The 72,089-nt window shown below is 34.7% G+C and overlaps 3 protein-coding genes across 4 annotated transcripts; 1 reads left to right on the top strand and 2 right to left on the bottom strand.

Annotated features, from left to right (window-relative positions):
- Positions 1-1,220: 1,220 nt before the first annotated feature.
- Positions 1,221-7,413, bottom strand: LOC113325430 (probable glycosyltransferase STELLO2). Its single transcript, XM_026573637.1, has 3 exons — positions 5,472-7,413; positions 2,237-2,363; positions 1,221-2,060 (listed from the first exon to the last, which is right to left on the bottom strand). Exons 1-3 carry the CDS (start codon positions 7,178-7,180, stop codon positions 1,584-1,586), a joined length of 2,313 nt encoding a protein of 770 aa, XP_026429422.1. The 5' UTR covers positions 7,181-7,413; the 3' UTR covers positions 1,221-1,583.
- A 38,281-nt stretch (positions 7,414-45,694) lies between these two features.
- LOC113322440 (signal peptide peptidase-like) lies at positions 45,695-51,448 on the top strand. 2 transcript variants are annotated; one of them, XM_026570518.1, is made up of 12 exons: positions 45,695-45,838; positions 45,966-46,087; positions 46,670-46,785; positions 46,907-47,058; positions 47,155-47,240; positions 48,474-48,601; positions 49,407-49,457; positions 49,661-49,747; positions 49,848-49,917; positions 50,271-50,407; positions 50,503-50,580; positions 51,056-51,448. In XM_026570518.1, exons 2-12 carry the CDS (start codon positions 46,048-46,050, stop codon positions 51,182-51,184), a joined length of 1,074 nt encoding a protein of 357 aa, XP_026426303.1. In that variant the 5' UTR covers positions 45,695-45,838; positions 45,966-46,047; the 3' UTR covers positions 51,185-51,448. The 2 variants fall into 2 exon arrangements, with proteins under 2 accessions (XP_026426303.1, XP_026426304.1); XM_026570519.1 differs by having other exon boundaries at positions 45,707-45,838; positions 45,966-46,106.
- A 5,157-nt stretch (positions 51,449-56,605) lies between these two features.
- LOC113322546 lies at positions 56,606-59,885 on the bottom strand. Its single transcript, XM_026570656.1, has 2 exons — positions 59,084-59,885; positions 56,606-58,921 (listed from the first exon to the last, which is right to left on the bottom strand). The coding sequence occupies exons 1-2, from the start codon at positions 59,108-59,110 to the stop codon at positions 57,746-57,748; spliced, it is 1,203 nt and encodes a 400-aa protein (XP_026426441.1). The 5' UTR covers positions 59,111-59,885; the 3' UTR covers positions 56,606-57,745.
- Between the last annotated feature and the right edge of the window lie 12,204 nt (positions 59,886-72,089).

Here is a 72,089-nt window from a genome sequence, read left to right as displayed (position 1 = left end):
GTGTCTCAAGGGTTGTAGTTCAATGCTCTGTTTATGTTCAATATTTGAATTCATGTTTCAATTATCTTGTATGATGTATGTTTGTGTTAGCATGTTAGTCATGAGCTAAGTCTCACTAGCTGAGGCTCAGATGAAGCTTTAGTGGACTGTTAGGTAGTGGAATGTTAGGTTAGAAGCCTTAGTTCACTGAATTGATTGAGCAATGGGAGAAATCAGTGCTCACTAGTGCTTGTGATTGATTGTACTGTCAAAGACAGTCAATACTAGGAGCACATCAGTTGAGCAAGCTGATTATCTTGCTATTCCCTTTTTGTATGCTTAGGATCTTAAGTTGGCCTTAACTGTCACTTAGTTCCATTAGGGATTCAACCTAGAACTACATTATTTGGCTCGGTCACAAGGGTGGATTCAAAGCCGTAGCTTAGCCCACAATTTGTTTTTACAGTCACTTGCAACTCTAATTCTGTTATTCTTATTGCTCAGTTGAGTTTTCCTTGCTGTTTTATTTAGCTTTTGCACTTCACATCTTGTTGTGCACTGAAATCAGTGCACTGCCTTCCCTGCCCTTGGCTCATAGCCTTGGTTAGATGTTTTACCATCTCTGTTTCACTGTCACTGCAGCCTTGTGACCTTGCATTTAGTTTTGCATCAATTATCAGCATAGTGTAACTTCATTGCACACTCCCAAGTCCCTGTGGAATGACCATGTTCTTGCACACAAGCTACAACTGACCCTGTGCACTTGCAGGTATCACTGTAGGCATCCATTTATTGTCTTATTTTCACATCTTTAAATGCCTACCAGCTAGGGAGGTACAGATACTCGGTCTCTTCAAGAACCGAGTCGAACCGTACCGTGTGCACCCTTACCGAATTCCTATCTAACCTCCGATTATTGAAGGGCAATTTGACCATTACGAAAAAAGAAAGATAAGGGGTGAACTCAACTTAGATTTGGGTGACATTTTTCGTTTTTATTGTTGGCCCCTAATTTCTTTTGAGTGGCCCCTAAAAATGCTAGGATTATTAAGAGGACAACTCCCTCTTAGTTTCCAAATTGTGCAGCATTCTCTTTCTTAGGAATAAATACAAAAAATAAATAAATAGCAGAGGTATACAGGTTCTCTTGAGGATTCTGAATTAAACGAACTGATGCAATAAAATGCAACACTTTACTCTTGGAGGAAGTTATGAATACAAATAATTAGAAAGTTCAGTTCTTACCAGCGTTAAGATTCACCGATAATTAGAAGAATCATTCGGCAACATGTTTTGCCAGTACAACCTCAAATTCAGCCCGGGAAACAACCGCCATAAGGATCAAAATTTTGAACCTTAACAGACGAATATCTCCATTTCTGTAACCCATGAATACACTTTTTTTTTCATTTGTCTATAAACCAATTACAAAGATGATTTAACAGAACTGTTCTAGGGCTTTTTTTCCTCCCCACTAAATGAATATTACAACATAAATCTACAAAAGGAAAAAGAGAAATTTACCCCATACCTCGGTAAGAAAAGAATTTAAAGGATCACTCAGTGTTAATAAAGTGGTACATTTTTCTTGTTGAGGTGTATACTCAAACTAGTTCCATTAGAAGAGGATCGCCTGCAGACATGATTCTAACCAGTCTAATAAAATCAGGCTCATCTGACACATTGCATGGATGCACTGCAGGGACTTTGGGTGAATATATGGTCGAAAAATTGCTTGCTGGTAGCATTTCCGTCTTATAAATCATTTTACCAAGAACGGAATCAAAGTTACTTGGTGAATCTATTGCCTTAAAGAACATCGGTATTGCGACCTTGTGATGGATTTTAATTTTGCCAACAAGATCAACCAAATCTGTAAAGTCCCCTACAAAACGCCGGGGGACGTAGAAAACCTCGGAACCACAAAGTGTTAGCCCTTGTAGATCGGTGCTGCTTTCCTTGTAGCTAACCTGAAAATGAACGGGCATCGTATCTACTACTGTCTTCACCATGTCTGCTTGTTTTGAATACCAACCCGAATTCTCCCCTGTTGTTGGAACGATGGTCCAGGAATTGGGGACCTGATAATATATATACATACAACATCTTGTCAGAGAACAATATATGGCATCATATCATTAAATAAATTGAAGGGGTGGAATCACCATCACGAAAGGTCAAACAACTTCAAAACTTGGTTGAAAGTTATGGGTTATTAATGCATTGATATGCCTAGTTTGGTTGAATTTGATGTTACCTTGTCAGTAATCCATAGCTTAGTCTTGTCTGCTTGAAGTAAATTCCAATAGTTGAGAACCGTGTCATCTTGAAGAAACACAAAACCTTCTGCACTTGCGAACCGATCGAATATCTTAGGCAAAAATCTGCAAAGTCCAGAAACTCAAGCTAATTAAGCAAACATAGATTATATATTACTACCAGTGAGCATAGATCAAATTCATAGATACAGTCAGAAACATGTAAAAGAAAGAAAAAAAAAATTAAGCTTCACATTTACGACCACTTCTTTAAGTTAAAATTGATGGAATTGACAAAGCCTGTATTGTTAACAGATAAGCAAAGGTTGCTAAAGCAATCTATTTAGACATGCTACAAGGTGGCAGCAACTGCTGCCTCGTGGTTCAAGAATAAAGATGCAGCCACAACTAGAGGAGGCCAATAAGCTTGTACACGTGTGTTAATACTTAATATACATAAATTAAGCAATTTAAGCTTCCCAACTTGTAGAGGTAAAATGAGGCCCAATGTTAACAAAGCTTAGGGGTTTGAGCAGATTACAGCAATTTTGAATGAGGACTTGCCCGAGCCCAAACCTGATCATTGCATGTCTAACTAAACCTGGCCTAACGAATACCAACCCTGATCTCCTGCACATTTCTACCTGCTTAAAACTTAAACAAGAAATAGAGTGGAAAGTGGAAACATGATAAACCCAAAATCCATAAGCATCAAGTTGCTTACTGACCTTAGAAATTCTATCATTTTCTACCTGATTTGTCAAGATCACTTGTGATTTCCAATATCAATATATATATATATATATATATAAATGAAGGGTTTACTTCAGTTAATAATTAAAAATGGCTACAGATATCAAAACCCTTTCATTTTCTTTTCCTCCTCTTTCTTTTTCCTTGCTAAATCTAAGACATATCAGTCAGCACAGGCACCATTAGTTGAGACTCAAAAGCGAAAACCTAACCTATCGGATGGTTAGATAGAGACGGTAGCTAGTAGCTGGACAGAAGACAAGGAATATGCTAGACTCAATCTCAGCCGTCAATGAGAAACACAAAAATAGAGTTATTTTCTGTCTAAGATGTATCCAATGAGGTACTGGTCTCCTATTAAATAGTAGGTGATGTGGTAGATAACAAAAATAGCCGACAAAATAACGTAGACTTGCGCTCCTATCATTGATTAACGAAATAAATACTGTAGCCTAAGAGTTCACAAACTCGCTCCAAGACTACTCTAACAAGTTTTAGACAGTTCAACACCTAACTTTTGCCTATCTTCTTGTACTAAGCATACACTGAGGGGCACTCCGATATTGTAAGGAAGCATATGACATACATGAACTTCTCAACAATAGAGTCACATCTATGTATATCGACCCAAAGATTCATGTACTATTTAGATTATAGGCATTTACATATGGAAAAGGGAAACAGAAAATCACATGAGTATTACTCCATTCCTAGAAGAAGAATATGAAGCGTGCTAATGTCCTTACTTTCAAACTTCATGTACTACACATGTTTCTCTCTTTACTTATCAATTCATTCTACCCTACCACTATCAGTGCTTTCCCCTCCTAAATTGGTAAATGGATAATTTTAGTTTTGGGTCATTTGAAGTGACCATCAACACCACAGGGTCCCAAAATGTCCAATTTAGCAAATGGATTATTTAGTTTTGGGTCCCATTAAAGTGACCATTAACACTACAGTGTCCCAAAAATGTCCAATGTCATATTTGAGTCCCCGTCAAACGGTTGACTAGTCAACCTGTTAGCTACCTTTAAATAGGATGAGACCCAAAAAATATTTTCGTATTTTAATCGGGACCCAAAAAAAACAGTGTTAAAAAAATCCAATTTCGTGATATTATCATTTTCTCTTTAGCTGAGACCTCATCCAAATCAACAAGTTGATTGAATATCCACTCGACGATTTTTACACCCTACTCCTACTAGATAGGATTTAGGTTTATCATTTTCTCTTTAGCTGAGACCTCATCCAAATCAACAAGTTGATTGAATATCCACTCGATGGTTTTTACACCCTACTCCTAATCACAAGTATATAAGTATACATTTGGATACGTACATATATCTTTTTATTCTCAAGCAGAAGTATATGCATGCATCAAATATCATAATCTTTCTGTGATAAAACTGGATGAGGTCTCAACTAAGGATGAAAAATGATAAAATTTCTTGGAATTAGATATTTTTAACACCAAAGTTTTTTGGGATAAAAAAACATTTTCAGGGCCTTAACAATTTAACGGTTCTTGACGAATTGACCAATCAACCGTTTGACTGGGACCCAAACAAAGAATTGGACAGTTTTGGGACCCTATGGTGTTACTGGTCACTTTAATAGGACCCAAAAGTAAAATAAAACATGAACTCTTTGACACATGATAATGTCCTTACTCTCAGACTTCATGTACTAAACAGCTTTCACTCTTTACTTATTAATTCATTCAAACACTAGTACTGGTTAATTATAAAAGGAGCATAATCCTACCATTATAGTTTGATCGGTTGCAAGTATTGAGACATTCCAGTATACACACAAACTATATCTATCTTTAAAAAAAAAAAAAAAAAAACTCTGTTAGAAAAGTATACAAGAACATCACACATTTGAGCAAGCAGTGGTTAGTTGTACTTTCAAACAAATCCTACAGAGAAAACCTACCATGCTGTAAATCATATTTTTGCTTCCCAATATTACCAACTAAGCCACAAAATGATAATATGTAACACTGAACATATGTTGTGAACTTGCCAAATTATGGAAGCTGGGACTATATAGCTAAACACTTGTTGGTTTACTTGCCTCACAAGGCTATAGCTTCTTGTTTTCTGAGGGCACCTAAATATCCTTCGGCCAAGATTTTTGTTCTTATCTGTCTATGCATAAATGCTGTATAAAATTAGAAGTCACGATTCCTTGTAATTCCACTATCTCTAATAATAACACAATCCCAAATAACTAACTCTAATAAGAAAAAAACTAAAACTGGTTAGAGTAAACGTAAGAAGAAGGCAGTCGTTCACAAAGAACCCAATTACAGTCCTCCACATGGAAAGAATGTATAAAAAGGGTGGTTCATGCTGATTCACTCTTACATCAGATCATCAACAAATAAACATGCAAATAACTACTTTCAAAGTTGACGGTCAAAATCAAGCAAGATGATGAAACATGAATTATGAAGACAATTGGGACACTTACTTGTATACTTGCTCCAACTTGCCGCGTTCAACAGCAAGATCTGAATTGCTGTGTTCTGAGAGGATAACAACAGTCTTGAATATGCGACCATAAAGCAACCTCCATTCCAAAGCGGTACGTTCCACCGGCCTAGTGCAGAACATTATGAGCACAACATTCCCAAAGTTCTTCCTCAACTTAATCAAATTCCCTATCTCATAATTTACAGTCCCTACTTCCTCAACCCCAAGATGAACGGATGGTATTTTTCGAGGGATGAAATCCTTCCGATCTCCATGGCCTATCGTGGCCCTTGGTCTATCTAACTCTAAAGACATCAACCTTGGTTGCTGGTAGCCGACAGCTAACAGATCCTGAAGCCAAGCAGCAGTAAATTTTACATCTTGCTCAGTCCAAAACCCTTCCTCTGCCATTACATAACTTAACTCCATAATTTTCTCGAATAGTCTGTGTTTTCCAGATCTCCACTGAACCAAGAACTTAATAAGACGACCCACGTTAACATGAAGATCTTTCTCTTCTGAAAATGGGTACGCTTCAATTCTATCATATCGATGAACAGTAGGAGGGTAAACTACAACAAATCCACCAATTTCCCATAAAAGCCTTTGTCCCCAAAACCCCCTCAATACATCAGAAGCCATAGAACTAACGGAAACTGGAAGCATTAAACTCCAAAAGGCAGAAGAATGAAACATTGTATTGAATGAATTCAAGGGCACCATCATACCTTGTGGCAACGCTACTTTTGGAGCATTTTCATCGAAACGAATATCAAATGCTTCAAAACCAGACTTTCGTGTTAAATAGAAAATAGAATCAACATCTGGGAGGCCATTAGAAATACCTTGCTGGATAAATTGCTTACCACCATAGAGTTCAGTGTAGAACTCTTCGTGCCCCAATTCACCAACATTCTCCAAAGGCAGACCTCTCGGCCAAACTGATCTCTGCCCAAAATGAATATAAGGATTGACAACAGTCCTATTAGGGTTTTCATGGCTATACTGTAAGATGGTCTGTTGTCTTGCACCTTCACCAATCAATTCCACATCAAAATGTTTACCTAAATCAGCATCAATTACATCCCCACGATCATCAGCATCAAAGATCTTTTTGGCACCATGTTGAATTGCGAAAAGGTAACCAACATTCTTCCTGACATAAGAATCATAAGGAAGCTGATCAACAATTCGAAAACCTAAACTAGCTTGTTGGTCTAAGGATAAAAAGATTGCACCTTTCAGATTCCAATCTGAAGGGGCTTTTGAATTTCCAATTGCCAAAACTTGCCAGCCTCTTAATTTAACAAGATTTTGAAGAGAATCAGTAGGTTGAGTAGAAACGGATACAATAATCCATTTTTCGGATCGAAAAGAAGAATAAGGAGAAGTTTTATCAACAATAGATGGAATCGAGTTCCAATCAATTTTAGGGAAATGAATTGTTTTATCAACAACAGATCTGTTTTCCAAACAGAGAAAACCAGCTGTATCACCAACGTTACGAAGGAAGAAAAGTGCAGCAACAGTAACAATAAGTAGAAGAACCAATACGATTTTGTAAAGATTCTCAGATACCCAAGTTGAGAAATCTAGGGATTTGGACTCAGAGAAACGATCTTGTAGAAAATGTGATGGGGGTTCTGTTGATTGTACTCTTTGATGTGCTTTTGATGGTTTTGATGATAAACGCTCTTGTACCAACATTGCATCCCCAAATTTCAAAAATTCAAAGAAAACCTAAGTATTTGAATCAAACCCACTCTTTTAATTTCTTCTTCTTCTACAAATTTGAATAACTTGTTAAGATCTCTGATTTGTGATCTCAATCTTCTATTGAGTGATCTACTGGTATGACAGTCGAGATGATGGAGTGAGTGAGAGAGCTCTGTGTGAACTGCCGACAGGTATGGTTAGGTGGATTGCTTCAGCTTGAATTTTAGTAGAGCAGTTGTTAGTAATATGTATGGTGGGGGGTGGGGGTGGGGGGGGGGGGGGGGGTCTTTCTTTCTTTTTCCTATATAATTTTTTTTTTTTTTGTTCCCTTTCTGTTTTTTGGTGTTTCTCTTTAATGGTGAGTTTGTGTATTGCGTGTAATCTCTTTCAAGTTTTCATCGTCAACTAACTACCATGTAAAGAGAAATCGATAGTTAGTGAAGCGAAGTAAACAGATGAACTGTAAATGTTGATGGTGCTTTTGATTAAAGGGGAAAAGCTACCTAGATTGTGGGTATATGAGGAGGCAGGAGGCTAGCCATGCCATCCCGATCCGGTCAAACCATACCAATATACCATCTTTTTTGCAGCTGTTTTATCAGTGGAACCTTCTTTTTTAGAAACATCCGAGTAATTTCGGGTGCCATTCATGAGAAATGTTATCACGAATGATTCTTATAATTCCAATTTCCTAATTCTAATCAAAGCATTGGCAGCAATACCACTAAGCTTTTCAATATTAGTAAGATATAAAAGTAATCGTCTGTGGTTGTCACAAAGAAACCAACTACCGCAAAGGATTTTTGTTAGAGGGAGAACAAAAAGAGATCTGAGAAGAGCATAAATCGTAGTTGACTCTTTAACTAGGATGAGTTCAATATGTTTGCGCGAGTCGGACAGACTTACCCTTGGCAACCACATAAATTAACCATTTCTGCCTTTCGTCTTTAACCTGTCCGCAACACCTACTTGTTAAGAGGCATTATGTGTGGGAAGTAGGTAATGGGGAGCATATTTCAATTTGGAAAGATAATTGGCTTCCAAATAGAATTACTCACCCTGACACTACCTTTTCTTCTAGTAATATAAGTCATGTCTGCCATCTTCTAAATAATGAGACACATACTTGGAACATAGATACAATGAGAACTCTGTTTGATGAGGATATTGTCCAGGAAATTTTAAGTATCAGAATCCCTCATAGTGGAAGTGATAAACTTAGATGGTCTCCTTCACACAATGGTCAATTTACTGTTAAATCTGCTTACAAGATTATCTTAAATGAGTCTCTTGTTGTTAGCCCTACTAAGAACAATTTAGCTATCAACTGGAATGTTTTCTGGAGTTTCAAACTTCCTCCTAGGGTCCAACATTTTATATGAAAGGTTCTGCATAAATGTCTAGCTATAAAGGATAGAATGGCTAGATTCACAAAACATAAAAGTACTTCCTGTCCTATGTGTAGTAATGCTGTTGAATCCTATCAACATTTGTTTATTGATTGTGTGATTGCTAGAACCATCTGGAATAGAGTTAATGCTAACCTGTATAATTCCATCAGTAACTATAATTTACATGATTGGTTATGTGGAATCTTGAATATAGGTAATAATGGTGGGCAAGTTGATCAAAACTCATTTGTAATTACCAATTTTGTTACTTGGCATATCTGGAAGGCCAGATGTTCTAAAAACTTTGAGAACACACAGATTGCTGAAACTCTTATAGCTGAGAGAATTGTTAACCATTTGCAGGATTGGCATAACACCTTATATAATACTAATACTATAAGTATCAAAGTTACTGTTAGACATACTTGGAATCCCCCTGCAACTGATGTGGAAAAGATAAACTTTGATGCTTACTTTATTGATAACTCCATGAACTCTGGCATTGGACTAATTGTGAGAAATTCTGCAGGAATCTGCAATGGTGTGTGATGTACTCCAGTCAAAGCATTAGATGCTGAACAAGCTGGGGCATTTGGAGCTTTGGAAGCGGTATTATGGGCTAAAGAAAAGGGAATTAGAAGGGTTCATCTGGAGGGGGACTGTGTGAATGTGGAGAATGTTATTCAAGGATCCAAAACCTCAGTAAAGTGGACAACCAATAATGTTATTCAAGACATTCTTTTTATTTTAGATGATTTTGATCACTGGGAATGTAGTTATGTTAAAAGAGATGCAAATAGCATTGCTAATGATCTAGCAAAGTATGCAAAATCTCAAATAAGCTTTGTAGAATGGAGTTTAAATTGGCCTACTTGGATCAATACTATGATCCTAAGTGACCTGAACAATGTTTCAACTTAAATTCTTATTAATAAATCCCTCTTTCTTATTTAAAAAAAAAAAGTCCTAACCCCCTGTCCTCCTAAATCTTGATTTATGGTTTCACCAAAAAAGAAAAAAAAAATTGACGCAAAATGGTTTGTTCATATGTTAAGAAACCAATTCGTTCTAATTTGGAAAAACCGTGAAAAGCTAGTTATTCTCATTCGAATGCGATTACAATTGCTGGATCTTTACGTGTAAACCGAGAGGATGATGGATTCGGTAAAAATGATAAAGATGATGGTGATAAGAGAATTCTTCCAATCCTGCTTTTTTTTTGATCGGTAATAAGGAATTTTTATTAATAGAAGACAAACAAGCTGCCGAAAAAAATACATGTTATAAATTCCGACCAGGGAAGGACAGTGTATCCACCCAAAGAAAAACAATTTGACAATTACCGGTACAAGGAATTACAACAAAAATGAAATCCCAAAACAAGCCAAAACAATCAGATCAGGTACGTTTCAGGGTGGTTCGAATACCACAATCTTCCAATTAAGCATGAAATCTTTAAGAGTAATGTTTTGGAACTCATGTTGTAGGTGCAGCCAATAAGCTAATGTGTGTTTTATTTTCTGAATGATCTTGTCGATAGTATGAGATTTGTTGTCGAAACCTCTCTTATTCCGCTCTTTCCACAAAGACCATATTATAGCAGCTGGTAAAGCTTTGATGACAGAGGATTTCCTAGAAATATTACTAGGACTAGGCCATGTGCTTAGCGCTATGGAAACCGTAGGAGGAAGCATCCAAACGAGATTTAATTCAACGCGAAAGAAATTACAAATGTAACTTGCAATCCTGTTTTTTATTTTCAGTCATCATGAAAAAATCATAACTTTTTGAGACAGAGACTTATGTCCAGTTAAAATTGATAGGGGAAGAATTACGTTAATCATATATTGCGAAATCTGATCAAGTTGATATTATGGATCTAAACCTAACTTTTATTATTATCAACAAAAAAGATAGCACGACCATGAATCTTCACTGGATTTTTTTTGGTTTTTGAATCCTTAGCAAATGTTGGAGTTATGTTTATGTATTTCAAAATACATTACAGTTGGTTACAAGTAACTATCTTCAAGTAGTTATTATCCCCAATTGTTTGAACAGATTGATTACATATAAAATGGCTTGAGAGAAATAGCACCCGTTGGTGAACATAAGTGATGATTGGTTAAAAAATGCATGGAAGTGAACAGGCGCATACTTGGGTTTCAACCTAACAGACGCATCTGTTCAAACTCTATATATACATATAGAGTATCACCTTTCGGAGACAAGAAAATCTCTCTCTAGTTCTTGTCAGTAATCTTTCTTTCTTTCTTTACCTGCCGTGTGCTAATATCATTTTGTTCATTAGAATCCCGTACTAGAGAGTGCTCTCTTACCGAATTGTGATCGTTGAATCCTGGGGAATATACGCCATTAACCGTTTGCACTGTAGGGGCGAAATCTATTCTTAAGGACAGTGAATGTGTTCACGCCTCGATCTGTTTGTTCGCAGTTATAGTGTCCATTTAGCCTAAGATTTCCAACAATCTTAAGAATAGATTTCCATATGGCTGCTATAAAATTTAGTGCTCATTCTCTTCCTGATGTTTCTAAGATTGAACCTTTTAATGGGTCGTTCTTTAAGCGATAGAAAGAAAAGATTTTCAATTCATCAGACGTGAGGAATTTGGCACGATATTTTGACGGAACCAAAACCAAGTGAGGGTTCTGAGAATTATGAAGAAACTCTTGATGTATGGACCAAAGCAACACAAGGTATGTCGCTTTACTATACTCAGCACTTTGTCTAATGACTTGTTTGGTGTGTTTTGTTCCTATCAAAATACGCATGAAATATGGGAAAATTTGAACCAGAAATACATCACAGAGGATGTTGGTACTCAGAAATATGCAATAGGTAATTTTGTTCGCTTTCAGATGTTAGATGACAAGGTTGTCACTTTACAAATACATGAGTTTCATGTATTAATTAGTGATCTGAAAAATGAGGGAATTGATCTACCTGAACCTTTTGTGGTTGGTTTCTTAATTGAGAAACTTCCTGACTCATGGAGAGATTATAAGAATTCCATGAAACATAAAATGAACACGAGAAACTTGAGGATGTTATTGTTCACATCCGAATAGAAGAGAAAAACAGGTTTCGAGACAAGTTTGAAATGGCAAAGGATTTCAGTTCTAGAGCAAACTTGGTCGACGGATCTTCCATGTCGGAAGACAAGAACAAAAACGAGAAATCCAAGACAAATAAGAATCTGAAAACTCGTGGTGCCATTTTTAAGAAAAATCGAAAATGTTACAATTGCGGAACACTTGGGCATTACGCTGCTGATTGCAAGAAACCGAAAAAGGATGATGATGACTCTTCTTAAGTCAATTTAAGAAGAAGTTTTCCTGTTGTAGTTATTGCAAAATAAACATGGGCACTGTCGACGAATGAGGCTTGCGTGTCTTTTAGTATCTGAGTTATATGTGATACATCTAAATGCATTTGCCAGTATTATTGTTTATTTTATTTTGTTTTTGAATTATCAAGGAAACATGGGCAGTATGTGTTTCGAATTGGCACGTTGCTTTGTTATTCCCCTTTTAAAATGTGGGGGTTATAAATTTCTTACTGAAATGTATAAGACCTTAATTTACTTCGTGTAAAATTTGAGGAAGCTTTGTGACGGATCAGAGATTCTGGGCTTCCAAGGAACCGGGTTTCGGCCCGCTTGGCAAGCTCCGACTCCCTGATACGCCACTCAAGAAACCGGACTTTCATATTTTTGGAACCAATTCACATTTAACCTGCAAAATATTCATTGAATTATCCCAAAAACAACAAATTTGAGATCCTGCTAAACAAAAATCTTATTGGTCTCAAGGTTGAAATTCTATGAGCATATGTCTCATACCATAATACTTATAAAATTCCACGAGGGATCCAATTTCCAAAAACATTAAATATAAGAATCGGTCAATTGCCTAAAATAAAATTTGGCCAGTTGCCAACCCAATAACTTACATGGCCAGTTGCCAAAATTAACACGGGTCAATTGCCCAAAAAATAACAAACGACCAGTCGCCAAATTAACACGGGCCAATTGCCCAAAAATAACAGACGGTCAGTTGCCAAATTAACACGGGTCAATTGCCCAAAAATAACAGACGGCCAGTTGCCAAATTAACACGGGCCAATTGCCCAAAAATAACAGACGGCCAGTTGCCAAATTAACACGGGCCAATTGCCCAAAAATAACATACGGCCATTGCCACTAACAGACGGCCAATTGCCAAAATTAACAGACGGCCAGTTGCCACTAACAGACGGCCAATTTCCCAAAAATGAGAGATGGCCAGTTGCCAACTCTAATAATTTACGCGGCCAGTTGCCAAAAATGAAAGATGGTAACAATCATCTCTCACTAGGAGTATGAACAACCAATGGATTGACTGCAACTACCTCTTACTGCCAAGGTTACAATTATCTCCGAATGGATGGTATGAACTGCAAAGCAGCAACCAACCCCTTTTAGACGATATGAACAACCTTCCGGAGTTGTGCTAAACCGCGTAGCAGCTGCCTACGTACCCTCTCCGTTGCTCGAAGGGATCAAGCACGACCGTAGTTCGTCATATAATTTCGCCAGCTATAAACATCTACAGTTAAGTTTTAAGATAATGCAACAGGCATCTTCCATCTAAGCCAGTAGGGTAAATCTCACAAGGAAAGAAATCACCAACAGTTTCATTAAAGATACCAACAAAGAAAAACCGTAAATGTGTAACCATGCACTAAACCCGCCATTGTCATTTATCTACTGCCATTAGATTTTAGGAGACATATCAACATACAAACCCAAAGAAAAAGCAATAGCACCATGTTACTTATAGAAACCGGTAGATGCTAACAACAGGCATAAGGTTCTGACACAGTGTAATTGCACATATAAAATATGTATGGGTTTAAGACCAAGTCAAACTAAACATCAATGCAGTACATAGATTGAACTAAAGAAGTTAAAATGAAAATTTTCAAAGATATTTAGCAACACCATCTCTAGCAATAATTGAACGTTTGGGTTTTTGTTTGCTTTACATTTCCACTTTCACTAGAAAATCTCGTCTCAAATGCGCTTGGTTAGTTTAGCAAGTGAACGATTGCACGAACAAAACATTCACTAAAATGGATGCAACCAATTTCACTCATCTTGCTGTCCAAAATGGTCTAGAGAATGTGGTTGTGAACAATACTAGAAGAGCGGTCACGGTGCAAGCAAAACAGATTTTCTCAATCTATTTGGGATGTTCAATAATCTAAAATGACAGTGAAAAGTGTGTCAGAAAGTTGAGTAAAATGTCATGCAAATGAACACACCAAAACCATTCCGTTTTAATTAATTAACAGTGTGCAACCAACTTAACTATACAGTCTAGACATAAGGCTATGTCACCCATTCGACCAAGCTACATCAATGACCTCATGTAGGACAAACTACAAAAGTTTCATCCTAATCCTATGACTATTTAGTGAGATAATGGCGGGTAAATGGAACTGTAAGGGATTTACGTTTTTACAGAATGCTGTCCCAATTCATTCGAGTTTTGCAGTAGCTAAAGTTGCCCGATCATATTGAAATTTTTACAGTAGCCTGATGACTCATTGTACTAAAACATAGTCAAAAATCACAGTATTCTAACGGTCGGATCTTGAGACATAGGCAGAATATTAAACGTATGTTGGGTCTAGACGAATATTTGCTAAAACTTTAAGCCTTTACATCTATCTAATAAAGCCGAAGATTTCGATTAGTACCAGCACCATGACCCAATCATCACCAATACCCTATCCTACTAATAAGCTTATAGCTTAAGTCTAGCTGTGGAGTTAGAATTTACAACTAGCAGACACAACTATTATCTCGAAGCTTTGATTTCTACAAATAAGGTTCAAAAATGAAAGTCTAATCAAAGCTACCTTTTCCCGGAATACAAAGTTGCAAGGAAACACATCTATACATATCATTTAGAGTTACCGATCACGGAATACAACCCGGTAGTCGGATTATAGCAGATAATTGTATGGAACGAAGCCTATACGTCGTGCTAATCATTACCATTACTTCAACCACAACTACTGTTGTTGAAAAATACCCAATATAGGTACAGGTCCTTACTAGTAAGTGACTTTCATATACAACTAATTTAATCTCACTTGGTCCGAAATTACAAATATGAGAACACCACCAGTAACTCCAACATGATGCACTCACAGTAATATCAATAAATTCACTACAAGCATATAACAAATAGACAGATTAATAGGAAGAGGCAATAAGACAAACATCTTATGTGTCTAAACAAGTCATGCACTTGTACACAGTAAATTATAAGATTCACTTAAACCCAATCTTAGAATTGAATTGTAGAACTCCAATACAAATAAATAACAGATTTCAAGCAGTAATCATAGTCGAATCAATTCGGATATATATCAACCCTTTATAAATATATAAAACCAGAAGATTAAGTAATGTTTTAATGGAATAGTAATCAATTTCTTCTAGTCATAAGTAATAAGAATCATGGCTCATGCAACAAATTTCAGATACTTAATATAAAAATGTACAGTCTACTAACCATTGGCAGCCAACACTTTCTTTTAACTGGTTATTGCTCGAGAATTCATAGACTTGTACCATCTTTCTTTTCTTAGCCCATTGTAAACCTCAATCAGAACCACAACACAAACAGTGGCAACCCTTGTTACAACAGCAAGATACTACGGCAAAAAAAAACCATTTTCATACAAAGTCTCCAATTCTTATTAGTAAAGTGAAGGTAGTAGATATAGGGAAGAAAAGGAATGAAAGAAAGGAAGAATGGAGAGGGAGTTTTCTCTCTGTTCCTCTGAACTAAAATTGCTCATTGATATGAACGTTTCGTTGTGACACGTGCTTAGCTGTATGGGTGACTATTATAAAGCCCAACTGTTTGGCCAAGGCAGGCTCTCTACTTGAGCACTAGGATCTAGTATTAGAGCAAATTCTATGGGTAGTGTCACTCTTTCAAATGAAGGAGTGCACTACCAATTTGAGCAGATTAGAGGCTTTTATGGGTAATCTTTACTCCACTCTTCCGCCAAACATGTTCATGCATTCGTTCAATTGAACGAGTGGTTGGTAGTGAAACATTAAACGGGGGACGGTCCCCCGTCAAAAAAAAATCGAACTTTTTGAAGTAAACGGGGGACTGTCCCCTGTCTTAGTAGCTTTTTTAGGTGTTTTTCCTTTTGACGGGGGAAAGTCCCACGTCTTGTTTAGTTTTTAGTATCTCACGGGGGACTGTCCCCCGTGAGTGTTTGATTTTAGTTTTTTTAAAGTTAAACTTTCCCTCCATTTTTTATTTTATTAAGAAAAATTCAAAAAATAATTACAAACGCGGGATGATTATCCGTATAGTATTCTCTTTCGTTTTCACCCATGATGGCTTCACTCGTTCGTATGAATTAGTCCTCTTTCATATGAAAGATTTAGTCTTCATTTAGGGACTACCCATAAGATATCCTCTTAAGAAGACCATAAGTATCAAGACACACTCAAGCATTAGAGTTTTAGGCAGTATGAACTTTGAATTTGACTAACGGGATTAGTCAAACCGAAGAAAATTTTCAGTCTTTCACATGCTTAGTGCTAACCATATTGAGCATATATTCGTAGAGAAACTAAGTGTTTCACCTGTGAATCTCAAATGTACACCTCTAATTAATTGTCTTTGTGACCGCGCGAAATGTTTAAGCTAAGAAATTTGAGAAAACATGTTCTAAGAATAAGTGGCTTAGAAAGATTAGATCGGTAGTGATGGTAACCTCACCTATATGTCTGGAAACTCCAACCAGCAGGTTCATGGAGGAAAAACAAGTCACTAGTCGCTCTATGGCATTATCAAAACTGTGTGAGAAGCTTGTTGTGGCGTGATAGTGCATGTATGCAGTAAGTAAGGATGAGTTTTTACATATACTCTTAATGAATTTCATACCATTTGTTGGTGTGTATAACTGCAGTACACATTTGATGGAATTTCACCTATGTGAGTTTGGAATAAGGTCGATTCCAATAGAAACTAAGACATGTTTCTACATAACTCATGAAACCAGGAGGGGGCAGGACCGAAAAGTTCCAAACCGCAGAACAAAAGTGATATTTAAACTTAAGTGTGGAAATAAATCCTCTACTTTACACAAAATGAAAAATTGGTTCATAGAAATTTCGATTTCACCATGTTCTTTTGGCAAAGTTATGATTTATCCTCCTAGAGTTGGTTCATAGCCCAAAAGTAACCAATTCAAATGCACTAGTTTAGTATATATGTGTGTGTACCGGAAAACTTTATGTATTTCGAAATGTGGGGGATTGTTGGAGTTATGCTTATGTATTTCAAAATACATTACAGTTGGTTACAAGTAACTATCTTCAAGTAGTTATTATCCCCAATTGTTTGAACAAATTGATAACATAGAGAATGACTTGAGAGAAATAGCACCCGTTGGTGAACAAAAGTGATGATTGGTTAACAGATGCATGCAAGTGAACAGGCGCATGCTTGGGTTTCAACCTAACAGACGCATCTGTTCAAACTCTATATATATACATATAGAGTATCACCTTTCAGAGACAAGAAAATCTCTCTCTAGTTCTCATCAGTAATCTTTCTTTCTTTCTTTACCTGTCGTGTGCTAATGTCATTTTGTTCATTAGAATCTTGTACTAGAGAGTATTCTCTTACCGATTGTGATCGTTGAATCTTGGGAAATATACGCCATTAACTGTTTGCACTGTAGGAGCGAAATCTATTCTTAAGGACAGTGAATTTGTTCACGCCTCGATCTGTTTGTTCGCAGTTATAGTGTCCATTTAGCCTAAGATTTCCAACACAAAAAAGGTTCAGTGATAGTGTGAGAATACATTAAGTTACGTAGGCATTGCAGGTAAGAAGAGAAGAACAAGACGAACGCCAGCGGGTTAGGTTAGTTCACATTGATGTCGGGTGTAAAAATCATGTAAGGGTAACTCTGTCCGACTAGCGTAAACATATAGAACTCCTTCTAGTTAACGAGTCAACTACGATTTATGCTCTCCTTGGATCACTTTTTGCTCTCCCTCTAACAAAAATCCCGACAATGATGGAAAAATATCGTGGTTTCTGAAAGCACTGTGTTCTGAGTCTGGTGTGAGAATTTTCACTCAATGTTTTTTTTTACCAGCACCATTTACAATAACAAGTGCCAAGTGCATATGCATGGCATTTCATGTGTTACAACGTGTTCTTTACAGAACTTTTAATTTTATAAAGGGTTATTTTGTGTTTCCTCCCCTCCCAAGATAACTAATTAGCGTTTCCTCCCCAAAAAGATTGAAATTAGTGAATCCTCCCATCGTTAGTTTTTCCGTCCAAATCTCAGTTAGCCGCGTCAGCAAGAATGAATACATGGATAAATTTTACACGTCTCATGAACTACCCAAACACCTTCATCGTTTTCCATTAATTCCATAACTCACTTTCACCAAAAACCCTAAAATCGATTCACTTCCTAGTCGTCTCTCTTTATCTAAAAGGTTGAAAACGACAGCAAACATGATTTGATTTTACTAGATGGAGAACCAACACTTCCACTTGTTGATACCGATTCTCCACCAGTACGCCACTACCACCTTCATCGATGAAAACCCATGAAACATATGCGGGTATCGATTCAATTTAACAAAAATTACCCCCAATTTCAGAAATCTTTATTCTCATACCGTTAATTCCTTTTCAGAAATCTTCAATCCCATACAAACCCTTGATTCCTTCTTTAATCTCATTAATGAGGGGTCCATGAACTGTGGTTGTTCCAGCACTTTTACAGCTGAAATCACCCCTGCAAAATCGAAATGGGAAGTACCTAAGCACTGCGTTAATATTATCCATCCGTCGTTTAAATCAAATGGCAGAAGATCCATGGAAACACAATTGTTCCCTGTAATTTTGGCTAGGCTTAATATCAAATCCTTGCCTTACATTTGGATCTACAACATCAACAGATTTGGGGATTTCGGCTGTGACTGAATTTGGGTTTAGTCGGGAATCAGATCGCGGATATTGTGAAATTATGTTATAAATTCTTACCATCTCGTTGATGATTTAACAAGAACAACGAAATTTTGGGGCAGCCGTGTATACATGGTGGAATCATGGGATTTCATATGCAATTTGGGTATAAATAAAGTGAACCTGATGGATGCAATTATAGCAGTCGGTGATGTAGTGTTGTTCGTGGTGACTGGATGGGTGGATCTGGAATGTAATTAAAGATGGCATGGAATTGGGCTTTTGATGTTGCCTGATATTGAGTGTTATTGCAGCCTTGAGACATGAATGAATATGGAGCCTTTTTTTTAATTGGTAGTAGTGGCTAGAGGTTCAAAAGATGGAAAATTGAGTTAGTTTGATTTTGTGGCGATTGGTTGAGCCGGTCTAGTGAAGGAAGGCGACGTACTCGAACTTGAAAGGATTTTGGTGTTAAGAAATGGTGATGGTCAGATGGTCGTAATTTGGAAAGGGCCAACGAAAGAGATGGGTTATTTTTGGGACTTTGTCTGAAACGTGTATACTTCTGCTGACTCAACTAACTGAGATTTGGATGGAAAAAATAACGATGGGAGGATTCACTAATTTCAATCTTTTTGGTGAGGAAACGCTAATTAGCTATCTTGGGAGGGGAGGAAACGCAAAATAGCCCTTTTATAAAACGGTTATTCTACCTTAATTGGTTTTACAAATTGATCGTACTTTTAGTAGGTTGAGAGGTGCTGGTGGTGATCGAAGCTTGAGAAGTTTCGCTGAATTCCTCTAAGTAGGGGCGGAGCCAGGAATTATGAGATGGGGATGCAAAAATTTGTTAGGAGTGCAAAAAAATATTTTTAGGGGGTGCAAAGAAGCAAAAATAGGCTTATATATATATATATAAATCTTATTGGGCCTAAAATAGGCTTTGGAGCCAGCTGGGTAAGGGGTGCAATTGCACACCCATGCAATGGGATAGCCCCGCCCCTGCCTCTGAGGTAAAGGTCGTGTAACGATCTTGAACTGGACTGGAGTTCTGCAGAACATCAAAAGGAAAACGGTAAACCCTAGAGGTTGAATGTCACGTAACAGTTTTGAACCTAAGTTTTAGGGACAATTAGGTAATTGTGGTATTTCTTTTATCTCTGAAAATGACGTTATTTTGAAGTTATTAGGAAATTGAATGACCATTTTGCAAAAACATTGTAACAGTGAGACTGTTTTGCGAGTTTAGCTGTAGAAGTATGACAATTTTTTTAACAATACCTAAGTTAAAACCGACTTTCAGATGATGATAGACTTGCATGTTAAATTACACGGTACACGATCACCGCCAAAACAAAGCTAAGATAGAAGTTCTTTCAAATTACCCGTGAAATTTGTTTATCTTTGTAAAAAAGGTGAAAAGAATTTGGAAAAAAATAAAACACTTGAAAGCTTATATGTGGTTATCATGCTTATGCTCTCCGTATGGAGAATGTAAAGAGCTTTGGTCATGTAGAATTTACGAATTCCGATATATCATCTAATAAACGAAATCTTTATAAAAATAATTTGTGGATACCAAATTTTGTGCACCCAACGCACCCGACATGAAGTGGCACCTATGTTGCCATTTTTCATTTAACATAGACAAATCTCATACTTCCATAATGATTAGAGAGATGTACGATGTTATAGGTTATTCGGATGTAAAATAAGAAGTTGCTTTTTGACTTAGTTAAGGAAAAAAGCAATAAGTTAGGTCGAATACCCATTTTAAATCAACTTCTAGAAGTTAATAAAAAGTAAAAAAGCAAATTTTTTTGGAACAAAAATTCATAGCTTCTTGCTTCTTGGTGAATCGGCTTCTCAACTTCTCAAGACAAAACCAAATTCCCTTTTTCTTCTCCACGTTATTTCCCATCTTCTTTCTTGTTATGAGAAAACCGGTGAAATACATAGAAAAATAAAACAGGGAAGATCATAAGGCCGACGAATCTAGTACTCATCTTAATTTGATTATTTGTAGGGGAAATTAATAAAGTTGAGACCCAAAATCCTAGATCTATTGTTTGTACCATTGATATGTGGAATTCCGTAGAAGATTTTGGTGAAGAATGTCGTCGGATTTTGGCATTGAAGATGAATTTTAATACATATCAGAAGTGAATCTCTGATTGATTTACTTTTCCATTCTTGATTTTGATTGATTGCAAAAAAATAAATAATCAAACATAGTGTTGTTGTTTAATTCCATCATGAATTTGTATTTTACGATTTTGATTCAATGAGTTATTAAATAGAAGGTTTAATTCTTTATTAACCAGAAAGGTTTCTCTCAATCTTTTCCTGTTGTAAATTTAATCCGTTTAATATCATCCAATCCTCACATTAATTTTGAGTTTATGAAATGTTCATCCCATCGAGTTGGGAAAAATATTGCTGCAATTAACACTCATGCGGAGAAGAATGATCTACATCTAAATGCATGCTCTATAATTTGAATATTCAGGGATTTACGTAACAATGAATGTACATTAAAGTTCTTGAATAATTAATGAGTGTTGAAGTTTATCCAGCGTAACATTTCAATTTTTGTAAGTTTTGTCACTATTGAGGTGCCAAACTAACCTATTAGCTTAATGACTTAAAAGTCAGGTAATTGTCAAACTAACTTATACAACTTTTAACTCCTCAGAAGTACTTCTGCTTCTAATATCCAAACAGGCTATTAATGTTACCATATTAAATTTTCTCTAAAAACTTTTTATCACTCAATACTACACTATAAAATTTTCATCAATCGATATTTTACAAGGTTCATATTGTCATATTCATCTTTACTTTTTTTTTTATATATATTGGGAATGAAAACAACAAAACTAAACAGCTCTGATCATCCTAGGGCAAGACACACCCTGAATGTTAGCAACAAGATTATTGACTATTTCTTCTGGTGGGTTAGTAAACTACACCTCCTCTAAAAGTCTCTCAGAAGATTTCTTAAACAGTGTATCAGCAACATAATTGGATTCTATGTATTGATGTACAAATACTAGATCTTTAAATCTCTTCTTCCAATCAGCAATGTTCTGGACAAGTGCCTAAGGTACCATGGTGGTGCAACCTCGCCATTGCACAGTTGAATCGTATATGGTGAGTCGCAATCAATTTCAAGCTTCCTGATTCCCAGTTGAAAAGCAAGTCGCAGACCTTCTCTTGCAGACCACACTTCAGCCACTTTCTCTCATTCTGATAGATGAACTTAGCAAATCCTGTCCTAAAATAACCAACATCGTCTCTAAATACCCCTCCAATTCCTGCAAAATGAGAGTTAGACGAAGTACCATCCGTGTTCAACTTATAAAATCCAGTCTTAGGGAAACTCCACTTAACTAAAATTTCATGCAAACAAGTAAATCTTCCTCTTCCTGTATAACATTGAAATAATATTCTCTTGCTTTCCTAATGGCGAAAGCAAGAGTCTTTAGAGCAACGAACCTTTTCTTTTTATGGATTAATCTATTCCTACAATTACTGCCAACAGAAACATCCATAGAACATAATTGTTTCAAGTAAGTAGGCGACATCACATCCAACTCAATCCTCGAACCTGTCAAATCATGTAAATTATTCCAAATTTTGGAAACCGAAGAACAATTAAAGGATAAATGATAAACAGTTTCAAAGTCGCAATTACAGAAAGAGCATCCAGGGGTTGAAGAAATGCCTTTTCTATAAAAAGACTCATTAAGATTCAATTTATTGTGGCACAACTTCCACAAAAAAATATGCTTTTCTTTGGGCATTTGATGCTCCACATAAATTTCCAATCGACATTGGTATTATTCGTATCAACTTTCCTGGAAATAAGAAAATTATAAGCCTTTTTAACACTCACTTTATCATCTCTCCCATGAGCCCAGATTTTATTGTCTATTCTACCCTCCCTCACCGGAATGAATATCGAATAAATATGTCTCTTTACTTCATCGGAGATAAATTGATCAACAGCAGCCAGATCCCATTGTCTTGTATCTGAGTTAATGACATCCTTGACAGTAAGGCTAGGAATATTAACATCATTCATATTATGAATAGCAGATAGCGAAATATCATTAATCCAAGTATTATTCCAAAAGTCCACATTACTCCCATCACCTATGCACAACCTAAGACTGCATTTGATAATTACTTTTCATTTCACTAAGCTTCTCTAACTAACGGAACACCCACATTTAGTACTACTTGACCAAAAATCACCATCTCTAAAGTACTTTTCCTTTAAAAACTAGCCACTTCGGAATTAGGATCTTCACTAATCCTCCAAGCTATCTTTGCAAGCAATGCAAAGTTGTTTAGATCAATGTCTCTTAACCCTAGGCCAATATTAACCACGGGACTACAAACAGTAAGCCAATTAACATTATGCATCTTCCTAGAATCTTTATCTCCTACCCAAAAAAAACTTTCTCTAAATTTATCAATTTTATTGATTAATCCTTTAAGTAATTTCAGCATATACATTACATGATTGGACATGGGGTCAAGAACAAACTTAATAAGAATAGAGCTTCCAGCTACGTTCAATGAATTATATTTCCACCCTGCCATTGTATTACTAAGTTTTTTGAGCAATTCAGAATAAGTTTTCTCAGAAATTCTTCCCCATTGCAAAGGAGTACCTAAGTACTTACCTAGATTAGTAGCAACTTGAACTCTTAGAGCCCTAGCCATTCCCATTGTGAATCTCCTACCCAAATTACTAGAAGTCAGTAATGTTGACTTTGCATCACTTACCACCTGGCCTGACCAGCGAGAAAACTTGTCTAGAATTTGTCTCAGATTACAAGCATTCCTATAATTGGCCTTGAGGAAAATGATGCTATCATCAGCATAGAGATAATGAGTAATCATTGGAGCTCCTTTAGCTATAGTAAAACCCTGCAAAACTTTGGAGTCAATACCATGTTGTAAAAGTCTCGACAAAGCTTCTAGACATATAATGAAAATTTAAGGTGACAATGGGTCTCCTTGACGAATACCATTTTTTGGGTTAAACTCTTCACTTGGGGCTCCATTAATTAAAAATTGAAAAGCAACAGAGCTAACACAAGTCATAATCCAATTTACCAACTTATAAGAAAAGCCAACACATTCCAAAATTTTTGCAATAAAAGTCCAACTAACCCTATCATAAGCTTTATCAAAATCAAGTTTAAGAGTCATCCAGACCTTTGTACCTTTTTTAGCCTTGAGAGAGTGTATTATTTCATTGCAAATAATTTTTGAGTCAAATATGGGCCTGCCTTCAATAAAAGCATGTTGGTTCTTTGACACAGTTCTATTCATTACATGCCTAATTATATTAGTGAGGATTTTGGTTATGATTTTCATAGCATAATCGCATAGACTCATAGGCCTATAATCTTTGACACAAGTAGAAATAATTTTCTTAGGTATCAAAGCTATAAAAGTTATATTCAATCTATGATCAAGCACACCTTGATCGATTTCTAGTCATACAACCTTTGATTAGGTATTGGAATGATAAACTAATTAAGTGCAAATGAAAGTAATAAGTTAGACCGTAACAATGTTATGATCAGTTATAATAGTGTTGAGAATAAAAGATTGTGGTTATTGAAGGGAAAATATTGATTGATATGAAAAAGGAAAATTAATAAGATGACTAACTTCTGCAAACCTAATTAATAAACCGGCAAAGAAAACTTAATCCTTTTATAAAACAGTCATTATGTTATATATAACACTTGGATCCACTAGTTTGGTCAGAGGCGTTGAAAAAGTAAAATTCGCCTTATGAAATTACCACCATAACCTTACCCAAATAAGAGACAGATGGGTGTTATCTCATCTTATTTCTTTCAGTCTCTTTCTCTCTCTCAAATTATTTCTTCGTTCTTTCTCCTTCTTTATTTTCTGTCGAATCTAGGGTTACATATTGAACTAATTATTACATACTGAACTGTTAGGGCAACTGCTTATTAGATAAGAAGTCGTTATTCTTCAAGACGTAGATGTTAGTGGAGATAAGTTCTGAATATTTAGGGTTTAGAGACGGTTTTGATGTTGTGAAGATGAGGTACCAATCGGGGATGAAATACTCTCAATTCAGGTTACATTAACGTAACCCGTAATTTAATATGTGATGAAAATCCATGTTTTGATAGTTAATTGATTGATTGATTTGTATTTTTAGGGTTTTTTTTCCTCTCCTTTTGTAATTACGGCTTATTTGAAATTTAGATGCTTTGTTTAATTAGGGTATAATTTTCACGATTGAGTTTTTTTTTTATGAATTCTTAGTTAATTAGAGTTTTTCTAAATTGTTCATTTGCATTGCAGTTTGTTCAAATTGAGGAATATTAGTGTATATGTGGAGTCAAGGAATGAGACTTTGGTATTTACTAATTGCTATCAAGATGAAAAATACTTGAGTATATGGCGTATGTGAGTTTGTTTTTGGATGTTAAAGAGAAGATTCATTTATTTTGGTTTAAAGATCCATGTCTACCATATCCATTGATAAACAATTATGATTTTAATAATTTTGGGAGGATTCTCATGTGAACGATGAGGGGTATATATGTTTGTGGATGAGGATAAAGGAGTCACTGTTTGGGACTCCAAAAGATACAATAAAGAAGACAGTTTCTAAGAAACCTACACCAAGAAGATCCCCAAGGCTATAAAATATGGAGAAATCACCACAAGGTGCATCAAGAAAGTTGAATTTCAGTTATTTATTAAAACTAGATGAAGAGGTACCTGATTCCCAACATTGTCAGGCCAGTAGCAGTCAGTCAAAACCATCCCAATTAAGCTATTGACCTTGATGATGACATATCTGATGTCGCTTATTGGGTCAAAACTACAGAAAGAGTTAAGTTGTTGAAGATGTAGAGAATGTTTAGTTAGAGATCCTAAATATAAATGAATGTCACCCAATTGAGGATTCATAAGTTCCTCTAAATATTTGACAGTTATGAAGACAATGAGTATGGATCTGATGATGAAGAGGAAGAAGAAGACAAAGAAAAGGAAAAGGGAAAAAAAAAAGACAAATAAGAAGGTATATTTCATTTCCAACTTATTTCATTTAGTTTCATTATTGACTTGTTGCTTATTCAGGTTATCATATGGTACTAATTAATGATAATCTTGAATATATAAGGACATGGATGAAAAACCTACATACATGGATCAATTTGAAGATGATTAAGGTGAGTGCTTGAAGGATGAACATGAAGTAGATCTATTCCCTGAAAGTGAGGTATTTACCCTAGTTGATCCTACCAAAATGGAGGTAAAAACTAGATTTCCAAACAAAGGGTCATTTAAGAAACATCTTAGAGGTTATTGGGGTTCCCATAAGTGTCAATATAAATTGAGTAGGAGTGTTCCCTGGAGAATTAAGGCTGAGTGTGTATTAAAAAAAACGATTGTAAATGGTTTGTGTATGCTAGCAAGAAGGAGGATGAGAAGACTTTTGTTCTTAGGAAATGGATTTGGAACACAAGTATATAGGGGATCACAAAAATAAGAATAGATCTGTTGATCCTCATTTTCTAAAGGATTGTGTGCTTGATCAGTTAAACATAAGCCTAAAATTGTTATTCCAGACTCTCGTAAAATCAAGGATGACTTTTTAGCTGAAAATAAAGTCAATATACCATATCAGTGTGCATGGAAGGCTCAAAATCTAGTTCTAGATTCGTTTTATGGGAATATAGAGATAGCTACAATTAATTGTCAACCTTTTGTAAGATGTTTACTAAGTGTAATAAAGGATATGTTGCTAAGTTCACATTTGATACAAGGGACAACACATTTGAAAGTATGACGATCTCATTTGGACCTTCAATGAGGGCCATCTAACAAGAGAGATTGGGGAGGTTAGTAATGTTGGGAATTATAGTATGCATAAGTGAAACAAAGAAGAATTTTGGGGGATTTTTTTGGAACATTTGATAGCTGGCATATTAGCACATCCAGTGAAAGTGGCTTTCATTTCATATAGACATAAAGGGTTATTGGAAGTTGTTAGAATCTTTCCTGGACATCAACACAAATATTGTTTGAAGTAAATTTCTTAAATTATCCGTAATTTTTCTTCTTTTGGTTTTCCCAACATTACTTTAGGGCCTTACTTTAATTACATTGTGTTAAAATGAATGCAGACATTTATACAAACAATTTCAAGAAGTATTACAAGGGTCATGAGTTACATTTTTATTTGTGGAATGCAACAAAATCGTACAAAGAAAGGTATTTTCAAATTTGTTGTTAATTTTGTTACGTACTGAAGATAAGCTAGCTGTTGGTTGTGTATAATGTTTGATAGTTATGCTTTATTTGTTGTGCAAGAACATATGGACAATATTGTGAAAGAGAATGCTGCAGTTGGTACTTATCTTATGAAAAAAATCCTACTACATGGTCTAGGGTCTTTTTTAACCTCATTATTGTGAACATATGAACGATAAATTTTCAGAGTCTTATAATAATATGATCGCAAAGTTGAGGAATAAACCAATAATATTGATATATATAATGTATGTTAACTTAGTGTCGGATATATGATTTATGACTTATTATGGTGTTGAATCTTGTGTGGATGGAGATATATATATAGTTACTAGTCCAAAAAACTATGTGTTCACAGTGAATATCCTTGCCAAGACTTGCTCTTGTCTGCAGTGGCAATTGAAGGGGTTCCCCTGTATGCATGTAGTAAGTGCATTGTAATGGAGAAAGTAAGACTTGTCTTTCTTAACTATGTAAATTTTCTAGTTTTTTTTTTTTTATCTTTTCTTTTTAAATGTACCTAGCACAAACCTTTAAATATTGGGCTTGAGCACGTATTGCAGTGATTACTATTCAGTAGAAAATTGTAAGCAGGGACGGAGCCAGGATTTTTTCACAAGGGAGGCTAAAAAGAAATAAACTTCTAAACACTTCAACAAAAGATTAAACCAAATCTACTTAGCTATTTTTTTTAACACAAACCAAATTTATTTAACTTAATAATGATCAAAATGTTACACGACGTTCTTCTAAGTCTCGAAAATCATCGATAATTGAACTTATGCTTAATTTCCTATCCATTTCTCTTTCAACATTCATCACCCATTTTGTTGCATAGTCTAATTTTAATAATTTTCATCAAATAAAACATTCACTCAGCTGTTGCAATAAAAACTGATAGAGTAAGCATAAGTGCAGTCACTCGGTGTACAAGAGAATACATAATTGACTTTCCATTCTTTACCAACTATTCACATAAACTAGATATAATATTTAGAAGAAACAACATAATTTAATTTTTACAAGGGGTAAGTAAGGTTGTCATTCACTCGGACTTGATGAGATTGATTTCAGATATAATAAATGAAAATACTAGAAATAAGTAAAATATATACAAAATATGTCACAGGATGAAGAATTTACCGGGACTCAGTATTTCACTGTTTTTCATATTCAAGTGGTTCACAAATTAATCCTAGGAAATTATAGCTCAGAATAAAAGAAATATTAACTATATTATTTGCCAAAGTAGATTCCATAAAACATTAGTTGTATATTGTAAGCATGAAGCATCAAAATTACCTAGAACTAAGCATGCGTCATCAAACAAAGTCACAAATAATTAATTGAAATTATAAATCGTTAAAAATCGATGCAAAAAGTAAATAAAGAATTAATTGAATTACCACAAGGATGAAAAACAGCTTCCTTCGTCGTCCCAATGATGGGGTCTAGCTCCACATATTGGAAGCACGCTCAAAATTCATTTTTATTGCTCAAAGGGTGTATACAAAGATGAAATTGAAGGGAAAATGATTAAACCGGGTTTGTAACTCTTATTTTTGTTACAAACTGAACTGTTATAGAGAACGATAAAAACTATCTGTCGTTGTCACTGTAGTACAACGACTGTTCTTGTGTGTCTTATGTTCTTCGTGTTCTTGGGGTGCAGCAGCAGCAAAAACGACTCTGCAACCTCTGATTTTTTCTCTGCAGCTCAGCAATCACCTTTGTTTTCACCTCTAACTCTCCATAACCCCTCTAAATTATCCCAGCAGCCTATATATACTCGACAACACCAAGAACAACTCATAATAACTGCACATAATTCTCCATTACTCGTTATTATTCTCCTCTGCCCTGTTAAGGAAATAACCCCTTATTTTTATCTCTCATGTGTTTGTGGCAGTGAAACTTTCTAAACATGTTACTATCACGCCAAAGATTGAGTTCAACTGTCTCCGATCACACGCCATCCTCCAGTTATACACGGGAAAGAAGAAAGACAACCCGATATATTCTCGTGCTCTGATTCACCCAAATCCACGTAACCAACTCTATTTTGTCGAATCAAATCACATTATCCTCCCTGTTTGGATAAAACATGCCCATATCAATCAAAAAACGAGAGAAAGTCCAAAAGAAACTCTTCAGAAATCTTCGCAGGAGAAGGTTAGGGTTAACTTCCCTATTTCACTTCTAACTGATTCTCCAGTCAAATCTAGCTGAACCAAACGACTATACCACGCCTGTTACACTCGGAGGAACAATCCCAATCAACTTCAGCCGTTGAATCTCCTTAAAAATCCTTCAAATTCTCAACCTTAATTCTGGCAGTTCAAAACCAGTTTTGCCGCCACTTTTCTGAACTCAAACGAAGATGGTGATGGTTGCCCCTTATCCAGTGACGGGGTGCGGTTAGCAGTTGGCGCCCCGGGATGCAAATAGTAAAAAAAAAGGTTCTCCTTATCAGTTAAGGTGCCCCTTATCCAAAGCATGGGTCCGTTTAGCAACGTCCTCCGGGGTGCCTTTAACAACTTTTCGAGACGAATTTTCCAAAAAAAATTATTGCTCAAAAATACCTACAAACACACAAAACGCCATAATAAGTATGAAATCGAGTACCAACAATACAAAAATGTGTCTATCACAACACTACATTCATAATGTTCAAGTTGTATCCTCAAGTGTAACTTCTCTTGTTCGGTGAAGTCTTCTGGATAAAACTTATCAACTAATTTGCAAATATCTTCAATTCTGAATGAATTTTTCCCTTCACAAGGATCCAAAGCTGAGCTAAGATTAAGTAACACCATCGCATGTTCGTTGAACCTGCTATTTAGTTCTTGTAACTGAGCATCTATGGCAGCATAAAAGATATCCATATTGTAGTGTTGCATAATTGTAAAATTACTTGAATGATGACGAGATTGTACTCCTTTTACTAACGAAACATAATTATCATTCAGATCAGGAATATTTATATCTCTTGCTTTACAAAATGCACTTACCTCGATAACTAAATCATCAACTCCATCATCTCTCAACTTTTGAAGCAACGTTTTAGTTGACGAAACAAGTTCCACGACATTTGCAATATCTTGAGATTGGTATTATAAAGCCTGCGAGATAATGTTAGTGATATCCATGCTTTTCTTCATGAGATGCAAGATAAAAACAAAATCAAAAGTGGTTATATTCTTATAAGCTCCATATGCTATTGATCCTTGTGAGGCTTTAGTACCATCTTTAACTACGTTAAGCAAAACTTCACATGTTGCATTTAACATATCAATCAAGCTAGAAACAGATCTAAAATGAGAACTCCAATGAGTTTCTACAGGCCGCTATAAATTACTTATTTGATTTAAACCGTTTCCAGTTTCAATCTCATCAATAAATATCAAAAATTCAATATTAGCAGTTTGAGCCATCATTAATTCATTTATGCGCTTACAAGAAGCACCAACAATATTGATAACGGTATTTAGATTAATAAAAAATTGATCAATCGGATAAATAAAATCTTTTGCTACAACTACTAATTCCAATTGTAATTTCACCTTGAAATATACGCCATCCAACTCCATCAATTGAGGTTTTGAGTCTCAACCTATATTTGTTGTGAAGTATAATCATGGATTACTCTTTCTATATGCTGAGAATGATTTTTCAAGTCCTCCAATGCTTTCACTGCATCTGAAAATACGAGGGTACCCAAATACACCACAATCTTTTTGTTTCAACCTATAAGTCCTCTTACCAAGTGTGATCCTCTATGGACAAAGTCGAGGCAATAAAACAACTTCAGTATTCACACTTTGTGTGATCGTCAATGGATATGAGATCGAGACAATACAACAATCAAGGTGTGATACTTTATAATAGGTTCGGTAATAATGAAACTATATAAGATCACTATCAAGTATGACGTAGTTAACGTTTATGTATTTTACTTTATTATAATAACAATTATAATGCGGAAATCAAAGTAAAAGACACAGCCAGATTTTGCTAACGAGGAAACTTCAAATGCATAAAAACCCCGGGACCTAGTCCAAAATTGAATACTCTCATAATTAAGACGATATACAAAATCTAAACCAACTTCGTATAGTTGAGACCATGCAGACTAACCCTGGCTACTTAGTTCCTCAGTATCCCTGCGCTTCTGGCTTCAAGAGTCACGCACTGGTACAATTCCTTTGGATTGTATTCCAAATAGCAGAGGAACAACGAATCTGTTTGATAACAACTTCTTAAATTCTTTTCAAGATAAAGATATCTTAGGTCATACGCAAAAGCTCTTCCGTTTAATCTAATAAACTCCTTTTCCTGGTTAGATCAATCTTACTTTAACTATCGAAATAGTCAAGTATATATCGCAATCAATCGGTATAGATCTCAAAGAGAAACTACAAAGTGATGCCAATCTCACGCAACTAATCAATTGAATAAATCCGATTCTAGTCGGATCCCAGCCGATCAAGGTTTGTGCACACAACAAGATATGAAAACCAATAAGAAATCTTCTTCATCTTCAAATATTCTTTAATCTTCAATAACCTGCACAACGCCACTTGAATCTCTTGTAATCAATCACGCACAGAACGGAGTCTGTTAACAATGGATTATCACAAGATGTCTTTAGATCTAACAACAGTTCTAAAGATCCCGTCAATACTGCGATCTAGTTTGAGTGAATCTAATATCAGAATAGAAAATTCTCAAGAATAAACAAACTAGATGCAATCAAAGTTTCAACAACCGTTAGTCAATCAAATCAATCGAAAACTAATAACACTGCAATTATTTAGTTTCCCACCAACAGTACTCGTAGAGCTTCTTGATCCCAGAGAAGTCTTTAAACGAGCGGTCGTAAGAGATTTCACCTAATTAGGATACTTTCCTCTCCGAATAGACGGCTCCACCAGAAACAACAAGAAATGAAGTTTGCCTGGCTCATAGGATAGTTTGCTAGAAATGCAAACTTAGGTATTCATAGACCAAGGATGTTTGGACATCAAGGAATTTCCAAAACCGAAAATATTCTCAAGATATGCAATGAATAGCAAGATTCGATTTTCATAATTCCAATAAAAGTTTGTCGAATATTTCTGAAATCTCTCAATAGAAAATCTCCAGTTAGTAAATGCACATTACTAATTTTTATTCTCTAGAGATATGCATTTAATTGCTGGTAATTAAAGCATATAAAACCAAAACCTTAATTAAAAGATTCTCAATTTATTTCGGCACAAGATCTCCTTAAGTACTAAGGAATATCTTTGAATAATAAATAATAAGATTTACTGCTCGTGTTCAAAGTATGTTGACATCTTTTCACTGTAAATCCTTATTTCATATTCACATGGATTTACATTTTTGGAATCGGCCATACCATACTTCCAAACAAGTTTAGAATTGGTTTTCCTGTATTCCAAGACAATTATGTGATTGATCAAATACCAAATCACATACATGAGTTCAATCGGTTCCACCAATCACTAGGATCAGTTATACCTCAATATGGAAATACTTGTGATCGGCCACACAAGATACCAGGACCGGTTACACTAGTTACCAATATCGGTTCCATCTTCACATGGTAATTCTTGTGATATGTCAAACTAGTTACCTGGACCGGTTATACCAGTTAACAGGACCGGTTACACCAATTACAAGGATTGATTACACATACTCATGTTCGGTCATACCCTCACACCAGTTACAAGGATCGATCATACCAACACATGTTGATTACTTAGGATCGGTTACACTAATTAATAAAAACCAGTCATACCAAATCATAAGTCAGGCATTGTGATTAGTTATACCAAGATAAATAACATAGGTACGATTGGTTCTACCATCTCACACATATTGGTCATCCAAACAATGAATAGCCAGACCAGTGAGCCTAATGATTCCCCTTTCGATTAACGAAACAAATTCATGAATGTAATTTATTTAAACAAATGTAAAACATTGTTTCCTAGGATGAAATCTTCACCATAACCCGTTCACATAATTATAACAATATATATAAGATTATGTCGATGTCATATCTACGAAGTTCAAAAGATAAGCGTTAAACTTTGTAGTCTAATTCCCTAATACTATGATCATATTATTATGATCATGTCACATCACTAGAGTACTATACAATATGTATAATATATACAACCTCACAGTTATGTTTTCAATATAGAACGACTTGAAAGATACGTTAGGAATGAAACAATTCAAGTCAATATTACTAACCTCAAGTGGAAGGATGATGTCGTCGTTGTAGTTCGCTACTTTTTCACATTCTTCAGGTCTTCAGAGTAATACTTGTATGTCTCAACATTCTCAGACTTTCTAGTCTAACTTAAACGAAGTTGACTCTAGTATTTAATCAAGAGACTTTAGATGAGTTTTGACAAACTAAAATATGACAACCAAACTTGACATATCAACGCTTGGTGAGTTCAACCGAACTATGCTCTAACAAAATACTGATGAACTTTGCTGCTCATATGTTTCAAGAATTTGCATCCATCACTATCATTAACTTTCTTCCAGTTTCTGAACCCATTTACAGTAAAAACATTCTTCAAATCATTGTTTGAAGGTTTAGTAGATAGCAAGGTAGACTAAAAGTTGCACCCTTGCGTAGAGAGTATTCTTACCATGACGAAATAAACTAAACCATGAATATAAAAAGGACGTTGGTTACCGGGTTCTCCAGATAGTGAGTACGTCGACAACTTAGGTTGATATGAATCGGGTGCAATATATTCTCGATGGTTAACATCATTTTCCTATACTTGAGGACGTAATCCTGGATCACGTTGCAAATAACTGATAATATTGATAATTCTCATTGGATGATTGTCAACAATTAAAATTTCGGTACTTGGAACCCCAGTGCTTGGAATCTCAGTACTTTTTATTGGATAAATTGTTGTTTGGTCGTTAACATCTGGAACCTCGGTGCTTCTGGTTGTAAATGATAACCTTGCAGTTTGAGAGTCATTGGTGGATATATCCTCTTGAAAGAACTTAAATAATGTAGTGTGTTGAGTACCCTTTCTCTTTAACTACAAAAAAACAAAAGTTCCAATTAACATTAGTTTAGTGCAGCCACAATGGATTAATTGTCTTATATAATTTATTGGGTAAATGACAATAACTATGCTCCATTAGTCCATTTATAGAGGGAGGATCCATGGACACTCTTATATGGACAAGGTCAGACAAGATTTGCGTCATTTTCTCCGCAAAACACAAACGATAATGAATTAAAGTCTAATATTTTGATGGTGTATTCTTCTTATAAGACTCTACATTCCTACAAAAAATGAGCACAATTCGAGATGTATAAAACCACCATCTACCCCTTTGAATATCAGTCGTTCAAAATGAACGGTTGAAATTAAGATTGGTAGATGGTCGGGTTTGCTATCTCGAATTGCATTCATTTTTGGTAGGAACGTAAAGTCTTATAATAAGATCATATCAACAAAATATTAGACTTTAATTCATTAACGTTTGGGTTTTGCGGAATAAATGGCGCAAATCCTGTCTGACCTTGTCCATATGAGAGCCTCTTTATATATATGAACAAAAAAAGAAATCCATAATAAAATAAGGGTTATTTGGATTTTGGTACTTAGGTTTTGTCTAACATTAGTATTCGGTCTAACATTTGTCCAGCTTTGCGTTTGATACTTAGAATTGACGTTGACCGGAGTTGAATGTGTGTAACTAAACTTTAATTAATTTTTCAGAATAAAAATATTGTAAAAAAACAAGTTTACAAGTGTACCCTTTAGGGATTCTAGGATCCAATGGTTGTAATAAGATAATCATTCTACGGTGTTGATGTCTTAATTATCTTCTCTCTTATCACGGATTTCAGGCTTATTCGCGAACATACTGCGAATTTCTTCTCCTCACTTATGTAGCTCCCTGCTACTGGCGTCTCCATTCTCTATAATCTTTATGGTATATATCTTTTTTTTTCTTCCTTCTTAGTTGGAACCCATCACATAAATCGATCAAAGTTAGCTTTGGATCAAATGACGAAGAAAACTATTGTTGCAGCGATTTAGAATCTAGGGTTCAATTCAAATGAAAGAATAAGTCAAACTGATGTTATATGATTTATTACTGTTGTTGCGGAGACGATTGAGATTCAGATATGGTATAATTTCTGTTCAGTTACGGTTTAGATGTTTTGAAAAATTGAGGATAATTTCAAGTAAAAACTTAAGTTAAAGTTTTGATTCTTCTTTGAGTTTCAAGTTAGGTTCAGAACAGAATCAATTGAATAAGGTTTCAGTTGGAATTTCATTTATGAATTTATTAGGGTTTCAATTGAAGATTTTGATGAAATAATGATTATGTCTTGTTGCAGGTTCATTATCTGATTTGGGTTTCAATAGGACGTAAGAAAGATTGGGGACAATGACGATCTATCTTTTTCGTCCATTTATCCCTAACTGTTTACTTGCCCTTATTTCTGATTCTTACCCTAAATTGGAACTACAAGTACTGAACACAGATTGCCTGGAAAGATCAAGCGGAGTTGAGTGCAGTTGATTTTAGTTATGAGTGTGTTAGATAATGGAGCTTAAAGGGTGTTCAAAGGTTACACTAGTTTTCAGTCATTTTCAGAATTTTTAGATTTGGGGATAGGCGAAGAGTTCAGAGATTGGTGATGTTGCAGGTACGAAGCTGCTTTAGTTGATACGAGAGAAGTAAGGGAAGAAGTTTATAAACTTGTTCAATTTAATTTTGATATATTGATTGAAGTTGAAATTAAACTGATAATTTCTGAATTCAGGAATATGACGATGATGGTGCTGCTACCATTGTAAATATTTAACAAATGAAGGGTATTATCGTAAATATATAAATATATTAGATTTATTATTTATTAAAATTTGACTTAGCACAGTCAAAAGAAGTCAACGTCAATTCCAAGTATCAAACGCAAAGCTGGACAAATGTTAGACCAAACACTAACATTGGACAAAACTTAAGTACCAAAAACCAAATATCCCATAAAATAATCAAAAAAATGTTTCAGGGCATATAGATGCTTTCCATTTTATATCCACTTTCATCTTTATCCCCGCACATATGTGCAACAATTTTCTTTTTGTACATGTAATGAATTTGATTAGTTCTTGTACAATGTTAAACAATAATAATATTTATAATTTAAAGAAATTCGGATAATAATTAACGAATAAAAAATCAATCAACTATAATTTAAAAACAAACAACCTTAAATTTTAATACTTTAAAAAATTAAAAAAACACTAGCTTTTAAATATGAAAGGGAAAATTCAAGTCCACAAATTGAAATTTGCATTCAATCATGAATCATCTAAAAACCAAATTCAAACAACCCTAGATGTTAATTATGAAAGAAAAGAACTATAGTCCACAATTTAAAATTTACATTTTATTCAATTATTTAAAAAACAAATTGATAAGAAAATAAAAAGATACCTTTAATACAATCACTTATTCACTTTCGTATCGCCTGGAGATGAAAAATTGCAGAGGTAAGAAGTAATATTTTAGTATATTGTTCACTTTATGTCCCCACATTCTTCTTTGTAAAACTTATAAAAAGTTAAATACTAAATCGGAAAATCTCTAAAGCTTATAAAAAGATACACATGTTTAATAAGCAACAACTCCAATACGTTTTTAGGGTAAAAAAAAGTCAAAAAGTGGTAAACGGTAACAAGAGGAGTAATCCCACACCCCACACATTCGGTAAGATTTAAGTTTAACAAACTTCGGAAAATATTTCTAATCCATCCTTAATATATTTAGAATTTATTTTAAAGGGGCTGATGTTGGGTGTCTTCCCCAAAACAAAGGAATTTAATAACAACTAATGAAGATTTGCAAAACTTTAGAGGAGGCGACAACCACCCGTACGTGACACATAGCTCTAGCCACACATGCACCAACTTTTAACCCACTAGATGATAAAGCTGACTTGGTCCAGGTACTGTTTTATATTTATATTCTCAACTACATTAGTAGAAGTGTATTTACTTTACTTTTATATATATTTAGGGTTTCATAAGCACTAAGTGTCTGCCCTATCTCTTTTCTCTTCTTGTTGCAGCCAAACATGAAGAAGAAGATCTTGAACCCTCCTCACAATAAGAAGACTAAAATACCTAAAAGCAAGAAGATTAAAAGTTATAATGAACCTCACATGGAGAAGAAGAAAAAGAGGTGTGGGAAATGTGTAGAGATTATTAGTCACAACAAAAGAACATGTGTTGGTGGTGAAGTTGGATCTAATCCAACTGCAAAGAGGCAAATAACTGAATATGATGCAGAGAACTTCACGTTCACCAACACACAAACAAGTCAAAGCAGAAAAGTTAAGGGTGAAGTTAAGTCAAACAAAAAGAAAGGAACTGCATCATTTGTTGGTGAATGTTCTATAGGACGTAGCAGTTAGAGAACTAGAGCACCATCTTTTACTTCAGCTTCTACAAGACCTAGCATTTATCAAAACTTTTTTGGAATTTAATCTGTATCTCAAGATATAAAACAAGGAAATGGAAAGGGAAAGGATAAGAAGAAATAATGTAAGTCAATGGAGATTCTCTAAATTGGATCTTTTTTTATTTTTATTGTAGGCCTTTATTTTTTGTGTTTGCAGTCTTTTGCTTTTGGGTTAAGACAATGTTTCTATTTATTAGTACATTTGCAAACTTTAAGACTTAATCTTGAATGAGATATTTAGTTATTAGTACATTTGCAGATTAGATTTTCAGTTTATCAAGTTCCTTACATATGGCAATAAGGTGTAAACTTGAATACATAATTCTGTTTTTGGTAGTAATGAAGCCTTCATCTGAAACCCACCTAAAACCATCACAAGTTGTGCAAGTGAAGTATGCTATGTTCCTGTCGTGTTCATTCTTGTAAAACTTCATTTTCATCTTTGATTTGCAGTGGTTTGATCTTGTAGCAGGCAATTTTTGAAGCAGTGACCAGCTTTTCCGCAAGTATAACAATCATTCTCTACTGGTAACTTCACGATCTTGCAATTGACATGATCAATGGAATCGTCAAACTATTAGAAGTATGTACAGGTTGGAATTGAATACTTCAAAAACATAAGTCCATTTGTTTCTTTTGTTTTGAGCACAATAGTTACCTTATACCATTGCATGGTATATATTTACACCTAAAATATATCCAAGAAAAAACCTTTTGGTTATGGCTTCCTTGTTCTCAGATAGAACATGAAATTAGGTTTTTTTTTTACTCTTACCTTGTTATTAATAGTGCTGCTACTGTGAACTAGAGAATTTGTAAAACTTTTACTCATGTCCTTATGTATGCGTTTATTGAAGATTTGGGGAGGGGGGGGGGATTTTTGAGCTAATTGGTAGGAGAAAATTAGGGTTATTCTTTGCAATTTATATGAAGTGAAGTTGCGTAAAAATACCGTTACAAAAGGCGTGAAATCTGGTCCCTTGATTTTTTTCTGGTAGATTGATGAAAAGTGTCAATCCGACCGTTACAAAGGCAGCACGTTTACTTCACGTGCTATGAGTCACCGAGTTAACTTGAAGCCGATTTAGATACAAATTCAGTGAGTTACTTAGTCGACGGTTAACTTGTCTTTTGCTAAGCAGGTTAATTGATACGTGCACATTTTACGGTTGTTACTCGTTTTTTCAAAAAAAAAAAAAGATGGAAAATGTCAAACTGCGCCACTTTATAAAGTGATTCAAAATAACGGTTATTTTCTTAATTATACTACGAAAAGTTGGACACTTTATCAAAAAACCCATACAAAAATGGCTGAGAATGAATCATGGTTGAAGGATCAATCTCAATTAAAGGAAAATGATTCGTATCATGTTTTAAGTGATTTAAGGAAAGGCAAAATTGTGTTAACATAGAATGACCTAAGACAAAAGCAAATAAGGAGAACAACATTTCATATTGATTTAATGATATTAGATTAAACTTTCAGACATTAGTGTTGTTTTCTATTGTTAGGAACAGTCCGACAACACTAATGTAGAAAAAGCCTATTAACAATTTTTTTAAAGAAATTATGAATGAGTCGTTACTTTTAGTTCTTTAAAAGAACTGCACGAAACATAGGTGGAGACATGTATACAAAGATGATTGTTTTTGTGTGCCAATTTGTGGTGGGTGTTTTGGGTGTACAAAATTTAGCATCTACAAATTATTTTTTAGATTTTTGAGTTTTCAGGAAAATCAAAAGTTAAAGATACATCCCCATATTTAGTTATATTTTAGTTTCAAACCCCTCCGCGGAGATCACATATGAAAAGGAGAAGGTACCTAGGATGCTGCTAACTTTTTTGTTTATGAACCTCCCTTGTACAATCGATAAGTATAGATCATAAATACTTGTACCTGACTATAAAACAAGGCAACCTAGTATGTAAATAAACTATACACGAACCGAATTCCAACAAGATCAAGTGTTGTGATCTATATTTCAAGACATAAATTCACAAAAACAAGTCTTATAGGTTCTTTACACTAAGTTCTTGTAGTCACTAATTTCAATGTGCTACTTTAATGAAATATGTGGCAAAGAGGGCCTCCCTCTAGCATGAAATAAAAGGAGGGCCCTAAATAATGAAAGATTAGATCGAGTGTTTTTTAGTATGGTTAATACGAGAAGGTGGTATGGTAAAGAAAATAATAACAATGAAAATAAAAAGATTAGATTCCTGTTTTTTGCGGCTCCTAATGAAGATGAAGGAACATGCTCCATAATAATTGGGAGATGAGTTGAGAGAAGGATCTTCGTCATATGATTTCTAGGCTCGGACATGGTACGCCCATGAATCCATCTTAAACTTTCCCTATATGTTAGGAAAAGGATTAGATTCAATGTGAGCGTTTATAAATGAACTCGGAAAACCTTTAAGCAACCAAACACCCAAAAGAATTTATAATTGCTCTAGATGTCCTATTTCGAGAATTTTCATCTTTAAATTCCACAACCAAATGCACCATAAAATTTTAACTATATATTTCAACTCATATATATTTCTATAATAAGCCCAAATTATACATATTTCTTCACAAATATTCACATAACATTTTAATCTCATAGTCTTGATTCATGTAACATTTTAATCTCATCATCTTGATCCATATTGGGTCATACATTGACTAGCTTCTTTCTACGACTCGATTAAACTATTTAAGTAGGGGTGAGCATTTGGTCCGTAATCCGCGGATTTAACCGGGACCAACCGTTCATTTGCGGATGGCTTCCCAGACCGTTCGTTAATGGGTTAGATGCAGATGGAATTTTTGAAATCCAACGGATAACAAATCGGGCGCGGATGCAACTTTAAAAATTCGTTGGACATCCATATCCGTTAAATTAAGGGCATTTATATAGTTATAGAAAATACTATGGATCATTTAGGAAGTTTTAAGATGTTTGCTTGGGGTGTTGTACATGACATTTTTATATTTGTATATATATATAGGATATGTAGGTTTTATAAGGAGTCATTTGTGTTAGCTTTATTTTCTTTACTATAAACTTTAACTAATACAAATCTATTGGATTATCCGCATCCAACCCGTCCATCCGTGTATCCATTGGATGCTAATCCGTTTGATATGGATTGGATGCGGATGCCAAATTCCAAATCCGTAGTGCAATGAATTGGATGTGGATGAGGCGAAAACCGGTCCATACCGGCCCATGCTCACCCCTAATTTAAAATCTAGGAATTACTGGTTAGTCCTAGAATGAGAGACCCGTCTAATGACTAGTCCATTCATAAAATGTTTTTAATCGCTGGTCCAAAAACATGTTTTTGGACCAGAAATTTTATCTCCTAGTCCATCCCACGTGTGAGTAAAATGATGCCTAGTTTTTATATTCCGAAAATAACCTTTTCTGCAATGAACATACAAGAATAGAAGATAAGAAAGTATTTTCGTTCTTCTTTTCTTTTTTTTTTCAACAGCTCGGATCCAGTTTTCTCTCTGCTTCAGTTGGTTTTCTTCAATTTTAGATTTTCGATCTTAAATCCCCAGGTAATTTCTATAAACCTCTTCTCCATTCCTTAATATTTGTTATGCTTTTTGAATTTATGTTTGTTTTTTCAAATGAAATCATGATGAGCAGCTCGATTTCATGATTTGGTTGTTTTTTTCATTGTTTTCTTTCTAGATCTAGTAATTGTTATCATTTTTTTATGATGTACACTGCTCAATTGCATGATTTAATCCCGTTTTTGTTCGTATTTAATATTTTTATGTTGATTTTTGAATATGATTTTGAACTCGTGCTACTATGTTGATTAGATCATCTTATTCTTTTGTTAACATATCATTTTGATTATATGTATGATTTTCGTTCTTTCTAGATTTACAGAAAATCACAATTTCAAATATTTTTCTAGATTTTATGATCCGTACATATAAATATGTACTGTCTTTAGTATGTTTTTTTGTGAAATTTGAAAAAATATGGGGATTTGTGTTTGGTGGATGGGAAATTTAGGAATTTGTTTGTTTTTTGAAATTATTAAATCAGAGAGAAATTTGTAAGAAAATTGAGACTAATGGTATGTGATTGAGATTTGTGCAGTTTGGGTAAATGTGTGTTTTTTTGTTAATTGGAAATTTGGGGTTTGGAGAACTAGTTAGTTATCACTGCTTTTGAGAAAGCATCCATAAGAAGCATGATAGTTCAGTAGCATTCTGAGTATACATATGAAAGAATATCATTTAGATCTTGTACTTATCTGTAGCGATTTTGCGGTACATATTTGCATGCAATGATTTCACAGTACACATATGCATGTAGTGATTTCACAGTACATGTTTGTCTATAGTGTTTCACAATACATATTTGCTTGTACTGGGGGGAGCTCTTTTATTACATTGACAAATACTTCAAAGTTAGTTATTATAGCCCAGCTAATAGCTATTAGACATGTTCGTACTACATATTGATATGTATTCTAGGTAGGATAATATAATACAAGGGTTTTTAAACAGTACATATTAACCATGAACTAGGATTTTTGGCACTACATATTAATATGTACCGTAGGATATTTCCGCAATACATATTTCCATGTACAGTCAAAAACTTTCTGGAAAGGTATTATTAGATGTGTCACATGGTTTTAGTTTGATTGAGGTTACATTTGGGTGGACCGTTTATTTTATAACCATTTGTGGCTTCTTTTGCAGTCTTACTTCCCTGAATTTGTTGACGTGGATGAGAATCAAATAGAGCAATGGAACCATAGAACCCCTCTCCTCAAGATTTTGGAGTCACCTCGAATGGACGGAGAAGCACAAGAACTTTGTCTATGAGAATCATCATTTATCCCCAGAAATGCCTAATTAGTTGCAGTTGGAAGAAGAACAAATTAACCATACATCCATCATAGCTAGCTGACTACCTCTCATCCTCCCAAACCATACCTTTGTCTATGGTGGCAGACTAGCAGTTGAGGTTAGCATACTTGCAAGCATTAAGGTTGAGAGACAGACTGGAGGAATTATCTCATCAAATTAAAAGGATCTGATACTCGGTACATATCGATATGTATAATATGGTTTAACTCGGTACACGTAGATATGTACTGGGTTTTAACTCACTACATGTCGATATTTACTAAACTTGGCTAAATTATATAGTTTTTGGCAGAAATTTCTTTTGGCTCTAGGTTACTACAGGAAGATATGTACTGCCATTATTTAAGGCTTCATACTTTTTTCTTAGTCTCTTATATTAAGTTCATACGACTAGTATGTTGTACTATAAGAAGTATTTAAACACATTAAATTTTTGTTTTGCGAACTCTTCATGTACTAATATAATTTTGAGTTTCAGTCCTGGTTTTCTTATCCTGTTAAGTTTTACAGTACATGCATATATGTACTGCCTGTACTTAAGGCTTCATACTTTCATTTTTCCAAGTATTCATACTGATTAGTTTGTTGCAAAACTATAAATATAAACTAACAATATTAGACAACGATACAACACTGCAAATAAAAAAAATGGAATGAAGACATACTGCACTTTATTTGTGATGGGCATTCAAGCACCAAGCTGTTCTTATTACACAACAAAATAATGGGAATTCAAGCACCAAGTTGTTCTTATTACACAACAAAATACGTGTAGTACATATCAATATCTATAAGGTATTCACAACAAAATTTATACATACTAATGGCCATTGTTAACTAATTTTCCAGTATAGGGAGACATCTACTCTTGTCTTGTAGTGTTGATACCAAAAAATTATGAATAAGTTCCCATAAGACGCCTTACTTATCATTTGCAATTGCACGTCAGTCAATTTTGGTCTTCATTCTTAATCGTATTCACCAGAATATACAACCCCTTAAAACTAGATATGTATATTCTCCTAGGGTCTTTTGCAGGTGCTTTCTTATTCTTTTTCGTATTCTTCACATTACCTGCACAAACAAGTCATTTATTTCAGTATAAATGGATGTATATTGTAATCTAAGAGTAGATATCAACTATTAAAAACATATTGTTGGTATTCAAGCATCACAAAAAAGGAACTTTCCATCAGTACATATGGATATGTACTATTGGATATATAATGTCAAAAACATTTTGCTTGCATTCAATCATCAGAAATCAGTTTTTTACATAATGTAATATATTGTTGGTATTCAAGCGTTAGGAACCTAAGTAAAGAAGCACAAGAACACTTTTATTTTTTTTCTTTTGCAAGGTAGTACATATTGATGTGTTGCATTATTTCCTTTCAGAGTAGATATCAAGGAACTGTATCCGAACAACAAAATATGTACTGAAAAGTATGTAAGATATAAACTAGGTTTTCACACAAAACATATTGACATGCACTGTTGTTTTGAAACAATATATATTGTTGCTTCTATAAATATGTACTATTTGTTTCAACCTAGTACATATCAATATGCACTCTTGTTTTGATACATTTTCAAGTATCACAAAATTAATATTCAATCCATATCAATATCTATTGTTGATAATCCATTACATATCGATATTTACTCAGCGAAACTTCAGTACACATTCAATATGTATTGGGTATCAGACGCTTCAAATTGATAAGATGATCCTCCTGTCTTTCATGCTTGATGCCCTCAAATTTTCTAACTACATATTGTAGGTTTGAGAAACTACAGTTCTCTTCCTTTTGCTTTTGGTGAAGTAGCTGCTGTTGTTTTTCCTTTGGTTTTTGTTGTTATACATATTGACAAAATTAATATGTAAGTATCCACTACATATTGATAGTAAGTAACACTACATATTGACAGGGTAAACAAGGTTTTCACATACTACATATCCATATTGATAGGTTTTCACATGTCAATATGTAGTTTCAATGTGTTAATAGACTACTTATGGATCACTACATACTGATAAGTTTTACACACAAAATACCACAAAATAGTAAGTAACACTACATATTGAGATGGAGGTTTTCACATACTACATACCTATATTGACAGGTTTTTCACATGTCAATATGTAGTTTCAATATGTTAATATGCTACTTATTGACCGCTACATATTTTTATGTAATTACTCCTGTAATTGTTATTTTTCTGTAATTACTTCTGTAATCAGCAGTTTTTCTTCTAGGGATTTGTATGCAGTACATATTGATATGTCCTCAAAACAGAAAAATAGAAATGAAAAATGAATGACTTAAAACTGAAGAAGCAGAGAAGGATTTGTTTTGAACCATTTACTTGTAATTCTTCCAAAGAGAAGCAACATCCAATTGAATCTGGTAGAGACTTCAACTGCATCATCAAATAATCCTCATTAACTACAACAAGTATTAGACATATATGAGCCAAAACACAATAATCCAGTATTAAACAGTTATGAGTAACAGGAAAACGAATCATAAAATCAGATCCAAAATGAATCTCCATCAGAACAACTATGTCAATCTTGTACGATTTTTCGTTTTGATCTGATTTTTTTCAGTTGATTTTGTGATGGTTTCAACGGATTTTTGTAATGATTTCATCAAATCTAGGGTTTTGTCGTTGATTTTTCTTTTGTTGTTGATGACCGATTAAGAAGATCACTTGAATACGATGAGGTAGAAAAAAAAAATGAGAGGAAGTAACAGGGAAAAGTTGTTTAATGGAAGAATTGCAGAGAGAGGTTGATTCTTTAGTATTCACACGTATAATAAAAAGGGTACTCGGGTCTTTTTGCAAAGACCAGAACTTTTTTGGACCTCCTATTCAATGTTTTTTCTGGATGGACTACAGACTAATCCGGATCGGATTTTATGGACTAAACAGGAAATTTCTCATTTAAAATTGTAGGTGCTCGGGTAGATCTAGAAGTAGAATGGGTCAGTTAAAAGAGAACCCAAACTACGTCTTGCCTCACATTTCAATAGCCTGGCTTCTCAAAGGTGCGAGCTTAATCGATAGAACGATGCAAGTCAAACAAAAGGCAAGCGGGCGGGGTACGGGTCATGATTCTCATGAACCACTGTGAACTCACGTTGACGTGGCAGTCTAATCATCTGACTTTGACGCGTAGCCGTTGGATTCCGTTATTTTACGTGTGTAGTGTCTGAGCTTAGGATTTCTTCTATCGTCAGATTAACGGTTAGTATTGTCCAATATAAAACTAGTAGATCCAATTAAGGGACCTACCAAAATTTTGATACAGAAAATCTTTTCAAAGAACGAACAGGGAAGAAAAACCCTGACTCCACATTAGGAAAGTCTATTTTATTTCAGACACTTCTTCTTCTCTCTTCGATCTGTGGAAATTCAGACACAGAATCGAGAGATCAATTTCTTGAGTCTTTTCAAGGTACACGAAAATCCTAAATTTCTCTTATTTCTGTATCATTTTGTAATGGATCCAATTTGATTCTGATTACTCTTTTAATTCTTAAGGTTTGATTTTCTTTTTTGGGTTTGTTGTTGTCTATTCTCAGATCTGTGTTGAAGAAGAAGAGGGGGTGCTAGGAAAGCATATGCAACTCTATCCAAGTCTGTTATAGAGAATAATAATTAAGAATGAGGACTGGAGAACGTGTTGCAAATTTGGCTCTTTTAGGTTATTCTCGAAACTCATTGTATGTCATGTTGATTGCCTTATCTTTAACTCAGAAAGTTAGATCGACATACTTATAACTTTTTAAGAAATTCGATTGATTCATGCAATGGATTAACTTTTTTTGCCCTGGTAAAAGCAAATTTTAGACAATTGCACTTCAGAACAATCAATTACACAACCAAATAATCCTATGTTATTTGAATTTCGATGTTAGGTCTGTGGAGACAGACTTGTGATGCTCATAATCCTTATAGTTGGCAACTTAACTAATAATAAGTTGGTAGTAATTCGTCACTCATAAATATGCCCTTGTGTTCAGCAATGAAGTGGGACTGATTAGAACATCGTTTGATTGGATCGCCCATGCCTATTTCACCAATACCTCTTTAAGTACAACAAGTGTGCTTTTTTGATGTTCTGGGCATACTTTTGTAATCTGATGTTGGACTTATTGTCTTTCCGCTGGATGAAGTAAATGTCTGATTGTGCTGATTAGAAATAAGCGCTTTAGTTTGTTTGTGAATTCATTTAATCGGATAAATTATCAACCATATATCATTACTGATTATTTTCTGTTTGCAGGATTATCTTTGGCACCCCTTGTTGTTAAGGTAGATCCAAATTTAAATGTTGTTTTGACAGCTTGTCTAGCAGTTTATGTGGGTTGCTACCGGTCTGTCAAGTCAACCCCACCTACAGTAAGTCAAATAGTTATATGCCAGTTCACATCCATTTTATTTTCATGTTGCTGGTTCCTGGTTGTAGTAGTGTATTAGAGTTTAGGCCTATTCTGATGATTTGATTAATATATTAATGCAGGAGACTATGTCAAACGAACATGCCATGCGCTTTCCATTAGTTGGGAGTGCAATGCTTTTATCACTATTTTTACTTTTCAAATTCCTTTCAAAAGACTTGGTTAATGCTGTATTAACATGCTACTTCATCGTACTGGGGATCATCGCGCTCTCGTATGTTCTCTCCTTGGTTCATACTACTGTATTTTTTAGGCTCGTTATTGGAATTTTCTCTTATGTAATCTGATGTTTCCTCTTTTTCCGACATAGGGCTACATTGGTACCTGCAATTAGTCGTTTTCTTCCAAAACTTTGGAATGATGAAGTTATCGTCTGGCATCTACCATACTTCCGCTGTATTTGATCTCACCTTTGCTCTTTATTTTTATTCATCTTTTTGTGAGAGTACAACTATTTACTTCGATCTATTAGTTTTGTTTTTAGTTTTGGAGCCATTGTATTTCTCCTGTTACTTTAAGCGCCACCTGCTGCCTGCTTTTATGATCACGTGACATGTCCTTTAGGAGCCTTCAATTGAGATAAAGTGCTTATGTTAGTTCTACTTTTTTGTTTCCTGGCATTGCTATCTTTGGGGTTATCCTTCTTTATAATGGACCTGAATTGAGATTATTACTTAGTTAAGCACTTGGTTTGCTGGTAATGCAGCAAAGAGAAGTTGTATGGCCATGTAATCAAATTCCTGTTTGTACCTTTCTGTGGATGATCATGATAAGAACCAAAGATGGTATCTTATGCTTGTCGATCCTTTTATCCTGCTTTATTCTCAGTACTGAGTCACTGGAGGTCCAATACATTTTTAACCCTATTCTCAGCCATATTTGAGCTCTTTCTTTTCAGTTCGGATTTCAAATACCTATTGACTTTTAAGTAATGCACATGGAGGGATGTGACCAGTTTCAGCTGTTTTTTATGAAAAACTAGTGACGATTGAGAAGAAAACGCTGGCCATGTTCAAACAGGAAAGCAGTAGCGGCCGTCATAACAAAAACATTACAGAATTTGAAGTTCGAATTCCAAGTAACATCTATATGATGGACTAACTACTCTCAAGTACATAATGTAAAGTAAATTAGACTCAGTACAATGATGATTGTCTCTTTTGGTCTCCACAATTCTACATTGAAGAGAATCTGGATGATGTATTCTCCAATATGACGTTCCAATGCCACTTCTTGGGAATTAGAACCTTCCTTTTAACTCCCTGTTAGTAAAACTCTAGCGTACCATCTTTTTTTCGAGTTCTATCTTAGATTCTCCAAGTAAGACCCGTAAATAATCTGAGCATTAAATTAAAAGTGGTCTTACTGAGTAACTCCTTTTTTCTTCTTTGTTTCTTTACGGTTCTGCATATGATGGGTTTGATTGCTGCATTGGGTGCTTTTGTATGATAAGGTTTCACATGTTAGCACCGTGATCCACTACATTGGTTCTTTTGCATATTGTCTTTTCCCGGAAACTAATCTTATCATCCTTGTGGTTCTGTTTTTTTTATGCTTACTACAGTTTGATTGTTAACCTTAAGTATTATTTACGCAAAATGATGTTTATTTTTGTGCTTGCTTAAACAGCTGTGGAGGTTGAGTTCACGAGGTCTCAGCTAGTTGCAGCAATCCCAGGAACTTTTTTCTGTGTATGGTATGCTAAACAGAAGCATTGGTTGGCTAACAATGTATTGGGCCTTGCATTCTGCATTCAGGTGACAACTGACCCATGGAAAGCCATATACCGTTGTTCTTTTTTTTTTTTGATTTATTGATTTAGGCTCTTAGATCCTTTGTAGAGACATTATCTTATTTGCTTGATATCATATGTTCCAAGATGCGTGGTAAAATACGTTTGTTCTTTTTTCCTCTGGAAGTTTTTTTTTTGTTTCTTATGGATGTGGTTGCTGCTATAGTCATTGCGTGTTTCTTAATTGACGATGCAAGAGTGATATATGGTATGTGTGTCGTCTTGAGTCACATGTCAGAGGTGTCAAACAACTTAGGATAATTAGAAAATTTAATTGCTTTCCTTGTAATTGTGGGTATTATCTTTCAGTTAGAGTTTAATGATCCGAAATATTTGTATATACATGCAAGAAAAAGACATTAACTTGGAACTTTATACGATGTTTCTACACGGTTTTGTAAACAAGGCTAGGAAGTATAGACAAGTACTTGCAACATTATTTGGGCACAGATGGAACCACTTAAGAACATAGAGAAGTTGGGGACATCTTGGAACATAATTTGAGCATTGCTCTGTTGAGGCTGGGACACATTATATAGAATGTTTGGAAAGATGTGCAGGACCATCCTCTAATTAGTGATATAGCATTGAAAAGTAGATGTATGTTGCATATTACAACTTTGCTGGAACTATGATACTGGATTAGAAGTGCTTCTTTTTATGGTTTAAAGCTGTGTATGTCGTAATGCATCAATTATTTGTTTCTTCTTTTCTGTTTCATTTTTTGAGCTGCAATAAGCTAAATAGCTCGTGTGTGATCAATTTTGCAGGGGATTGAAATGCTTTCCCTGGGTTCCTTCAAAACTGGTGGCATTCTCTTGGTAAGTATATACATCTGATACCATCAACTAGCTAGTTGTGTCACTTCAACCTGTAATATTAGCGTTGTCAAATGCTAACTTTAATTTGCTGGATGATCTTGTTTCTCCAGTGTTTTTGTCCTTCTATGATGCAGTTTCTGGTAAACAAATTAGTATTGCTTGTCTGTGCTGCTACTAATTGGGGATACTTTCTCTCATTGCAGGTTGGTCTTTTCTTTTATGACATATTCTGGGTATTTTTTACCCCGGTGATGGTTAGTGTTGCAAAATCATTTGATGCTCCAATTAAGGTTAGTATTCCCTACAAATCTAGATATCCCTGTTTGGTTAAACTTGTAGCAGAATATACATCATGCTGACCGAAATACTGTTTTCTTCTCAATTTTGCAGCTTTTGTTCCCAACAGCAGATGCTGCTCGACCATATTCCATGCTTGGACTTGGGGATATCGTAATTCCTGGTAATTGGTTAACTTATACTTGTTGTTTTGTGGCATAATCATGTTAGATTGTGTCAATTAGGTGTACATGCATTGCAGTATTTTCTTGCCTCAAAAACGTTATTTTCGGTGAGTGCCCTTTTCCGAATATGTACATGTCTATTTCCTGTTTAGACTTTAGAGTAACAAATCCCCTTGTGTGCTGGAATTTTTTGTATCCATCTGTCATTCCTTATGGTTCTATAGCGAAGATCTTACATTGTTGGTGACCTTGTATCTTCTAGGTTGGATTTTTGTAACATCATTACTTTTTTTTTTTTGTAATTTAATTTCTAATCTGATGAGAAATTTTTCCTTGATTTTTTTTCCTGAAGGCATTTTTGTGGCATTGGCACTTCGATTTGATGTTTCAAGGGGAAAAGAAATTCGATATTTCAATAGTGCATTCTTTGGTTACGCCCTTGGTATGGTGCTTACTATCGTTGTGATGAACTGGTTTCAGGCTGCACAGGTAACTTACGCAACAAGTACTAATTATCCTGTTGGTATAGTGTTTATCTTGTTTCATTTAGTTAGTTTATTCTGTTGTTTATTTTCTTGTTTCAGCCTGCCCTTCTGTACATTGTACCAGCTGTAATTGGATCTTTGGCAGTTCACTGCTTATGGAATGGGGAAGTGAAGCAGGTCTGTTTTAAATCTTTTGTTAAATTAATGGTTCCCTTGACTTATGAGGAAACCTCTTCTACATTTATATTCAATATATCAGATTTTCTATCCTTGAAATTTATGTAGGTTAAAACAACTAGTTGAGACCAATTTCTCTGGTCACCAAGGAAACAGAAAGACACATTTGATATCGAATGCACACTTAGTTTGATTTATTGCTTCAGTCTATATAGATTACGTAGGACATGATTTTTAATCTGTTAGGGGGGAAACATGGGGATAACTTCCCTGTTACATGAAAACAAAAAGTTACCAGATTTTTCTTCTTTTTCAGTATTTCAGTGTTCTATGGCTTTAAAAGCTTCATATTTTAAACATTTTTTCTTGGTCCCGAACTTTTGAAGTCATATTTTAAACATTTTAAATGTACTTGGTGCAAATTTCATCTTGGTTGTAGTTTTTGTCTGATCTATCTTTCTGTTGTCATTTGTAGCTACTGGCGTTCGACGAATCCAAGACTGACGAATCCAAGACTGACGAATCCAAGACTGCTGCTTCATCTGAAGATGGAGAGTCTAGTAGTAGTGTTGATGATTCCAAATCAAGTAAGAAAGATGAGTAAAAGGAGAACGTCAAAAGCTTGCCTAGAGATAAAGATATGTACATTTTTACTTCGGGTACATTACAAAGAAAAGGAATGCTATTTGAACTTAACGTTTAGAGAACCCCAGCTTAATGATGCCGTTGGGCTCTCGGCTAGACTGACTTATGAAAACTGATAGGGAGAATGGTTCAAGGATGGGATGCCATTTTATGTAACAGATTTTGGTATCAAAAAGTAATAAATTAGATAATAGTTAATTTATAAAATATGTATTACTGCTCAGCGTAGCCTTCCACTCTTAGATCCTTAGATCCATATGATTCCCTTTTCCTGAAATCAAGTACTATATATACTCATGTTTTCTGGCTCAATTACAACAACTTGGCAAGTGCATCCAAGCACACACAGATGATTCAGGTAGTTCGGCAGCAACGAATTTGGCCTGAAGTATGCATCTGGAAATCATTTGTTTTTGTTTTTTTCTTTGAGAATAAACTTAAAAATGAGATTACATGTGGTCACCGATAGAAAAACTCTATGAATTAATATTGAATATTGCTGGGATCACCAAAATTTATTAGTTAAGAAGACATTAATTAACGAAACAAAAATATAACGCCTCGGATTCTTGCGGATTTTAGACCTATCAGCCTTAGCAACACAATTTATATTCATCTCCAAAATCCTAGCCAATAGATTAAAACCCATTTTAAATAGGACAATATCTCCAAATCAATTTGTTTTTTTTATCAGAGAGGCAAATTAATAATATTATCATAGCACATGAACTGCATTTGATATATCCAAGATCTATCAAAATGGTTTTTTAGCTCTCAAGATCTATGCAAAGCTTTTGATATAGTTGAGTGGCTTTTATTAAAAAAGCTTCATCTTTTAAGCGGATCACGAGACCAATTTTCTCTAATTCAAGGGATTTTAATTTGCCATGTCACCATATCACCATGTCTCTTTCTAATTTGCATGAAGATTCTCTCAAGATTCCTTCAAAAGGCTACTAAAGAATATAAAATCTTGAGGCTTAAAATAAACAAACACGCCCCTATTATCTAGTATCTACCACCTTTTTTTCGCCGATGACTGTTTTCTGTTCACCAAAGCGGACCCGGGGGAGCAAAAAACTTACTGGATATTCTATCTAATTTTGGGGAAATCACAGGCCAAATAGTAAACCTGCAAAAATCAGGTATCTATTTTAGCCCTAAAATCCATCCCAAACATGGAAAAATAATAGCAAAAATCCTAAAAGTTATGTTGATGACCAAAAAAGACAGATTTCTCGGAACCCCTCTCTTTTTTGATAGAAACAAGAAAGAGAATTTCGAACACTACTTCAAAAATACTACAATACTTTACAATGTCGGAAAGCAAAACTGTTATCTCAAGCGGGAAGGACAGTCTTAATTCAGCCTACAAGCTTACCCAACATATCAAACACAAATGCTAGCTCTTCCAAAAGACACTTTAGATAGATTAGATAAAATTCAAAGATATTTTTGGTGGAATAAAGATCGATCAAAGGCAAATATGGTTATATAAAGGCGTGTATCGACATGTGTAAACCAAAATCGCAAGGGGCTTGGGAATAAAGAATCCTCATAATTTCAATATAGCCCTTCTAACGAAGCTGGCTAACAGAGTAATGACATAAAAAGAACAATTATGAGTGAAACTTCTTGAAATGAAATATTACCACGATCAAATCCTTTCGAACCGTCGAGAAACTACGAACTGTCTTGGATTTGGACAAACATTCAAAAAGGTCTAAATATTATAAAAGAAAATTTTATTTGGCAAGTGAAAAACGGAGCTAATACGAAAATATGGGAAGACAATTGGATTCCTAAGGTGGACAAAATAAATAAACCAAGCGATAGGGAAGACCTTTTGCCGCAAAAACTAGATAAATTTTTCTCTCCAGAAATAAAAGAAAAAATATTAGCAATTACTCCAAATAAAGAAGAGAGAGACGGGATCATATGGAAACACCATCAATATGGGGATTTCATGGCAAAAAATATCTACAACTGCCTTATCAATCAAAATACAGACAATGAGGAGAATAGTGACTTCCCTTGGAAAAAATTATGAAATATGCGGGTTATCCCTCAGATTAGACTGTTTATTTGGAAACTAGTTCCAAAAAGGCTACCAACCACTAACAGACTTGCAGCTCACAACTCGGAGATATCTCCTGAGTGTCCAATGTATAATAACCAGTCGACGGAAACGAAAGATCATTTCTTTAGAAAGTGTCCTTTTGCTAGATCAATTTGGTTTCATTGCTCTTTTAGACACAGTCAATACGCAAATTAACACGGACTCTATTAGCAAGTGGGTCGAAATATGGATAACAGATTCAAAATACTCTCAATTTTGTGAACAGATTGCAACCATCCTTTGGTTTATTTGGAAATACTAGGATATGAGCCGTGCCGTAACGACACGGGCTTTGGTTTGAAATGTTTGCTTCACTTGTTCGATTAGTTATATTATTGTAAATCACACTCTTTAGGAGTTCAATGTGTAATAAAACATTGTTATTGTGACGATTTCTTAATACTATGAATTTGTATCATGTATCTTACTTTATATCATTAGTTGTTAGTCTGATGGACCTAATGGTCGATCTATCAGCAATCAGATCGGCAATGAAACTTTTTTCCACCATTGTTTTTCTGTTTCTGAAGTTGTAGAATGTGATGGTCCTATTGCTATACCGGAAAATTATCACTTACCGTTTTTCTACCCATTGCAATCATTCGATGATGTCTGTGAATGCAGATGAATTATTTCCATTTACTGCAATTTTTGCAGTATTCTTACTGCAATTATTTCCATTTACTTATAATTAAAATGAATCTCCAACAATATTATTATTAATTCAGTTAGAGTGCCAATTCGTATACGTTAACCCAGAAAACTCAACTACATTCGTGTCTCCCAGTAAAGAAATCCCTTGGTTGCTCATCTTTTCCCGTCATTCGATTTTAGGCTCCCTTTGTCATTGCTTGAATAGTTCTATCAGTTTTTCCATTCGGGTTTATCAGTGTAACCTTCAAAGAAAATTATTGCAACATGCTAGATTCTGTTGGTACTGAACAACTGTTAAACCTAAAACGTGGTCTAATTATGGTAGCCTTTTTAAATTCCTATTATGTCGACGATTAACCTAGGAGGGAGGTAATGCATTTCCAGGATATTTTTTGGTCATCTTTTATGTTCTTGGTGTATGGAAATTTTCAATAAACTTTCATTAATCATAAATTTTGTAAGCGATACGTGAAAATCTGATTGATACCATCAGATTTCAACCAAAGATTGTGAAGTAACACATGAGAAGGTGATCTTTGATCATTATATTTTAAAATCCTACACGAAGGATGTGTCAATCAAATCCTCATACGGGTATCATTTAAATTTACACCAAGGATGTGCCAATCAAATAACAGTAGTGCTGGAACTTTCCTTTTTGTCGTAATAGGTGGAGATTTAAAAAGTATTGGTAAAATGAAAATATGCAATCTCGTACTAATTTCAAAAGCGATACGTATGTGTATTTATATGATATGTAAATTGGACGGAAAACAATGGATTTAGTAACGTACCGTAGTAGCCGTGGAAACTCAAAATGAGAGACAAAACAGATACCTGACATGAAGGTGGACACTATCTCGAGTCTTCAAGCATCAAGTCGACTAAAATATGTAAAAGTTAAATCTACTTTAAATTGAATTGAAAAGAAGTATTAGCAAGATCGTTGATTATGTATAAAGAAATAGTATCTTCTATGAGAATAACCATTTTGTTTTATGTCAACTGCGGGTATATAACCATTTTTGTTATCTCAAATTTAAGATAAGCAAATACTCTTTTTATAAGCCGTCCAGACATTCTAAATATGAAGAGATGTAATTTCAAGGTTCATATAATATAAATAAAAAGAATAATTAATCAGGAATCCCCAATCCATAGATACCAACATGTACACGACTTAGTCCAAATAAGAGGCTGAAACTCTCCGGCAGAAGTAGCAATACAGTTAAAAAAATATTTAAAAATTCAAAGGGCAATAACGGTGGAATCAGCGTTTTCTTCGTTAATTATTTTCCATGATAATCTTCTTGATTTTGGCCGAAAAAGTCAAAGTTAATTTCGGCAATAAAAAAAAGATTCAATGATATGGACGGAAAACAATGGGATTTAGTAACATGCCGTAGTAGCCGTGGAAACTCACAATGGAAGACAAAACAGATACCTGACATGAAGGTGGACACTATCTCGATTCTTCAAGCATCAATTCAACTAAAAGATTTAAAAGTTCAATCTACTTTAAATTGAATTGAAAAGAAATATTAGGAAGATGGTTGATTATGTATAAAGAAATTAAGAGTATCTGCTAAAGAGAATAACCATTTTGTTTTATGTCAACTGCATGTATATAACCATTTTTGTTATCTCAAACTTAAGATACGCAAATACTCTTTTTGTAAACCATCCAAACATTATAAATATGAAAAGATGTAATTTCAAGGTTCATACAATATAATATAATATAAAGAAAAAGAATATATAATCAGGAATCTTCAATCCATAGATACCAACATGTACATGACTTAGTCCAAATAAGAGGCTGAAACTCTCCGGCAGAAGTAGCAATACAGTTAAAAAAATGTTTAAAAAATCTAAGGGCAAAATCTTATTGATTTTGACCGAAGAAGTCAAAGTTAATTTGGACAACATAAAAAAAAAAGATTCAATGATATGGGTATTAGGAAACCTAATATAAGAGTAAAAATGAATAGAGAACAATCATTTTTGAATATCTTTTAACTGCAAGCGAAAAAACAAAATCCATACTTTGACTATGAAAGGAATTAAGTTAAAAGAGAATTTAATTTAGAATAAACGAAACGGTTTCACATTAAATGAGAAAAGTAACTCCCAAATAAATGACATTGGGAGGGTGAAGAGGAAATTAAAAAACTTATTAAATATGTGGCACACTCTAGGTCACTCTTTGTATGCTAAAAATATAGATTGAAAATCTTAAATATGTGGCTCAATCTCAACCCTTCTTTATATGCTAAAAATGTAGATTAAAAAACTTAAATCTAGTCCGTCTTTTATGTGTCCCAAATATAGATAACCGTCCATATGGAAAAACACCATTATACCTTATAATATAGATAGATGTGAAGTAGTTTTTAGAAAAATCAGTTCAGATCCAACTTCATTGATTCAACAAATTAAAAAATTCATCTAGTCTACAACGTGCGATGAAGAGGAAAAAAATAAAGGTATTTTCATGTACCTGGTTATACATGACAAGATTGGGCGATAAAATTGAGGATAAACCTCTCTTGATTCGTGAGAATCAAGCCTAGAGAAGAAGAAGAGATCTGACTCGGAGAATCAGCCTTAGCAGAGGAAAAACAAATTACATTTTCATTAAACTGGATAATCTCTCTTACACAGGGTCACTAGCTTTATATAGCTAGATTAGGAGGATGACTAGCACCCTTACAATTGATATAAGATAAAAGTATTACTAAAAATTAATAACCAACCCCAATATGATAAGGGCACACCCTCCAATCCCAAGTACATGACAACCCCCTCCAATATTGGTACACCGTACATGACATTCCACCTCCTTAAAAACATCCTTGTCCTCAAGGATGAGAGATAAATAAGCCGACTTGAGTGTTTGACAGTTGCGCACGAGAAGACCAGTACCCATTATATCACAGAAAAACCCTGTAAGGCCTTGTACTTGGAAATAAAGGGCGCAGCAGTCTACTGACCGTTTTCCTGCGAAGTACACCGTACATACATGGTCTCAGTTTCTCCCTTAAACGCAACCAGTGCAAACATGTCAGTTGATGACCATAAATCTTCAGTATAACGCAGATTGGAATCCTTCCACACTTCTCTCTGCTTCACAATATCTCTTTTATATACTTTAGCCAAGGCAGGAGTATAATTATCCTTTCCTTCAACCTTGTAATCAAAGATGTTACCAATACCAGCGAAACACCTAACAACAAGATGGACTGCTTGAAAGTTCCCATTAGCTACAGCTTCACCTTACGTGTCTGTAGCCCTCATATGTTGACAAGGAGGAAAATACTTGGTTAGAAGGCCTAAGCAAACCTCCAGCTGTTCAAAAACCGTCGAATAGATCCCCTCCTCATATGTGAATATCATGACAAAAATGGCAGCATAAATATCAGTGAGAAATTGTCTAACTTGCAATATACTTCTCTCTTGAGCCGCAAGTCTGGTAAACATTTCAGATGTAAGCAATGGAGAGTATAAAAACCTGATTTTTGAGGGATAGACATCACCTTTTGTTGTGAGGATGTCAGTCACTTGGGTGGATAACGTCTCTGCTAACAGGAGTGTTCCGTTAAGCATTCGATAAAACCGAACAACACCTTTACCCCATGGCTGCAATATGGAAATGGTTGAAATATCGAATAGTTGTTGCTGTACACACTGGAACCATAAATTGAAACTCTCACAGTGATAGTAACATGGATCTTGTCCTCTCATTGCTCATATCATACCATATACACCATTCTTAAACATAGAACCCATTGTATCTTGACAAAAATATACTTTAACAAAGCAAGAGTAACTCCTCATGTGCTGAAACCCTTTACCACGATCAAATATGCTTCTAGAATCATTAATACCTATCTTAAAAGATTCCATAGGAAATCTCAATACAGGAAGAATTAGAGCCCCCACTCGCAGTTCTACTAACCCCTGACAGTATACAAGTAATGTATCGAAGGGAACACATATTAAACTCGCCAAACCAGGTGGAAGAACAAATAATAATGCACAAGAATGAACTGCAATCCCCACAAGCAACCCACACTTCAGTTGAATAAGAGAAAATGCTTCTCCCCACTTCTCGGAGCTTTGAGCACATGAGCATTTATAAGCATTCTGAATTCCACCGATTTGCATCCTCAGGAGCATCGGAAAACTGTTAGTAAGATATCCTCTTCGTGACATTTTGACAAGTAATTTACTAGTATCACCATTATCACCCAGTTTAGCTAAAACAAATAATAAGAAGTCTGTAAACCACACCTTCATTTGATGCCCAAACTTAGAATCAAGAGTAGAAAAATAAGAAACCCCTAGAAGAAGGCCGATCACTTTCCCACGATCAAACAGACTGCGAACAAAATCGAGAAAAACAGAGTTATATACATCCATAATTAAGTTGTAACCTACCTTTCCCATTTTGTGCTGCAAGAGATGATCAACTCCAACACTCCAGAAATTCCAAGCTGCACTCTCAGGAAGTTTACTAAATATCACCCCATTGTACCTTTCAAGTAAGGCTGACCCACGAAAAACAATCACACATGATGTATCTTTATTGAGATGGACCGCATAATCGTCAACAAAATAAGAACACCCCTCGAAAAGTTGAATTACTTTTCCACTATCAATTACTTTATCAATAAACTTGAAACAACAGTGAAAAGATATCCCAGTAGGCAGTGTGGGGTTGAAAAAAAAATTGAGCTCAAAATATACATTATCCATTGGAAGCCTTTTAACAAATATCTTACCTTGTTGAAGTTGTAAGAGGATATCATCTTCGTCACTGCTCAAATTCCAAGATACAACCTCAGGCCTTTTAACAAGCAGTTCATGTGCCTTCCCATGTTTAACCATCCATACCAAGAAAAAAGTAAAAATTCTATCTATCTGGCATTTTAACAAACAGCTCATCAACATGAATGTCAGCATCATTCACAAACCAACCAACAATCCCATGGATAGACCAGAATTCTAATTGGTACCCCAAAGTTAACATCCATGGAACAATCAATTTCTCATAAGAATTGAATGAAATAAGGATACGCTTACCTCGGTCAAATAACGAACGAGTGACATCAAGGTAGATAGAAAAACAATTCCCCGAGTTTGATTTGTTGTAGTAAAAATCTAGGGCAGAATAATTTACTCCACCAATCTTCATTTGATTTATCCGGGTGAAGTCCTTAACATCTGTCTTTGCAGTTTCACTAAATTGAAAATTCACACAATCGAAGGGACCATCCTTTTCTTTAACAACGCCAGCGGAAACTGAGTCAACTTTCTGAGATTCAACCATATTGAGGACTTGAGAAGAAGAATCTAGCTGAACAGAAGTAGGAATTGATTTTGCTTCCTACGATATAACAACACTGAAGTCTTCCGAATCAGAGGGTTGAGCAACAAAAGTAGGAATTACGTCGCCGTTTCCAATTGATTTAGTAGGATCTTCTACATCCGATAATTTTGAAGTAATTTTTGAAGCTCCTACTGGATCTTCATGACTGCAGTTTTTCTTACCAAAATATTTCTCCATTGTTGAATAAAAAACTTCTTTGGTAAGCATCGTTGATGCTAAATCATCACGTTGCTTCTTCACTTCTAACATTTTCATATTCAGTTCTACCAATTTCGATGTGATTTCCTCGAACCCTGCCCTCAAATCCCCCATGGATCGAAACGGCTCTTGATACCAATTGTCATGTATTATACATGACAAGATTGGGTGATAGAATTAAGGATAAACATCTCTTGATTCGTGAGAATCAAGCCTAGAGAAGAAGAAGAGATATGATTCAGAGAATCAGCCTTAGCAGAGGAAAAACAAATTATATTTTCATTAAACCGGATAATCTCTCTTACACATGGTCACTAGCCTTATATAGCTAGGTTTTGAGGATGACTATTATTAGCACCCTTACAATTGATATAAGATAAAAGTACTACTAAAAATTAATAACCAACCCCAATATGATAAGGGCACACCCTCCAGTCCAAAGTACATGACAACCCCCTCCAATACTGGTACACCGTACATGACAGGTATCCATAAAACGAGGTGGTCAAAACCTTCTTGGAACAACTTCGGGGTGGATTGGATAGTCTTCATTGATGCATCGTATAATAAAGAGAGCTTATCCATGGGATATGCTTTCATTTTATGCTCGGTCGATCAAGAAGATTTCATGCATATTTCAGTAGGATCAGAATGGGCCTTTTCGGCTTTGCATGCAGAAGCAGAAGCACTATTAAAGGTGTTAAAATGGCTAGATGACAATATTCTTTCTAGTGTCTGTATTGCTACAGATTGTAAAATGCTGGCGGATTCCATCAACAAAAAAGAAACATACACTTCATAGGCAACAAAGAATATTATAGAAGAAACTATTTATATTCTAGGAAAATTACCACAAGCTAAGGTAAAATTTATAAAAAGAATCACAACGCAGTAGCTGACTCAGTGGAAAAAGAAGCAAGGATCAGAAGACTACAACACGTGTCAACGCACTTACACCAGCGAGTACAAAAAAAAGTATCATTTCTAATATTTTTGATAAAAATGAAAATGTAGACCTAATGTATTACATGGCTTATTTAATTATTACCTTTTCCATTAGGGAAAAAAAGTAGAAAAAAAATATGGAAGAACGGAAGAAGGGAAACTCTTATTGATGAGAGATAAGTTATGTTAGAACACTGCTCGGTCGAACTCGCAAGGTTGTTATCTCAAAATTGTTTGTCAAGTTTAGTTAATCAAAACTGTAGTCTTGATTTCTAGTCTACTTATAGTTATGTCTCGGATTAGGATAAAACGTGTAGTTGAGCTTTAGACTTCACGTCGTTCATCGATTGAAGACGAAGATCTACTAAGGAGAGCTTGGAGGAACTTCATCAACAAAAGATATGTGCAGACTAAAACTTATTTATCACTCAGAAGTTTATTCTATTCTATCTTCTAAGGAGACTAAGTCGTATAGCTATATAGACTTTTACATTATACACATTTAGTATTTCGAGTTGGTAAGCTTTCGCTTTAACCAAGTTCATCTTATACTCTTGACAAAAGTCAAAAGATGACCATGTGAAATCTCCTGGTAACATCTTACATGATTTATGTGAGACAATCATTCGATGTAGACTCGGAATGTTTCGTATTGATCATTCGATCACTTGAAAATTGCTTTGAAGCTAATAGTTTGTGTGAGATGGCTATTGTCGTCTTTCGAGAATGTTTCAATAGTTGAAATGAGAGTTTAAAACAATTGGATATAAACACAGTATGCGTACTTGAATATGTGTAATCCAAGTCCGGGAACCATGGTATGCATACCCGTATGCGTACTGATTGGTTTAGTAAAGGTCCGGGAACTAAGTACATATACCGACACGCGTATTGGCGTGAGGTTCAAGTTCCGGGACTTTACTAAGTTTGGTGGTATGCGTACCCGTCCGCATACTGGCGAACCCAAACTTAGTCGGGCCACTAAGGTATGCGTACCCGTTTGCATACTTGAGTGGGTTATATTCTAAAATCGGCTTGTTCATGAAATAACACATTTATATAATAAGGAATGCAATCTTTTGAAAACCGTGGCTATAATTTGCATGACTTGATTCAAGTAAATCAAAATCTATTTTGCTTCAATTGTGTCTTGTATACTTCTATGAGAATATAAACAATTGAACAACTCTAGAACTAGTTTCATTTGAGTCATTTGAACTAGTTATGGTTAAGATGAATATGGTTGATATGAAAGTGTTCATATGGATAACTTCAGTTAACTATTGTTGAGCCAACAAGTCACTTTTCATTTGTGTGTAACAAGCTAGGTTCAATCTAACGGTTGAAAGATATTAGCTTGAGTCTAATCAGGTTTTCATCTAACGGTGAATATTGAATGCTTTGTTACCAAGGTAATATTGATTGTAAAACCTGATTTGAAGACTATATAAAGGAGAACTCTAGCAACTGGGAAACCTAATCCCCACACCTCTTGTGTGATACTAGTTGCGACTAGAGTCGATGCTCCTTTAACCTTAGGTTTTTCCAGAACCCCTTAGGATAACGACTTGGAGACTTCATTGGTATTGTGAAGCCAGACCTCTTGTTGTTTTCTATCGTGATTGAGTATTATCTTCTCTAAGATTTGATCGAGGTTGAATCTCCGATAGGTAAGATAAAAAGTAATCACAAACATCTTGGTCTCATCGTTTGTGATTCCACAATATCTTGTTTCGCTACCATACGATTAAGATTATTGTGAGGTGATTGATATTTATAGGTTGTTCTTCGGGAATTTAAGTCTGGTATCAATTGGTTCCTATTCACCTTGATCTATCAAAAGACGAAAGAAAACTCATAGGTATATCCGTGAGAGACAGATTTATCTATTCAATAGAATTTTCTGTGTGAGACAGATTGGTTATCAAGTCTTCGACTTCGGGTTGTAGCAACTCTTAGTTGTGGATGAGATCATCTAAGGGAATCAAGTGCGTAGAGTCCTGCTGGTATTCAGACACGTAAGGAGCGCAACTATACCTTGATCAGTGTGAGATTGGTTAGGGCTCAACTACATTCCAAGCCGAAGTTAACTTGGAATAGGCTAGTGTCTGTAGCGGGTTAATACAGTGTGGTGTTCAAATCTGGACTAGGTCTCGGGGTTTTTCAGCATTTGCGGTTTCCTCATTAACAAAACATCTAATGTCTGTGTTATTTCTTTTCCGCATTATATTTGTATATATAATTGAAATATCACAGGTTGTGCGTAAGCTCAATCAATTGTGAATCCAACTTTTGGTTATTGATTAAATTGATTGAAATTTGGATATTGGCTTTGATACCGTCCAAGTTATTTCTTATATTCAATCGGGCTCGCAAATTCCTATTTGTTTGATTGCAGATTGAATTGAGAAATTGAGATATAACTCTTTGATACACTTTTCTGGAGATTGAGTCTGGCTGTCTAGTTGATTCTCTTGAAAGTATATTGGAGTTAGTCCATACAGATTGCTAAGATAAATATTGGGTGTGGTTATTAGACCCCCGCTTTTTCAATTATATATATAGTTTGTGCGGAATGGTTGGTGATTCATTCCTCAATCGTCGTTAGGTATGTTACACCTTAGTAGTTCAGTTTTGGTGTCATGTGTTAAGTAGGTATATTACGAAAACACTTATAATACATATCAATATATATCTATAACCACAATTAAAGAACATATATATTTTATTCTCTCCGAAAACAAACTTACTACTACTACTACATTCTCAGCACTCGTACCAATTTGAAAAAGTTGAAGAAATAGCTTTCAAACCGTTCTTTCCTTTGTAGTTAAATTTTCTAGTAAAACTTAAATAAGTTTACAAATTCTTGTTCCCATTTTTTTAATTATAACTCTAATTTTCTTAAAGTTTTTGTATTCTTGCTCATGAAACCAATCGCTGTTGTTCACCATCAAATGTTTTAATCAGTCTTCATTGTTCAAGTTGCAAATCAAATAATTTTTTTTTAATTCATCACTTCTTTTAATTCTTGATCAAGGTTTCTTGATTGGTTAGTTCTGTTCTTCAATGCTAGAGTCATTATTTCCAAGTTCAAATCTTTGTTTTGAAGTTTACTTTTTTGATTCAAGTTATAATCTTAGTTTCTTCAAGATTTTCATGATCATATGCTGATCACTGAGTAATATATCTTACGATCAAATCTTTATCTCTTTTTGTCTCTTAAGGAGAGATAACTATATGGGGAGAAGGAGATAAAGAATAATCAAGAAAAATCAAAGCAAAAGAGAAAAAGAGAGAGAATTATCTGACTTTGTAATATTGGTGAAGTCTTCTCGGGTTGCAAAACAAGATGATGTGATGAAATTATTGTGATCATATATATAGTTTGTACAGAATGGTTGGTGATTCATTCCTCCATCGTCGTCTGGTATGCTGCACATTAGTAGTTCAATTTCGGTATCCATGTGTTAAGTTGGTATATTACGAAACACTTATAATACAAATCAATTTATATCTCTATCCACAATTCAAGAACATATATCTTTTATTCTCTGCGAAAACAAACTTACTACTACTACATTCTCAGTACTCGTACCAATTTGAAAAAGTTGAAGAATAGCTTTCGAACCGTTCTTTCCTTTGTAATCAAAATTTCTACTAAAACTTCAGTAAGTTTACAAATTCTTGCTTCCATTTTTTTATATTATAACTCGAATTTTCTTAAAGTTTTTGTATTTTATTCATGAAACAAATCGTTGTTGTTCACCATCAAATGGTTTGACCAGTCTTCACCGTTCAAGTTGCAATTTAAATAATTAAAAACTTTTTAATTTATCACTTCTTCTAATTCTTGTTCAAGTTTTCTTGATTGGTCAGTTATGTTCTTCAGTGCCAGAGTCATTATTTCCAAGTTCAAATCTTTGTTTTGAAGTTTACTTTTTTTATTCATTATATAATCTTAATTTCTTCAAGTTTTTCTTGATCATATGATGATCACTAAGTAATTGTTTCTTCTGAACAAATCTTTTTCTCTTTATGTCCTTTTTTTGGTTATGTTGTCATATATCTTTACTTCTTTCTTGGTTTTCTTATTTAGTTTCTATACTTTATCTTAGTTAAAATGAAAGAATCTTGAAAACCAAGATTGAGAGAGTCAGAGACAGAAATCTTGATCTAAGTTTGTTAGGTTTGAACCTATACTCTAAGGTTTTAGGGTCTAATATGAATTGAGAGATTATTTTTGGTTTCTATGATTAAAACTTCAGATTGTTTTATTCATTTACGTACAGTAAAAACTCCATATATTAATAGTCTTGGGAATTCACAAAATTATTAATATACGGAATTTATCAATATGAGGAGGTATGGCAAAAAAATATTTTTTTTTTTGATTTAAAGTATGTAAATAATAATGGATGTTGATGTCTTCCTTAATCATCCAAATGAACAACAAGTCATATATGCTTTAACGGAAGAACAAATCATCGATGGAAGTAGACAAGAAGCTGAGAGAGATAATCCTGATTATGGTAGAACGGAGATACAAAAAGTTTCATTTCAATAAGCTTTAAACATGCACAACAAGTTAGAAGTGTTTTGGATTCAACAAGAAGTTACATCATTTTCTCAAACATGCCAAAAGATGTGATACCAATCCAAAAAGTTACATTCTTTTCTCAAACAACTATAGATAAGTATTTTGGTTCATCTAAACTTTGATGAAACTCGATGTATAAGTTTCCAATAATGACGATTATATTAATATATGGAGGTAAATTCCTTATGGTGGGACTAGAAAAATTTATTAACATTAAAATATGGAGGTTATTACTATTTATAACTGGCCCGAGTTGGGAATATGATTTTTTTATTAATATATAGAGTTTATTAATATATGGAGTATCAATATATTGTTAAAGGGCCCATGCCCATGGATGTGTGGTCCAAAACGGGAGTCTTTTGGTTTTCCCTAATTCTGTTTGTTTTGTTTTAAGATAAGTCCATATATGAACGGTCAGTTTAAATTACGACTGTTGACCTCGTTCATTAAGAACTTTGGTTAATGTTATTTGGTTCTCTTGAATATAATATTGGCGATAATTGAATGATGTCTTTTGTACAATTGGTTGTACCAACTCGATTCAAATGTATTTATTTGGGGTTTAGAAGTACTTGAGCACTATTATTGCGTACTTGATATTTTCTTCCTAAAATTTGAATGTTTCGTGGAATGTACTCCACTTGAGCACCATTCAAATCACATGTATTCCAATTTTTGTGGAAGAACTCACAAAAGATGATATGCGTCAAAAAAATTCCATTTCTCTACTTCATCCATGATACTAACGAATCAGTATATGTTGAAATATGACAACAAGAGGACTATATTTAGTAATCTATTCAACCTAAAGTAATTGGTTGACATGTGTAGTGAGATTCTCTTGGCCAATTGAGATAAAGAAATTTCTCAAATTAAGCTAAATGTAGAAAAATTGAAAATGGAAAGAACCCCGAAGTAATAAGGGTTAGACGTAATGACTCATATAAGGCATGTGAAAAGGGACATATATATCATGAGACAGAGATGTATTTTTCCCAGTAGTAATGACACAAAAGTACAGGTATCAGCTGAATATGGGATGAAGCTAACATGTAATTCTAGCTCCCATCATAAATGAAAGAGTTGGAAATGCACCTGGTCATAGGTGTTGATATATACAATGTAATGTGTGTATCATAGTAACAACTAGCAACCAATTTTTACATCAACTTTAATGGCAATAAGAACTTTGTCGGTCTAATTGATTATTTTTATTCAGTTGAACTAGATCCAATATCTGCACCTATGGAATGAAAACACGAGACATGAATTCTTTAAAGAACTTGAGATATATTGGGTGAACCGTAATATATATTCACTCTAAAATACTTGAGTTGAATCCCACTTTTATTACGTAATAAGGCCACACCAATTATCAAAACTCTCAAGACCCAAATGTCTAACTCATAATTGTTTTTCTTCCGTTAGCTTAAGGAATTTAAAGAAGTTGTTGAACTATTTCCTTATAATGTAACTACTAGGATTGGATCATCGAGAGCAACACTGCTCAAAATTTTTTTTTCAAGATAGAACAAAGACGTCATAAAATCTCTATATGTACCGAGAGATAATCACACCTTGTTAAATTCCAAAGAAACCCATGCAAATGGATATCATGTGAACCTGACTGTGATGATAATATAATTGATTGAATCTTTTATAGTCACTATTGTATTTGGAAGGAAACATACTTTAGAGAGACTAATGAGTCAATTTAATGAAATGTCAATCACTATATTATTAATTTGGATTATTGAATCCATATTGACTCCGACTATGAAATGTTGGAAATTGACTCATACAGACTTTGACATAACCATAAAGTCACTTTGGTTGTGACATGATGTTTCATTTTGAAAGGAATCATAACTACATCACTATGTTTGAGTGGACGAGACAATGGAAAAAATATTAACACAATGCGAAGTAACGGCATATCTCTCTATAAGTGTTTTGTAAAGTACTATATGCACAACCCCCTTCCCATTATGCTTTTAGGAAAGAAAGCATATCACTCATTTTTACAAAGTCTTCAGTAAAACAGGATCGAGACCATCCTAAGATGCAAATGGTAAAATTTACATATTACAAAGAAAACAAGGTGAAATTCAGGAAAAATATTCATGCACAGTGCGGACCATTAAAGTGATTTATGGCTCTGGTGAATGTTTTGAAATTTTAGACTAATTATAGTTCCCAAGAAATTTGCGGTTGGAAAACTACTAGCACATATTTTACATGTAAGAGCTCACCACCCCTTGTAAATGCTAGCGAGTGTACATCAAAAGGACTTGATGGTTATTGCATGTTTAATAAGATCAATGCATAGTATCTTATACCCTGAGGTCTCGCAAAGGCTATCATCAAAGGTTACAGATAGTGCCTAAGGCATGGTTATGCGCACAAACCTACCTTTAACTGCTTGGGGAATATACAATATTGACGTATCTTTACTTAATTCGTTTTAGAACCCAATATTAGTCAACATTTTATGCGTACCAGTTGGTAACTGGATTTAAGCCTGACATTCGTGTTCTTACGCATTTTTGGTTGCACTATATATGTGCCATTACGACTCCACATCATACTATGATGGGTCTTCAAAACTGTTAAGTAGTTATGTTGGAAATGAGTTCCCAACAATTATCCGCATTTTAAAACCTTTGGCAAGAGATCTCTTATGCTAGATTTGCGGGTTGTCATTTTAATGAGACAGTCTTCCCATTGTTAGGGTGAGATAAGAAAAAGTATATTCTAAGGGAACGACAAGAATTGTCGTGGTGTGTTCCCACTTTGTATCATATTAGTTCTTGTACTCCACAAATGTAAATGTGAAGTGACAAAGAATAATCGATTTTCATAATGTACATTGATGTCGCTAAAGTGATGAGATCACACACATCTGTAAACCTACCTGCAAGGTTACAAATCCTCAATAAAGGATATACACCATAGACTAAGGTGTTGCAACTACACTCAGTGGAAGTATGGTTGAGGTCGTGGCTCCATAAAGGAAGTTGGAGAGAGCACTTGGTTCGATCAATCCTCGCCTAGAACGGAATTAGGTGAGTAAGGCACAACTTATTTATATCATCATAAATCATATCATAAGATTGTCTCTGAATATGTCCATGAATCAAACTGGAGGACGCTCTAAAGTTTTAAATGATTCTATAGAACAATGAAATCCTGACGGATTATGAGAATGCATATGAGTTAATGGAAGGATCATGCGTGCACAATGATGATATAATCCATAAATAGTTGCTTCAGAAGTAGAGAACAATGAGATCGAACCATGCTTTATTTTGATTAATTTCAAATAAATATCATATTTTTCCTACGCAATCCAGGCAGAACTTAGTTCTTTGAAAAATATAAGGGTATTTGGTGTGGTAGTGCTAACCAACCTAGTGTAAAGACTATGAGACACATGTGGTTATTTGTCACAAAGTATAGTGAGAAGAATGACGTCTTAAAGTATAAAGAATCACCTTGTGGCGCGAGGTTTCTCACAAACCCCTGGATCACCTACTCTTTTGAACATCATAATGTTCATTTAATTAGTTTGCCTGGTAGTTTTAAAAGAACTTGAAACATAGTAGATGTGGTTATATCTCTGGAGATTTAAACTCAAAGATATTTGCAAAAGTGCATGATGGACTTTTGCTTCCCAAGTTGAATGACTCTAAACCATAAAGTATGTTTGCGGGTACACTGGAACACTCACTTATTGATTTAAACAATCAGGCGGATGTGGTATACCCGTCTAAGTGACTACTTGATTGGGAAGGGATAAACAAGTAAGGTTTTGTGCCATGCGTATTAAATAAGTTACTGATTCAGAATTACAACTATCTATGTCGAAGGTATGGACATGATAAGTACTCTTAATGGAATAAGAGATCTTACAAGTTATTTAAAATCTGAATTTGAGATGAAAATCCTGGGATATCTCGATCTTATCTATGTTCTAAACTAGAAGACCGAGCTTGTGGTATATTATTCCACCAGTTTGCATATGTCCATTGCCAGGCAATTTAACAAGGACGTGCATGCTTCTAGCACTCCCATGATTAGTCGAGTTTCAAATGTACATAAATGACAATTCGTCTAAAGGAAGATGACGAAGTTGGGTCGGGAGATGAACTTTCCTTATCTAAGTATAATAGACGCATTATTGTACTTATTATAATGTACTCGACCAAATGTTACATCCTCAATGAACTTTCTTTTCCACAAATATTTTATGCCTTAGGAGTTGTGAAGCAACTAGTCAACTTCAACGGAACAAAGTGATCATCTGCAACAGATCACCTTTACTTGCATATGTCACGTTGTACTCTTTTTCCTTGTCAAGGTTTTAATGAGGCAACTTATTCGAGTCCAACTATGTTCTAAGTTTGCTTAATATTGCACTCTTGTTATTTAGTTCAGGTTTTGTCCCTCTGGGTTTCCCTGGCAAAGTTTTAATGAGGCAATTACCATAGACACATCGATCTGTGAAGATCGTATTGCATGTGATGAACTACATGTAAATTAAGAGACAACGTGTGGAGTACTATATGTGAAGAGTTGTACCAAGGTTTTATCCCACTGGGGTTTTCCTTGTCAAAGTTTTAGTAAGGAAATTGATTTCGGCACAAGTCATCAAGGAGAAAACGACATTTTAAGAACTACATTCAAAGCACTATATGTGAAGCACTATGTATAAAGTTTTATTGTTGAACCATGCAAGGGGTAGTGTTAAAGGGCCCATGCCCATGGATGTGTGGTCCAAACGGGAGTCTTTTGGTTTTTCCTTCTCCATGTATACAAAGATATGATATCCATGTAACCACATAACTCTAATCAATGGAAAATCATTCTCTTTGTGCCTCTTTTATCTTTATCTACATTTCTCCTTCAAAATATATGGAGTTTTTACTATATTGACTTTTAATGGACAGAAGTTGAGCTTAATTGGTAGAAATTCGTTGAAATTAATAAGTGTGAAAGATTTCTTTTCAGTCGCTTACAGACTTTTTATACAAAACACATATGTTTTGTTTTGCTTTTTGCTTTCTAATAAAATTTCTTAACATCTTATCCTATGTATTTTGTTACCTTAGGAAGAAAAATAAGAATAAAATGGGTGACGGAAAAAACCCTTGGAGATTAAAAACTTCTCGACTGGGAAACTGCAAAGTTGTTGCTTCAGGACATTCGTGTTCTACCCGCTGGCCCAAAGGACATGGGGGGTATATGTTACTCGTAACTGATCAACTCAGTTTGTTGCATCCTAATTCACTTCTTGTTTCCTAGGATTTTAGAAACCACTTTAACTATTATTGGGTTTGCCATGTTGGATCTTAGTTTCATAAAGTGATATATTCAAAGTCAATATTTGAGGAATTAAGTGTGTGCACTCTTGCACATGAAAAAGCGGGGGGTCTAACAACCACACCCAATATTTCGCTTAGCAATCTGTATGGACTAACTCCAATATACTTTTAAGAGAATCAACTAGACAGTCAGACACAATCTTAATAAAAGTATATAAAAGAGTTATATCTCCCTTTCTCGATTCAATACTTACTCAAGCAAATAGAAATCTGCGAGTCTAATTGAATACAAGAGAAATCACTTGAACGGTACCAAAGACCAATGTTCAAGTATCAATCAATTTCAATCAACAACCATGTTGGATTTCCCAGTTGATTGATTCAATGCACAATTTGTGATATTTCAATTACATAAACAAATATAATGTGGAAAAGAAATAACACAGACACTATAAAAAAATTAACGAGGAAACTGTAAATGCAGAAAAACCCCGGGACTAGTCCAGATTGAACACACACTGTATTAAGACGCTACAGACACTAGCCTACTACAAACTAACTTCGGTCTGGACCGTAGTTGAACCCCAATCAATCTCACACTGATCCAAGGTACAGTTGCGCTCCCTACGTCTCTGATCCCAGCAGGATACTACGCACTTGATTCCCTTAACTGATCTCACCCACAACTAAGAGTTGCTATGACCCAAAGTCGAAGACTTTAATAAACAAATTTGCATCACATAGAAAAGTATATGGTAATAGATAAATCCATCTCCCACATAAATACCTATGGGTTTTTGTTCTGTCTTTTGATAAATCAAGGTGAACATGAACCAATTGATAAACCAAAATTATATTCCCAAAGAATAGCTCAGTATTATCAATCACCTCACAATAATCTTAATCGACTAGCAAAATAAGATATTGCGGAATCACAAACGATGAGACGAAGATGTTTGTGACTTCTTTTATATCTTGCCTATTGGAGAAATCAATCACAAGCCAATCTTACGATTGTACTTAGTACGATAGAAACAACAAGATCAAATCATACAACTACAAGAAAAGTAGTATCGGTCTGGCTTCACAATCCCAATGAAGTCTTCAAGTCGTTAACCTACAGGGTCTCGGTAGAAACTTAAGGTTAAAGGAGAATCGACTCTAGCTAATACAACTAGTATCACACAGGAGGTGTGGGGATTATATTTCCCAGTTGCTAGAGTTCTCTCTTATATAGTCTTTCAAATCAGGGTTTGCAATCAATGTTAGCTTAGTAACAAAGCATTCAATATTCACCGTTAGATGAAAACCTGATTAGATTCAAGCTAATATCTTTCAACCGTTAGATTGAAACTTAGCTTGTTACACACAAATGAAATGCACGTTTATTTAGGTTTGTGTAACCGTACCCAAACATGTACATCTAGTTGGTTCAACAATAGTTAACCAAATGGTTAGCCATATGAGCACTTTCATATCAACCATATTCTTCTTTACCATAACTAGTTCAAATGTCTCAAATGAATTAGTTAGAGAGTTGTTCAATTGCTTAGATCTTATATAAGTATACAAGACACAATCGAAGCAAAAACGATTTGATTCACTCGAATCGATTCATGAAATTTATAG

Source organism: Papaver somniferum, chromosome 11, assembly GCF_003573695.1.
Source record: "Papaver somniferum cultivar HN1 chromosome 11, ASM357369v1, whole genome shotgun sequence".
NCBI classification, from domain to species: domain Eukaryota; kingdom Viridiplantae; phylum Streptophyta; class Magnoliopsida; order Ranunculales; family Papaveraceae; genus Papaver; species Papaver somniferum.
Note: the sequence above shows the minus strand (reverse complement) of the source record. Positions and strands in the feature narration are given on the sequence as shown.

Excerpts from the sequence above, each read along its gene's own strand:
- LOC113322440 (XM_026570518.1), top strand. The coding sequence starts at position 46,048 with ATGAGGACTGGAGAACGTGTTGCAAATTTGGCTCTTTTAG. Across the intron at positions 46,088-46,669 it reads TGCAAATTTGGCTCTTTTAG|GATTATCTTTGGCACCCCTT; the intron begins GTTATTCTCGAA and ends TTCTGTTTGCAG. Across the intron at positions 50,581-51,055 it reads GGAATGGGGAAGTGAAGCAG|CTACTGGCGTTCGACGAATC; the intron begins GTCTGTTTTAAA and ends TGTCATTTGTAG.
- LOC113322546 (XM_026570656.1), bottom strand. The coding sequence starts at position 59,110 with ATGTCACTCGTTCGTTATTTGACCGAG. Across the intron at positions 58,922-59,083 it reads TCGTTCGTTATTTGACCGAG|ATAGATAGAATTTTTACTTT; the intron begins GTAAGCGTATCC and ends TTAAAATGCCAG.
- LOC113325430 (XM_026573637.1), bottom strand. The coding sequence starts at position 7,180 with ATGTTGGTACAAGAGCGTTTATCATCAAAACCATCAAAAGCACATCAA. Across the intron at positions 2,364-5,471 it reads AAGTTGGAGCAAGTATACAA|ATTTTTGCCTAAGATATTCG; the intron begins GTAAGTGTCCCA and ends TGGACTTTGCAG. Across the intron at positions 2,061-2,236 it reads AGCTATGGATTACTGACAAG|GTCCCCAATTCCTGGACCAT; the intron begins GTAACATCAAAT and ends ATATATTATCAG.